Genomic DNA, 72,089 nt, shown 5'->3' with positions numbered 1-72,089 from the left:
GATACCAATAAGAATACACCTTACAAATAGAGCTCCTCTGACCTTAGAAGAACTACTCTAGAATTGCCTTAAAAAAACATGAAACAAGACTTTATGAGTTCAAGAAGACCCTTCAATAAATTAACTGCCATCCAGAAGAAGACCCAACTCTATTAAATGAAGATAACACAGCTGAGATTCTCAATAATGTAGCCTCCACAGCCTATAGTAAATAACATTAACTTTTAAAATTATGAAGCAAAGACCTAAATGTGACTAAAACTAGGGGGAAAATATTAGTCAATAGAAAAAAATTATAGAAATGACACCATTGTTGAAATTAACAGATAAACTCATTTTAAAAAATATTATAAATATGTTCAAGAATTTAAAGGAAAAGATGAACATATTGAGTGAACAGATGAGGGATCTCAACAGAAAATTAGAAATTATATTTTAAAAATAGAAATTATAAAACTGAAAAATAAAATATCTAAAGTGAAAAATTTATTAAACACAAATCGAAGATACCAGAAAAAAAATCAGTGAGCTTGAAGGCAGATCAATTTTTAAAAAATCCTAATTTAAGTGCAGAAATAAAAAATTCTTAAGAGGAAATGAACAGAATCTCAGTGACATGAGAATAATATCAAGTGGTCCAACATACTTACAAGGACAAGCAGAGAAGAGGGAAAAATGGGCAGAAAACAAATAATAGTCCAAATATTCTCTAATGTGATTTTTCAAAATATTAATCCTGGCTGGGTATGATGGCTCACACCTGTAATCCTAGCACTTTGGGAGGCCGAGGCGTGTGGATCACGAGGTCAGGAGATTGAGACCATCCTGGCTAACACAGTGAAACCCCGTCTCTACTAAAAATACAAAAAAAGTAGCCAGGCATGGTGGCGGGCGTCTGTAGTCCCAGTCACTTGGGAGGCTGAGGCAGGAGAATGGCGTGAACCCAGGAGGTGGAGCTTGCAATGAGCCGAGATCGCGCCACTGCACTCCAGCCTGGATGACAGAGCGAGACTGTCTCAAAAAAAATAATAATATTAATCCCAAGATACAAGGAGCCCAATCAACTCAAAACAAAATAAACCCAAAGAAAACCACAAAGAAATGTGTAATTGGATGCAATACAGTATTAATTTTACATTTTTGTTTGCTGTATATTACTTTAACTTGTTCTGGATTTTTTTTTTAAGGGTGGAGCAGACAGTTAAGTCACTTGAAATCATTTGGATCTTTCCAGGCTTTCTTTTATTCTTTTTTTAGGGAGAGAGTAGAGCAGCCCTTGGTCTAGGGCTAATATACTCCTAAGTATATTACTTCTAAAGCAATATCCTTCTGAAGATTCCACTATTTGATGCCCATGGATTATGAGCTTATTTCACTCTGCTGTTGAGAATGCAAACAATTATCAGCTCTGTGTGAGCTCTGGAAATTATTGTATCTATTTCTTTCTTGTGTTCTGTTGTTCTTCTGTTGTCAAGCAATTCCTTGTCACATTTGTGCAGATCAATATTGAGCCAAAGACTCTAGGTGATCCCTCTGAAGATCTATGGAGATCTTTTTCTCTGTAGCTCCTATCATTTTGGCATTCTGCCTCACCAATTCTAGCTGTGTTAGTCTCTCTGATCGCTGCCTCCTCAACTCAGTCAGACCATAAATCTCAGCTTGATTTCTTCTTTCCCACACTAAAGCCTGGAAACTACCTGCATGCAATAAAATGCTGCAATTTATAGAGTTGATATTGTATATGTGCTTACTAATAATTATTTTGAATATAAAATTAACATATGCTGACTGCAAACATTCAGAAAATCCAGAAAATAATTTTGAAATACATCCTTCCAAGTGTTTTTCCTTTCTGTCTCTATCTTTCTTCTCTTTTGCCTCCTTCATTCTCTTTTTCTTTATGTGTATGTACTTTTAAAAATAAAATTGAATTGTGCTGCACAAAATGTGTCACTGTTTAAGTTAAGCCATACTGTATGTAATTAATAAAGCCTCAATAATGAAACCCTGTTATAAATTAATGGATAAACAAATTGTGGTATAAACATCCAGTGGAATATTATTTGGCCATAAAAAAATGCATGAAGTTTTGACACACATCACAACTTGTATGAATTTCAAAAAATTACAATAAGTGAAAGAAGCCAAACACAAAAGATTACATATTATATGCTTCTTTTTATACAAAATGTCTAGAATAGGCAAATCTATAGAGACAGGAGAGACTCATGTTTGCAGAGGGCTAGGTAAGGGGGATATGGAGATTGAGAACTTATGGACACAGGTTGAAAGTAGAAAGAGGTGGTGGTTGTACAACATTGCTAATGTACTAAATGCCTCTGAATAGTACACTTTAAAGTGGTTGTGTGTCATGTGAATTTCACCTCAATTTAAAAAAAGCCCATCACAAAAAAAAGATTCTCCTTTTCTTTACCAGTACATCAAATTAATAAATAAAGGTAAATTTAAAAATAATAATAATGATGGAACTGTACCCTCTGTTAGGTAACTGAGAGTTAAACTTCTAACTGAGTCACCGCACTGGGCAGTCTTTTCTGGTGACAAAGAGTATACCATTCCAAGAGTAGAAGACTTTTATGAATTACAGATCTATCCAAAATGAATGTTGTCACTTAAGAGATCTGCAGACCAGTTTAAACATATAAGTTTTAATATAATATAAACAAGCGTCTAAAACTTTATCCATAAATATGTGCTGTTAATGGTGGAAGCTGTTTTTAATGTCAGGATTTATTTGAGAATCACTCTTGATGTGGTGACTTTTTCTTACTGCTCTTTGACTCTAGAAAATCTTTAAGTCAATCCAATGGAGTTGAATCTTTTTCACTTCATTAACATACAAATACCAGACCTATCAGAGCTGGCAAATTCCTGTGACACACGTATGCGTCTTAACACTCCATGTCATACGTAATATGAGGTCAATGGATGTGCTGTTTACTAAATATGTAACAAATTTTAATGCTAGGCCTGTCCATGAAATCACTTTCTGTATGTTTTTGTTTGTCTCTTCCACCATTTTCACATATTCTGAACCCAATATTGAGGATTTTCAGAGCATAGGATGAATCTTTACATTTCCATTAGCACCTTGCATGGTGCTAGTTATTTAATAGTTTCTTAAAAACAAATGATAATTAATAATTAACTGTTGACAGAATCAGTTTCATGCACAACAAAAATTGAATTCATGTTACACATCTAATTTTCAAATCCTTCAAATTCATGGGTGTGATCCCACAGGTTTTTTTCAGACAAAATGTTCAGAGACACCTCAAAAAAAATGATGAAAATAAAAATAGACATCTTTGATTTAACATCTTCATGGTCATTTTTATCTAGATGTAAAATCTGATCAAAATTTGAAAAGGAATCATATCATTTCCCAAGGGAGATCTCTTATTTGCACCAAAGTTTGAACACAGAAAATCCTAGTGAATGTCTACGAGAGATATGCACCTAAAAGACTAATCTCCAGAAGTATAGCTGATTTTTTTAAAGGAAAAACTTGTAGACATGTGGCAGAGACCAGTGTTTTTCCTTCCATTATAGTCAGATTATGTCTGGGGCACATGGCTGGAATACATTTCCCAGTCTCTCTTGCAGTTAGGCAAGGTTAAGTGACTTAGTTATTGTCAGGCCTCTGAGCCCAAGCCAAGCCATCGCATCCCCTGTGACTTGCACGTATACACCCGGATGGCCTGAAGTAACTGAAGAATCACAAAAGAAGTGAATATGCCCTGCCCACCTTAACTGATGACATTCCACCACAAAAGAAGTGTAAATGGCCGGTCCTTGCTTTAACTGATGACATTACCTTGTGAAAGTCCTTCTCCTGGCTCATCCTGGCTCAAAAGCTCCCCCACTGAGCACCTTGTGACCCCCATTCTGCCCACCAGAGAACAACTCCCCTTTGACTGTAATTTTCCTTTACCTACCCAAATCCTATAAAACGGCCCCACCCTTACCTCCCTTCGCTGACTCTCTTTTCGGATTCAGCCCGCCTGCACCCAGGTGAAATAAACAGCCACTTTGCTCACACAAAGCCTGTTTGGTGGTCTCTTCACACGGACGCGCATGAAATTTGGTGCCGTGACTCAGATCGGGGGACCTCCCTTGGGAGATCAATCCCCCATCCTCCTGCTCTTTGCTCCATGAGAAAGATCCACCTACGACCTCAGGTCCTCAGACCGACCAGCCCAAGAAACATCTCACCAATTTCAAATCTGGTAAGTGGCCTCTTTTTACTCTCTTCTCCAACCTCCCTCACTATCCCTCAACCTCTTTCTCCTTTCAATCTTGGCACCACACTTCAATCTCTCTCTTCTCTTAATTTCAATTCCTTTCATCTTCTGGTAGAGACAAAGGAGACACGTTTTATCCGTGGACCCAAAACTCCGGCACCGGTCACGGACTGGGAAGGCAGCCTTCCCTTGGTGTTTGATCATTGCAGGGATGCCTCTCTGATTGTACACCCACGTTTCACGGGTGTCAGACCACGCAGGGATGCCTGCCTTGGTCCTTCACCCTTAGCAGCAAGTCCTGCTTTTCTGGGGAAGGGGCAAGTACCCCAACCCCTTCTCTCCTTGTCTCTACCCCTTCTCTGCTTTTCTGGGAGAGGGGCAAGTACCCCTCAACCCCTTCTCCTTCACCCTTCGCGGCAAGTCCCACATTTCTGGGAGAGGGGCAAGTACCCCTCAACCCCTTCTCCTTCACCCTTAGCTGCAAGTCCCGCTTTTCTAGGGGGCAAGAACCCCCAATCCCTTATTTCTGCCCCCCAACCTCTTATCTCTGCATCCCAATCCCTTATTTCCATGCCCCAGCCTCTTATCTCTGCACCCCAATCCCTTATCTCCACACCCCAACCTCTTATCTCTGTGCCGCAATCCCTTATTTCCGTGCCCCAACCCCTTCTCTGCTTTTCTAGAAGGCAAGAAACCCCCACCCCTTCTCCATGTCTCTACTCTTTTCTCTGGGCTTGCCTCCTTCACTATGGGCAAGCTTCCACCTTCCACTCCTCCTTCTTCTCCCTTAGCCTGTATTCTTAAGAACTTAAAACCTCTTCAACTCTCACCTGACCTAAAATCTAAGCATCTTATTTTCTTCTGCAATGCCGCTTGACCCCAATACAAACTTGACAGTAGTTCCAAATAGCTGGAAAATGGCACTTTCAATTTTTCCATCCTACAAGATCTAAATAATTCTTGTCATAAAATAGGCAAATGGTCTGTGGTGCCTGACATCCAGGCATTCTTTTACACCTCAGTCACTTCCTAGTCTCTGTGCCCAGTGCAACTCGTCCCAAATCTTCCTTCTTTCCCTCCCGCCTGTCCGCTCAGTCCCAACCCCAAGCGTCGCTGAGTCTTTCTAATCTTCCTTTTCTACAGACCAATCTGACCTCTCCCCTCCTCGCCAGGCCGAGCTAGGTCCCAATTCTTCCTCAGCCTCCTCTCCTCCACCCTATAATCTTTTTATCGCCTCCCCTCCTCACACCTGGTCTGGCTTACAGTTTAGTTCCATGACTAGCCCTTCCCCACCTGCCCAGCAATTTATCCTTAAAAAGGTGGCTGGAGCTAAAGGCATAGTCAAGGTTAATTCTCCTTTCTCTTTATCCCAAATCAGATAGCGTTTAGGCTCTTTTTCATCAAATATAAAAATCCATCCCAGTTCATGGCTCGTTTGGCAGCAACCCTGAGACGCTTTACAGCCCTACACCCTAAAAGGTCAAAAGGCCGTCTTATTCTCAATATGCATTTTATTACCCAATCTGCTCCCGACATTAAATAAAACTCCAAAAATTGGAATCTGGCCCTCAAACCCCACAACAGGACTTAATTAACCTCACCTTCAAGTTGTACAGTAACAGAAAAAAAGTTGCAATTCCTTGCCTCCACTGTGGGACAAACCCCAGCCACATCTCCAGCACGCAAGAACTTCCAAACGCCTGAACCGCAGCGGCCAGGCATTCCTCCAGAACCTCCTCCCCCAGGAGTTTGCTACACATGCCAGAAATCTGGCCACTAGGCCAAGCAATGCCCGCAGCCCAGGATTCCTCCTAAGCTGCCTCCCATCTGTGTAGGACCCCACTGAAAATCGGACGGTTCAACTCACCTGGTAGCCACTCCCAGAGCCCCTGAAACTCTGGCCCAAGGCTCTCTGACTGACTCCTTCTTGGCTTACCGGCTGAAGACTGACGCTGCGTGATCACCTCAGAAGCCCCATAGACCATCACGGACGCCGAGCTTTAGGTAACTCTCACAGTGGAGGGTAAGTCCGTCCCCTTCTTAATCAATATGGAGGCTACCCACTCCACATTACCTTCTTTTCAAAGGCCTGTTTCCCTTGCCTCCATAACTGTTGTGAGTATTGACGGCCAGGCTTCTAAACCTCTTAACACTCCCCAACTCTGGTGCCAACTTAGACAATACTCTTTTATGCACTCTTTTTTAGTTATCCCCGCCTGCCCAGTTCCCTTATTAGGCCGAGATATTTTAACCAAATTATCTGCTTCCCTGACTATTCCTGGACTACAGCCACATCTCATTGCTGCCCTTCTACCCAACCCAAAGCCTCCTTCACATCTTCCTCTCATATCCCCCTACCTTAATCCACAAGTATAAGATATCTCTACTCCCTCCTTGCTGACTAATCATGCACCCCTTACCATCTCATTAAAACCGAATCACCCTTACCCCACTCAACCACCAATATCCCATCCCACAGCATGCTTTAAAAAGATTAAAGCCTGTTATCACTCGCCTGCTACAGGATGGCCTTTTAAAGCCTATAAACTCTCCTTACAATTCCCCCATTTTACCTGTCCTAAAACCAGACAAGCCTTACAAGTTAGTTCAGGATCTGTGCCTTATCAACCAAATTGTTTTGCCTATCCACCCCATGGTCCAAACCCACATACTCTCCTATCCTCCATACCTCCCTCTACTACCCATTATTCTGTTCTGGATCTCAAACATATTTTCTTTTCTATTCCTTTGCACCCTTCATCCCAGCCTCTCTTTGCCTTCACTTAGACTGACCCTGACACCCATTAGGCTCAGCAAATTACCTGGAATGTACTGCCGCAAGGCTTCACAGACAGACCCCATTACTTCAGTGAAGCCCAAATTTCATCCTCATCTGTTACCTATCTCGGCATAATTCTCATAAAACACACGTGCTCTCCCTGCTGATCATGTCCAACTAATCTCCCAAACCTCAATCCCTTACAAAAAAACAACTCCTTTCCTTCCTAGGCATGGTTAGTGCGGTCAGAATTCTTACACAAGAGCCAGGACCACACCATGTAGCCTTTCTGTCCAAACAACTTGACCTTACTGTTTTAGCCTAGCCCTCATGTCTGCTTGCAGTGGCTGCCGCTGCTTTAATACTGTTAGAGGCCCTAAAAATCACAAACTATGCTCAACTCACTCTCTACATTTCTCATAACTTCCAAAATCTATTTTCTTCCTCATACCTGATGCATATACTTTCTGCTCCCCGGCTCCTTCAGCTGTACTCACTCTTCGTTAAGTCCCACAATTACCATTGTTCCTGGCCCGGACTTCAATCCAGCCTCCCACATTATTCCAGATACCACACCTGACACTCATGCACCTCAATACAGTCTGACAACAGACCAGCCTTTATTAGTCAAATCAGCCAAGCAGTTTTTCAGGCTGTTAGTATTCAGTGAACCTTTATATCCCTTACGGTCCTCCGTCTTCAAGAAAAGTAGAACGGACTAAAGGTCTTTAAAAACACCTCACCAAGCTCAGCCACCAACTTAAAAAGGACTGGACAATACTTTTACCACTTTCGCTTCTCAGAATTCAGGCCTGTCCTCAGAATGCTACAAGGTACAGCCCATTTAAGCTCCTGTATAGACGCTCCTTTTTATTAGGCCCCAGTCTCATTTGACACCAGACCAACTTAGGCTGTGCCCCCAAAAAAACTTGTCATCCCTACTATCTTTTGTCTAGTCATACTCCTATTCACTGTTCTCAAGTACTCATACATGCCCTGCTCTTGTTTACACTGCCGGTTTACACTGTTTCTCCAAGCCATCACAGCTGATATCTCCTCCTGCTATCCCCAAACTGCCACTCTTAACTCTTGAAGTAAATAAATAATCTTTGCTGGCAGGACTATGCTGAACCTCCACAGGCACTCTCTAATGAGATGTCCTAGGTCCTCCCAATTCTTAGTCCTTTTATACCTGTTTTTCTTCTTCTCTTATTCCATTTAATTTTTCAATTCAGCCAAAACCGTATCCAGGCCATCACCAATCATTCTATATGACAAATGTTTCTTCTAACATCCCCACAATATCACCCCTTACCACAAGACCTCCCTTCAGCTTAATCTCTCCCACTCTAGGTTCCCACGCTGCCCCTAATCCTGCTTGAAGCAGCCCTGAGAAACATCACCCATTCTCTTTCCATACCACCCCCCAAAAATTTTCACCGCCCCAACACTTCAACACTATTTTGTTTTATTTTTCTTATTAATATAAGAAGGCAGGAATGTCAGGCCTCTGAGCCCAAGCCAAGCCATCGCATCCCCTGTGACTTGCACGTATACGCCCAGATGGCCTGAAGTAACTGAAGAATCACGAAAGAAGTGAATATGCCCTGCCCCACCTTAACTGATGACATTCCACCACAAAAGAAGTGTAAATGGCTGGTCCTTGCCTTAACTGATGACATTACCTTGTGAAAGTCCTTTTCCTGGCTCATCCTGGCTCAAAAGCTCCCCCACTGAGCACCTTGTGACCCCCATTCTGCCCGCCAGAGAACAACTCCCCTTTGACTGTAATTTTCCATTACCTTCCCAAATCCTATAAAATGGCCCCACCCTTATCTCCCTTTGCTGACTCTCTTTTCAGACTCAGCCCGCCTGCACCCAGGTGAAATAAACAGCCATGTTGCTCACACAAAGCCTGTTTGGTGGTCTCTTCACACAGACGCGCATAAAAGTTATCACTAATGGAATGCAAGTGTAAATAATGTGCATCACTTCCGGGCATGGGTTTTAAGAGTGGATGTATCTCTCTTGGCCAGTTGCCAGTTTTAACCAGTTTCTAGCAGATGGCAGTGGCAAAAGTTGGAAGGAATCCAAATTCTAAATCATAATTTGAAGAAAAGCTACCTACTACCAACTCCAGCCTGTGATATGAGCAAGAATTTAATGTCTATTGTGTGTGAACCATTATACATGTGGGGATTTATTTGTTATAGCAGTTTAACCTATATATGTTTTTTTAGAGACCTAAGGAATAATAATAGTAAGCATGAGGGAATTAGGGCAATAATTGGAGCAGACCTAAAAACTTTGGTCAAAATGAAAACCATTACAAAATGCAAATGATAAAATCACATCTCGATTGTCTACTTAAGCATTATCAACTAATTAAAAGTTTAGAATGGTGGATTCATCATTCTGTTAGCAACAATGCTGAGGACTTGGTTTCTTTAGCTTGTGTGTCGTGCTAAAGCACATCTGATTACAGTGCCTCATTGCAGAGCTGAACTATTTTTGGCACCAACTAAAAAAACATTGTAAAATATAGCATGTTGTTCTTGTAAACATAAGCACAGATTTTCTTTCCAAGCTGATTTTCAAAACACCTAAGTATTACTTTATGTTAGCCTAATAGGAATAGATATGCAAAACAAATTCATTTCAGCAAGTACCCATTCAGAGGTAAAGTTATTCATTCTGATGAAAACTACACTTATCTGAAGAGATCTTCATGAGAACAGAAAATTCTAGGAAGACCTCTCTGAGTAGCCAAAGCTTACTCTCAAGTAGTGCCACTTTAGTTAAGTGATATGCTGTGACAATTTACTAGTCAGAATTTCCCTTTTGCCCTTTTCTTTCTCATGTATGTCCTAGTAGCTACCAGTTCTTCCTTTTTTTTCCCTTGTGTCTGCTTGCTGAGCATTTAATTGGGTGCAAATGTTAAGTGCAAAGAGACAGATACTCAGACCTCACATATTTTCCAAAGAAAAGAATAAAGACATTAAAACTATGATCTTCCCAAACATGAGAAAGGCAGACAGAAAGCATTGCTTGTATAATATTCTATATCATTTATCAAGGTTGTATATGGAGTTAACTAACCGGTGAATATTGGGCAGGGAGCCAATAAGACCCAAACAATTCTAGGCTCTGGTTTTATAACAAACTCAGACAAGTAGAACTACAGAATAATGGCTTTAAATTATAAAGAAATAAAATTTTCTGAATTGGAAGAAAAGAAATAGAATTCTCTAGAGACTCTGGAATTAAAAGGAAACATGAATTTTTTTGAAAAACTCTTCTAGGTCAGGTACTGATTTGCAAAGATACTGAAAGTAGAATATGCAGGAGTAGGAAAATTCAGGAAGCATATGTGTTGGTAAGTATGCTAGATCGAGCAAGAGTGAGGGCCACTCTCACCAGGAGAGGATCCTGGTTCATGACGACAAAAGACAGCATGAAAGAGAAAGATGGATATTGAAGATGGAATGGGGAAGTGCTGAAAGAACAGGGTAGGACTGGAGTAAATCATATGGGGTTAAGTTATCTTCAGAGAAAAGTAAAAAAAAAAAAAAGAAAGAAACTCAGAGATTTGACAACTACAGTATTTTTGCCTCACCACCTCTTATGATAATACATGTCATCAATTTCTGAACACTCTAAAAACCAAATTCACAAGTATGTGCTCGAGGATCACTAAGGACAAACAGTAATGCCCACATCTGTCGCCTAGGAGGAGACAAGAAAGCCAGAAACATTGCATCGGAGAGCACAAAAAAGAAACTAGGGGAAAGTCAGAACAGAAATACTTGTCAACTACCTTTAATGACTTAAAGGTTGTTCCAGAGATTGAAACATTGCCAGCAAGGAGCATTTTTAGCTTCCATATGCCATAATCTGACTTAAAATTGTAATGCAATTATTATGTTAATTTTTTCCATTTAATATTCTGATAAGAGGTCTAAAAAATATCCATTGAACTTGCCTTTGCCATGTATCACATCATTCCAGGACTGCTGGAATATAAGGGACATAGGGTGGGAGTTTAGAGTTTTGAGAGGACATCTCACCAAAAATGACGTCTTGTGCATATCAGTATGACTATTGTTATTATGTTGTTGTAATTGGTTTTTGTTGGTTTGGTTTGATTTGGTTTGGTGTTTTGGTATTTCTTGATGATCTATTAGACGGTGAACTTCACAAGGCCTGGACTGCATCTTACTTATTTTTGTATTCTGTTACTTAGTCTAGTACCTGGTACAGACTTGAAACTCAATAAATGCTTTTTGATTGGGTGAATGAAGGAATCAAGCTAATTACTTGATCATCTTATAGAAAGTTGAACTAATATGTTTGTTAAAAATGTATGAGGACTTCCACTGATAAGAAAATGGAGTAGATGCAATTTTCCTTATGCCTCCTGCAAAGTACAACTAATAGCCACATATCGTATATAGAAAACAAACATAAGAAAACTCTGGAAGTTGGAAAGAGGCTATCCTCTCTGCTGTTTTCTGCCTAGAGATCTTGAGAACCCATGGAAATTTACAGTGGTGAGTTCTCTGGGGTTTCTTTTTGCTGCATATACCCAGAGATGGGTTGAAAAAGCCAGAAACTCAGTGTATTAGTCTGTTTTCATGCTGCTGATAAAGACATACCCAAGACTGGGCAATTTACAAAAGAAAGAGGTTTAACGGACTCACAGTTCTACATGGTTGGGGAAGCCTCACAATCATGGTGGAAGGCAAGGAGGAGCAAGTCATGTCTTACATGGATGGCAGCAGGCAAAGAGAAAGTTTGTGCAGGGAACCTCCCCCTTATAAAACCATCAAGATCTTGCGAGACTTATTCACTATCACAAGAACAGCATGTGAAAGACCCGCCCCTATGATTCAATTACCTCCCACCAGGTCCCTCCTACAACACATGGAAATTGTGTGAGCTACAATTCAAGATGAGATTTGTATGGTGGGGACACAGCCAAACCATATCATGCAGTAAGGTCAACAGCCACTGACCAAAAACAAAAAGTCCCAATGAAAACTTGTCTGTTCAAGCCAAAGGACCAGGAAAAGGACAACCTAGCAAGACATAAAACCTTTGACAATAACTGTTCTACTTAGCCAGACCCCACAGAAAACTATGTCCCAATCTGCATCCATATCAGAAGAGGCCAAGTACGGAGCTGAAGTTCTATAGTGAGGCACCCCCATTTTCCTGCTAGGCAACCCCAATCAGATAAGGTTGAATGGAGATCCTAAACTTCCAAACCTGCCTGGCAGCAATGAGATGCCTATCCCTCTTCCCACTGGGGTGGTATCAGAGGAGGCCTGATAAAGAGTAAGAACTTTCATCACTGTCTAATGGTAATCAGATCACCCCACTCCATCCCATGTCCCCGCTAGTCAGCAGAGACAATGTAGGGAGCAGTAATAAGGCACTACTATCCTTACCAGCAAGTGGAGCCTAGTGGGGACTGTAAACTGCTAACCACACTAGAAGTAAAAAGAAACTGGATACTCATACATTGCTGGTAGGAATGTAGTATGGTTCATCCACTATGGAAAACAATTTGACAGTTTCTTCAAAAATTAAACATGTGACTACCCTATGACCAAATAATTGCAGTCCTGGTAATTTAGCCCAGAGAAATCAAAACCTGTATATGAATGATAATAGCAGCTTTATTTACAAGAGCCAAAAATTGGACACAGTCCAAACACCCTTCAGTGAGTGAATACTTAAACATTCTGATTGACATCCTTATCATGGAATACTATTCAGTAGTAAAATAGAATAAGCTATGGATACACTAAGCAATCTGTATGAATTTCCCAAAAATTATCCCAGTGAAAAAAGCCAGTTTCAAAAGGCTACTTACTGTACGATTCCATTTATATAACATTCTTGAAATGACAAAATGATAGAAATGGAGAAGAGACTAGTGATTTCCTGTGGTTAAGGGGTGAGAGTAGGCAGGAGGAAGATGGGTGCAGCTGAAAAAGGTCAATGTGGGGAATCCTTGTGGTGATGAAAATGTTTTGCGTCTTGATTATATCATTGGCAATATCCTGGTTATCATACTGTACTACAGTTTTACAAGATGTTACATTATGAGAAATGGGTAAAATGTACATAGTAACTTTCTGTATTATTTCTTAGAATTGCATGTGACTATAATTATCTCAAAATAAAAAGTTAAATAAAAAATAGTACTTTCTTACACAGTAGAAAAAGAATATATGAAGGCATGTTAACTAGAAATACAATGGTCAATCTTGCATGGAGCCACATATTTCTTTATATATAGTGTGCCTTCCACAAATCTGGTTATTATCTTTTAATATCACTTCATGGTTCATCACACAGGATATATCATTATGATTACTTTTGATATTTTTGCTTTACAGAAATTTTAAGGTTAGTTTTAATATGTTCTCAATTTTCAGAAGAAAAAGGAGTTGAAGATGACATGTACAAAGTCTATATTAACTTGAAATGAAGCTATAATCAAGATTTATGGTTGTGTCAGTACCAAAAAAGTGACAAACAGTAGGATATAAAATGCCAAAAATCTTTTGCTGGGAGCATTAAAATCTACTGTAAATCAATTTTTCAATCCAAGATACAACAGTTTTCAACTATTAAAATTTCCAGTGTGTACCTCTGTTAAATGGTCTTCTGAATGAGAACTAGAGTTTCTATTGAATTCTCTCATTGAGTTCACAGGGTCGTGAGAATTTTTGATAGCTAGAGTCTTGATCTGAGAAGCAAAAGTTTTTAAGTTTTTTTACTCCAAGATCTGACACAGACTTGATGGGTAACTTTGAACCAGATATATTTCTTTAAAATTTCCTTTTCCTGTCAAGTTTATGAGAATTGCAGATACCGAGGTCCTTTAGTGTCTCTTTTTACCTTCTCTTTGCCAGACTTATGAAGAACAAACTGAAGGACAGAAGTCAGAGTCATGGCCTTGGCTGATGCAGAAACAACACAACATACATCCTTGGGGAGAATCAAGCCACAACCATCATTCAATGCATGATAAACCCTTACCTTCTGTAAAATCCATTTCAGTTCCTGTTGTCCCCTCTTCCTTCAGCTTTCTTCATTTGATACAAGCTCCCGAGAACTTCAAGGCTCCATAGAACCTGCTGGCACAAAGTGGGGATACTCAGTGCCCTGTTTTCTCTGGGGATGTAGAAGGACACACAAGACAATCCTGGACTACCTTTTCATCTGTTCACTCTTCTCTACAAGAGGAAAGTAGAAAGGCAGAGGAAGAATGGATCCCTATAATATTTTACTCTGTAATTCACTGTTAATTTTCTGATGAGAACATCTCTGAGATCATCAAAGTAGGAAATGCCTACCCAGTGAAGAAATGCTTTGCCTTACAGACACTCTACAAAATGTCTCAGATGAATGCCTACCAGGACTGCTAGAAACAGTTTAGCAGCTCCCTGGAATTTACATATACATATTTAGGACTTTCCACGTTTAGATCACAGTCAGCTAAAGTAGGTGTCAGGATATTGCCCACCATGAATTACCCAAGGCTCTAATAATCATGGCATCTATTCTGCCTTTCCTTTGCAGTTCAAATAAGCAGAACTTTCCAATGTTGGGAGCTCAAGGTACTATCAGATGTCTGTAAACAGGAATCGTTTTTAAAACCAGGGGACTTGAATTAAAACCATCATTCTAAGAACCAAAGTAGACTTGATGAGAAATAAAGCTTGTGAGGAAATGTATTCTATCCACTGTTTGTCAGGGCTTATCTATTCTGGAAGATAACTAGGCATCAGCATCTTAGAGATGGAAGGAGGTAACTCCGCCTCCCTCATGTGCCCTACAGTAAGGATGAAGGCAATGGGCACATTGTTAAGGATATAAACAGCAATAGACAGTGGGTGCATTGTTAAGAATATAAATGGGATGAAACTTCTTTCTTTTATTTCTTCCATCATTTATTCTTTCAATAGACATTATATATATATATATGCACACATACACATACACACATATATGTGTATATACATATATGCATGTGTGTATATATGTGTGTGCATATATATATACACACATATGTATATATACACACCTTAATATATCTATTTAGTAAAAGCCTGATATGTGCTTCTGTCATATTTATTCTGGAAAGTTCCAGTACAAATTATTCTTACCTTAGAGAATTGTCTCTGAAGAGTCATCAGTAAGTCATGTTTATCAGGATCACCTGGGAAACTAATTACAAATTCCAAGTTCCTGGGCCCTAGTTGAGATTCACTGTGTAAGATCCACTGGCTAGAACCCAGCAATCTACATTTTAGAGAAGCCACTGAAGTGATGGCTATGTATACTAGTGTTTCAGAAACAATGCCTTGCTGGGCACGGTGGCTCACACCTGTAATCCCAGCACTTTGGGAGGCTGAGGCAGGTGGATCACCTGAGGCCAGGAGTTCAAGAGAAACAATGCCTTCTAGATTTTACCTTTTTACTGATTGCACTCAAGTCTCATCTGTCAATCTTTGAAGGTAGATATAGCTTTAGCCTTTTAGGGAGACGTGACTCTGGACTGATATTTCCCTACTAATACAAATTTCAAGAATACTTAAAATACATAGAACTACATCAAAAATGTATGAAATTATATTACTGACACTCAAATTTTCCATAATCCTCTGTGTGATTATTTAGTGAACTTTAATGAAAATCTAGTCTAAAAATTCAGCTTTCTAATGAGACATTTGTTTACATTATTGAGAGAAACTTGTCTTTTCCTTAGCCATTGCTTTATGTGCTGTACTAAATTACTTGTCTAGTTAAAGCTGAAAAGTGAGGTACAAATTTGTTCCCTCCAATTACATGATTCCTCAAACAATCTGACCATGTGTAGGTATCACAAGACTCCACAAAAGGGCCGAGGAAATTCATTTAGGTCAGGACATATTTCCTTTAAAGACTTAGATTTGAAAAAAAAAATCAGTAGCTTTGTGACCATGATGTTGTTCCTTAAACACAGCTTATAGCAAGACGTGTGAATGCCTCAAAAATTTAACCTACAGATTAAATTTATCTTTAAATCAATGGGATTTCAAACTAGAGAAAATTCAGTGTGACTGTTATAGAATATTGCAAGCTCTACACAACTTGAAAGATTTTAAGTCATTTTTATATAAATTGCATTGGCACAAAGAATCAAAATTTTTTTAATTTAGTCTGAATCAACAACTGCAATTTCTGTTTGGGGAGAAAGGAGGGACTCTTTCACCCCTAGTTACAATTTAGATAAGAAAATTTTCAAAGATATAAATAATCGATTAATGAACCCACAGAGACTTTTATCTAAAAAGATTTGAATCCATAGATTCACATTTCTTTCAAAATGTTCTTATCTAAAGTGTTGTAGGGGTGTGGCAGTGTCCTATAAAATAAGAAATACATAAAATTCAAAAACACGCACACTAAGGAAGCATGGGTGAGAAAACAGGTAAGCGAGGAAGAAGACACTTTAAATGGTGAAGGTTCTCTCCCTGCCCTTGGAATACAAAGAAAGGCAGACAGGCATTTGTCACATTGTTTATAAACAATACCAAAGTTAAATATTTCCCTGAACAACTTCAGTCTCTTTGTAGTAAGGGGTAAATAACTATGAGTTTTGAAAACATGTTAAGTTTATAGCCCACTGAGTTGTCTTTATGGATTTGAGAGTTTTCAAGTTTGAAAAATTAGTATTAGACTGAAATGCAGCTTCTGTAAGCACTAAAATGCCTTTTTGATGAGTGACATTGCAAGTACAGTTAGCTATATTTATATGAGGTGGCTTTTTTTTTCACATGTATTATTCTACAAGAGTTTTGTAGTTTTTTTCTTTTCAACTCAGTCACTTACAAACAGAGCAATTTAATCTCAGTTACTGAGTCTTGAATAAGTGAGAATTTCTCCCACAAGCACTAAACACTAAAAATTATTTCAATCATTATATTCAAACAAGAAAAGACATGGACTTAAATGCCATGAATATAAAGTAATTACCTTGCTAACCATATCCAGTCAAATAAAGCTGTCAAAGGTATGTACAGTTGTCCCAGGGGATTCATTGGAGGACTCCTGAGGATACCAAAGTCAGATTTCTAACCTCTCCAATGACACTACTCTTTTTTTTTAATTAAATATAGCTGTTCTATCTCCCCTTTCTCTAGAATAACTGAGTATAGACCTAGCATATGCTTGAGGCAAATTTTAATGCCTAATCCCACACATCAATATGTATTTGCAAACAACCTATGTACATCCTCCAGTATACTTTAAATCGTGTTTAGGCTGGGCATTATGGCTCACGCCTGTAATTCTAACACTCTGGGAGGCTGAGGTGTGAGGATTGCTTGGGATCAGGGGTTTGAGACCAGCCTGTGCAACATAACAAGACCTTGTCTCTACAAAAAGTGAAACAAATGAAAAAAAAAAAAAATTAGCCAGGCATGGTGGTATGCACCTGTAGTCCCAGCAACTTGGAAGACTAAGGCAGGAGGATCACTCGAGCCCACTCGAGCCAAGGGTTTTGAGCATACCACTGCATTCCAGCCTGGGTGACAGAACAAGAGTCTGTCTCTAAACAAGAAAAAAAAGAAAAAATATATATCTAGATTACTTCTAATACATAAAACAGTGTAAATGCTCTGTAAATAGTTGTTATAGTTGTTGTATTGGTTTTTAAATTTCATATTACTTTTATTGCTATGTTATATGTACTGTTTTTGTTTTTATTCACCCAACAGGATGCAGAACCCATGGATACGGAGAGCCAACTGCAATTTATGTTACCTCCTCACTTAAAATGGTGAACATAGGATTTCATTTTTACCAACAAATGGTGCCACAACAGCAAGGATTCATGTCATTCCAGGGCCCTCAATAGCAATCAAGCCTTCCAAGCATGGGTGTTTTAATGCTGGCTGGAGGCTGAATGCAGTCTGGTCCACTTCCTAGGGTAGTTTCAATGTTATTGTCCAACATTCAGTGAGAAAATGACTGGGGAAACACTAGCAACCATGTGGATTGCACCGTAAGGTTTTAACTTTTGAGAATTTGTTATGTTATCCAATATGCCTTAACTCCCTCTCATTGGCTTTCCATTTCACTTCTCTCCAGGGGACAGGGAAGCTTATAAGAAGAGCAATATTTATGCAGAATAATTCAGAAGTGAAGCTTTCGGGGAATGAAATATGTATGTTGGCCAGTGAAAAGGAAACTGCTCATCTTCCCAAAACTCATGAATAATCCTTGTTTACTCTATAATAGCTATGAATTTATCAAATGCGCGTGCACACACACTCTCAAGTATTTGCTGGAATTATGATTGAGGAACCCTGTGCTGCCATCTTGTTGGAAAAACTAAATAATATGATTTGTGATTCAAAACACTGTTTTGATAGCCTAGAATTATCAAAATTAAGGATGGTAATAATCTGGTAATTAACAGCAATTTGTTTTATCACCACAGAAGTGGCATGATACAAACAAGTGACCTATAATTTCCTTCACATGAGATTTGCATATATTATCACTAAATTTGTAATTACCCCAGCAGTCACCCAAAATATTGCTTATCATTTGCTCATGAGATGTCAGGGATGTTAAAGTGGACTGGATCACCTAGTTTTCCAGAGCTACTGAACAAAAGGTCATTGCAAAACAGAAAACTAAACACGATGTGACAAGTACAGCAAAAAGGTAATTAGTGTCATTATATCTTTCTTGCTAACTTTTCGGTAATAGACAGGTATGTATATATGAAGAATTTTTTAAAGCCAATTATTTCGCTTTTGTGTTGCCTCCACTGTAATTAAAACTGGAATTAAATAGCAGAGGGTTAAACAGTTAAACAAAATAAACAGTAACTGAATTCTAATAGAGTTTTATTCCTCTCTGGATCTATGCCTGGATTTTCCTTTGGTGTAGAGGCAATTTGTGAATGAACATCCTGCTGCCAGGGAGGCTTTCATATGAGCTTTCAGAACTCAGATTTCTAACTTCTCCAAGGACACTGTACTTCCTGGTTTTTTATTAAGTAGCTGTTCTATCTCCCTTTCTCTAAAATAACTAACAGAGTACAGGACTAGAATATGCTTGAGGCAAAACTTTAATACCTAATCCTACATATCCATATTCTATACACATCTCTAGAGCATCCATTCTACTGACATTAAAAGAATATCAGCACTAACCCTTTACATGTGAATTGAACATCACAGTTTGTAAAGCCTCTTTGTACATGTTTTTACCACACGTGGCAGGTAGTGCATATGAATCTTGTAAGGCAGCATGTGTGTTTCATGCCCACTTTTGAGGTGAGGAAGCCTGAAACTCAGTTGACATGATTTGCCTAAGAGCCAGGAATTGGGGACCTTGGGGACAAGTGTACTACCTGATTCTCTGTGAACAGCCATTTTCACTACTTAATAGCCTGTATTTGTCCACAATATTTGTTTTCAAATTATTGAGTTTAAAGAAAAAGAAATTTGACTGAATAAGTTTCTTTGTAGACTGGAGAAGTTATTTTCATCATGATGAAGGTAATATGACTTCCACATGTAAAAACATAGACATCACCATTTACAAAAAGTTAATGAAAGACAAGATTTCAAAAATTAAGGTGTATTTATCTTAATTGTTTGCTTATATGTCTAAGGTAATAAAGGCAGAACATACATGTTTTTCTTTGGTTAGTTGGTTCACTTTTTTAAATAATATTTTACATGGCAAAAGAAATCAAACAATATAAAAAGCTAAACAAAGAATAATACATTTATCTTCTATCCTCATTCCCACTCTCATCAGAGCAACACCTGCTATAAGTTACTTACTGTATTCCTAGAGAATAAGACTATACACACATACACACACACACACACACACACACACACACACAGCCTGTACATACAGAGGGTATATTATTTTAAACAAATATTGTATGCTGTACACTGCTTTTTCACTGTTTTTTCATATAGCACGGTAGCCTAGGTATTATTCATGTAACTCATATATTTGCTTCACTCTTTAAATGCTGTAACACTTCCATTTTATAGCTGTACCATGTTTTAAACTGTGCCCAACAAAGAAACATTTGTGGTATTTCTGTGATTGTGTGATTACAAATACCACATCAATACATATCCTATATAGATATTTTGTGGAAGTATGCATATGATCTTGGAATTACTCTATGAATTATATACATATATATATATTGTAAAAATCAATGTTCATAAAGCTGTTTACCCAAAGAACTTTGACTTTGAAATATATCCTTTATTGGCTAGGTGCCATGGCTCATGCCTATAATCCCAGTACTTTGGGAGGCAGAGGCAGGTAGATCACCTGAGGTCAGGAGTTAGAGACCAGCCTGACCAACATGGAGAAACCCCATCTCTACTAAAAATACAAAATTAGCTGGGTGTAGTGGCACATGCCTATAATCTGAGCTATTTGGGAGGCTGAGGCAGGAGAATTGCTTGAACCTGCGAGGTGGAGGTTGCAGTGAGCCAAGATCACGCCATTGCACTCCAGCCTGGGCAACAAGAGCACAACTCCATCTCAAAAAAAAAAAAAGAAAAAGAAATATATTCTTTATTTAATGAGACTTCTTTGAAATTGATAGGAAATGCACCAAGAAAGTGAGAGAAAGTGAGTCAGGATTGTAATAGTTTATTAGAGACTATACTCCATATATAGCTGCAGCCTATTATTTTGTAATTTCACTTTTTACTTTCTTCCTATTTACCTTTAATATCTGAAAAATAATGATGTTGAAGAAATTTTATTAGTTACTTTATATATCTATATAATTTCTAACTGTTTTGTTAAATATTAAGATATACAAAAAAGAAACAAAACTCACCACACAAACTTCACAGTAACATAAAAAATTAGTATGCATATATGGTTAGCAAAAATCAAACACTAAAAAAAAATAAAACTTTCCCCTCCCGTAGATACACTCCCCATAGGATCTTTTCTGAAAACTAACCAGTGTTAGATTCTTATAATTCGTTTTAAGTAAAAGAGGAAAGAATTTATATACAAATTACATATGTTTAATATATATACATACACATATGTTTTGATAAAATAAAAATGTCTGCACTCCTGACAATGAAATATGCATTTTTCCAACTATTAATATTTGGTATAATCAAATTTTGTATTTTTTAGATAAAAAAGATGTTTTATTCTTTTTTAACATATTAATCATGAGTGAGTTTGAAATTGGCCTTTCTCTTTTTTTTCCCCCAAATTGCCAGCTTAAATATCTCATTGTTTTCTTCTGGGTGTCCATATTTTTGTGTATGAATTTTATTTTGTTTGCTTAGAAAGTTCTTTGTCACTTGAAAATTAGATTTGTCTCTCTTCTAGAACTTCCTTTCTTTTCAAACTTCTTTTTCATTTAGCATTTATGTTGGCATAAGGAGCGAGGTAGAAATGTTGCTGATCAGTGCTTCATGCCTTTCAACCAAAGCATTAAGTAATATCCTTTCTTCCAATAAATCTGACATAGCGCCTATATTGCAAACTATATTGCTAAATGTATTGGGGGCTATTTCTGAACTTTCTATCACAGACATTTCTAGTATCTCCTGGGTGCGTAGAAGCCAGTGTTTTTCAACCCCTTTGCAGTTAGGCAAGGCCATTTTTCATCTAATTACTTCATTGCTGGGCTGAGACAGAGGAAATAAACATTCATGATTCTCCAAGTTGTTTTACCCTGCTGGGAAGATTGAAGAAAAACTATGTTGAGTTGATACTGTTAGAACGTGTGAGTCAACGTTACACTGGGTTCCTGAATGACTACACAGATCTGAGCCCCCTACTCTTCACTGACCGATAATAGACTCGAAGTATGAACAAGAAATTTTCATTCTGTCAAACCTTCAAGATTTCAGGGTTACTTTGTTATTACCTAGTTTATCCCAAATAGTATCCTCTGTATTACATTTCTTTGATGTGTTTATTGCTTCCATAATATTTAATATAGTTGTGGTTGTTATGTAATACAAGCTGGAAAAATCCTGAAGAAAAAATAGTGAGAGAATGATCCCACAAGGTAACAGTGATTAACAACCACAACTATATTTTTCAAGATGGATTTTAGCATTGTTTTAGGCTCTAGGTTCTAGGCAAAATAAACTGTTATTTTCATGGGGATTAAATGAATATATAGATTAATTTAGGCAAAATGGACATGTATAGTAAGGCTTAAAACAATTTTCCATATATAAACTTCACAATTTTTGTTAATTTGCCTCTAAATATTTTAATTTTTAGTTGCTATTAGAAACATGTTCTTTCAGTTATATGATCTAATTAGTATTTTTATATAGGAAAGATTGATTTTTACAGATTGATTTTTAGAAGCTACTAGCTTACTGAATTCTCCTAATCTTTTAAATTATTTTGGATATTCTATGTAAACAATAATATTCATGCAAATAATTATTTTCTTCTCATTTCAAACATTTTTGCTCTTTATTTCTTTCTCATATTTAATAATACTGGCTACTGTATTTCTCAAACAGTGGTGAAAAATAATAGCAATAGCTGCTAATCTGGTTTCTGTTACTATAGTTAAGTTTGCATTTTCTAGAACTGTAAATAAGTAGAATCCCATAATGTGTACTCTTCTTTCTAGCAATGGCCAGGGCAAGAGAGGTGAGGTGCAGCAGGTGGTAAGGATTACAAAGGGATGCAAGGAATTTTTTAGGGGTAGTGAATATGTTCATTATTTTATACATAGTAATCGTTTCACAAGTGTAAACATATGTCAAAACTTATATACTTTAAATATGTGAAGTTTAAATATGTGTAGTTTATTTCATCATAACAGAAATCAATTATGCCTTAATAAAAATGTAAAAAATAGTAGCAATAGTGAGTACCCTTCTCTTGTTTCTGACTTTGGTTAGAGATATGTCTTTAGATTAGATTGGCCAGATGATGACTGATTGATTGATTGATTGATAGAATGTATATATTTCTTATGTTAAAGAACTAACCATCTACAGTATTCCTATTTTCTCATTTTTTGGCATCAGAAATACATGGCAAATATTGCCAAATAGCTTTTTGGCAATATTTAAATGATTGGTTGTTGTTGGCTTTTTAAATTTCATTTATCCAAGAATATATTGTATTATCATTAGATTTCCTAATATGAATAGGCCTTCTATTCTAGATATGAACTATAATTGTTTATGGAATATTTACAACTACTGAATTTGATTTGTTAGTGAAATAAATTTTTTTCACTTCAGGGTAATGTACGTTCTGAGAGATTTGCCTAACTATATGAAAATTGTCCACGGTAAGTTCGTTCTGGACATCAAAAGCAATGGATGTGCCAACCAACTTATTTTAAAACATTATTAACGGCCGGGCACGGTGGCTCATGCCTGTAATCCCAGCACTTTGGGCGGCCAAGGCAGGCAGATCACGAAGTCAGGAGATCGAGGCCATCCTGGATAACACGGTGAAACCCCGTCTCTACTAAAAAAAATTAGCCAGGCATGGTGGCTGGCGCCTGTAGTCCTAGCTACTTGGGAGGCTGAGGAAGGAGAATGGCGTAAACCCAGGAGGTGGAGCTTGCAGTGAGCCGAGATGGCCACTGCACTCCAGCCTGGGCGACAGAGCGAGACTCTGTCAAACAAACAAAAACAAAAAACCAAAAACAAAACAAAACCCACATTATTAACATAAATAATATCATTAAAAAGCAAGGTAATTATCTTAATAATATAGTCTTGAAAACAACCTAAACGTCTAAAATGGCAAGAGAACAAGGTTAACATGCTTTTTAGTGGTTACATTACTCTCAAAACAGCCTCAATTCTCTAGTTCATTTTCAATGTGGATAGGCTGAATACCCTTCTTACTAGAAGGAAGAGAGCACCTAAGGTACTGAGAGTTTCCAAAAGCTTTTTAATCATATTTAGCAGCTTCCTTAACTGTTCAGTGATCACATTAATGTGATCTATCTAATATAGAACAGTCTTTCTCAGAGAGTGGCCCCCTGACAAGCAGCATTAGCCTCACCTGAGAAGTTGTTAGAAACACAAATTGTTGGATCCACTCCAAGCCTACTGAACCAGAAATTCGGTGACTGGGCATAGCAATCTGTGTTGGCATCCCAGTAATTGTGATGCACACTATAGTTTAAGAACAACCCATATACAAGTACACTTAAGTTTAGCTCTTCAATCAATTTCTTTAATATCCTAAGCTACTTCCATTCTTTTCAAAAAAATTCTGAATTATTTGGAGACAGTCAATGTACTTACTCCAAGCTCATGGCCCAGCAGAGTATAAATGGCACTAACACACTTGTATTGTTCTGATATTTCTTTAAAAAAGAGGAAATTTTTAATTTTCAGGTATAGCTTCAAGAAAAATGGATCTTTTCAACTTTTTGGAAATGAAGAGAAATTTTTACGGTGATGCAATTCAGCACACACTACCCCCAAAATGTGGCACCTTGGCATTTGAGAAAACAGAAGCAGGAATGTCACTTTCACCTTCCCTCATCCTTCTCTGCTGATGCAGGTCATAAATCCTAGAAAATATTCTCTGACCTTACACTGAGGCAGGCCATAAGACCCTCACTTGAGAGGTGCCTTCCCTATACACAGAGGAAAGTAACATCCTTATCTCTGAAGATAACAGGGTCACAAAGAAGAATCTGAACAAACAGTTCTTACTAAATTCTTCCTGGTTTATTACCATTAAATCATACTTTTAAATCCAATTATCTTCTCTATTTCATCCACTTATTCCTCAAAGTTAGTATAAAAAATACACGGGTTCTTCCATTTCTTCTGGTTTTCATTTCCTTATGAAGGCTCCTATGTCATGTAAAACTTAGAAATAAATGTCATGCTTCCCATTTGTTAATTTGTCTTTTGTTGTAGGGACCCATTCATAAATCTGGATGGGTTCAGAAAAGATATATCTCCTCCCCTACAATGAAGTGATATAAATGAACGTGAATAATGAATAAACTAGGTATTTCTTAATGAACTTCAGTGGCAGCAAGCAATATACACACTAAATAACCTCCCAAAAAAGCAAAAACAGCTTAGTAAATTATCTCAGCAGCTTATTATCAGGCAGCAAAGAGGACCCAAAAAAGCATAAAACTATAAACTGGGAACCTAACACATTGACAAAGCAGTAATATTTAAAAAAAAAAAAAAAAAAAAAAAAAAAAAGCTGAGATGAAGATTATGAGAAAGTAGGTTGTTGAGCACAGAAAACAAACAAAAAAAGGAAAGGCATACAAAAATTGGAGAACAGCGGGCAAGAAAAGGCAAAGGAAATCCATACATAAAACAAAAAATGTGAGCATGAGAATTTGTAGAAAAGACCAGGGGCTTGATTTAACACTGAGGGAAACAGATTTCAGGATTAGGAATTCTTCAGCTAAGAGCTGGTTTACTTTTAATTGAGCCACACACAAACGAAGAGGTAAAAAGGTGCCAAAAGCTAGAGTCAATATAAAATGAAAGAATAAATTAAGTACTTTTATTGTTAAATAAATGGCCCCTAAATAGGCCATTTTTGAAAATTTCTGTTTCACTCATGTGATACAAATAATTTAAACAGCATCTGTGGTTTCTTCCCTAAGCTCCAAACTCTCCTTCTCTGTGTCCCCTTCCTTCTTTATCCCTTTCCCTTTCCATCTGCCTTCTTGATGAATTTCATGGTTATGGCTATTTGCCTACCATCACCATTTCTTTATTATTGTACCTTGTTTGCACAAAAGAAGTCCTTGCTGTTATTTTATTTTCATTAATGCTTCCATCTTGAAATTTTCAAAAATGCAGTTTTAAACAGAGGATGCTCCCAGATTTGCCGTTGCATCATGACAGAGAACATTTCAGCCCCAGCCAGTGGTGTGCCCATGGAAACTGGGAGTCATTGTATCCTAGGAAACTATGGCAACCAACAGAGACAAACTGAAAACAGCCCATTGTCATCATTTTTAACGAGTCAAAGATGTGAGTATCCTCTACAATGAATTCAACTGTCATTTGCCAAAGAGAAGATGCAATTCAAATTGGCTCCAATAATTAGAACAGATAAGTATTTGAAAGCATACATATATGATTGATTTTATTCCTATTGTTCTTTAACAATAAACACTTATTAAGTGGGCTCCACAAATAACCAGGAAAATCAACAGATATAATCAGCTCTTATGAGCAACTTCTTCCACATTATTATTAAATACGTTGCACTATCCAATGTTCTAGCGATTCATCTGTGTACACAGATAAGTGGTTGTTATCACAGCACAAAGATGCTCAGAGATAATTCTGATCTCTTCTATGGTTTTGTGCATCAAAAATTACTTGAATAATGAATTTAGATTCTTACTGTTTAGTGTTGGTTTATCCACTTTGGGCTCCCAATTATATTGAGAATCTTCTTCAGACTCTACTAAATAGTTTAGCTGTCTAATCAAACCAAGTTAATGAGAGGCCATATAGGTCATCCATGTAGATATAGCGTCTATTATTTTGACAAATGAGTTTACAGCATGAAAGCAGAACTCCCACTGCATTGCAGTTTGTTTGAGTTCATTTATTTTGCATATCCTGTATAGTTTAATTCCAAAACTTTTCTCCCCAAGGAAATCTGGGTCATATCTTTCATTTTTCCTTACAAAAATGGAGCTGGGTAAAATAATGTTTACAAGAAGTCTTCATGCATGTGTGTGTGTGTGTGTGTGAATGTGTGTGTGTATGTGTGTGTGAATGTGTGTGTGTGTGTGAATGTGTGTGTGAGTGTGCATGCACATGCATATGTATTTATTATTTTGAATTTAAACTTTTTTTACATGTCAAATGATATTTATTAAAATTTAGTTGCTCCCAGAAAACAAAGGTTAGAGAATAGAGTGGCATATTGGTGACAGTGATTTGCAATCTTAAAATTGTACCCCCACAAGTAAAGTGCTACACAAAGAAAAGAAGCAAAAGATTCTAGACAAGAAACAACTATTATTTGCAGAACTCATGCATTTACTAAACTCTGGTCTGTTCCTTGGTTAAAGCAGGAAACCAGAAAAGTGAAACATATATTCTAAGTATTTCAACTTAAATATGTAAAACAAAGTAATTCACAAATATTTCGTTAAGGCCTTTTGTTTGATAATGAGCCCACTGATTAGTTTCCTATTGTCTTCTTGGAGTAACACATTATCTATAATCCCAAATTTTAATTCTTTAAAAAAATTGAAAATTCAATATTCTGTGGAACAGTGTAAGTATAAAATCTTTATAGATTTTTACATATTTCAATCTTTCACCATTTTCTTGCCGACATCTATTTTGACAGCATTATTTATTAGCAAATTACTTTTCCAAATATGTATTTCACAGATGATATTTTCTTAATTCCAAATGTATTCATCCATTTACATAATATTAAATTAAATCATATAATTCTTAAAACAGCCAACTGGAATTAACAAGTTTGGGAACAAGCAAAGTGATTACTGGTAAGTATAATCAGAATTATACAGACATACTAGGGAGTGGCCTGTTATCCATGAACATTCAGAGTAGCATGAGAAATACTGTGTATGTTCTAGAAAAGAAATTAAGGTACAGATTGGTTGTGTTGAGACTAGTGAAAAGAGTTACTACTGTATATACTCAATTGTGGGGTGGGTAGTAGCAGGCTGTAGAGGTTATACCTTAGTGGTATACAGGTTCCCCATGAGGGTGTAGAGATTGGACCAGATTTAGGTCCAATAGGATAGATTTAGGAGAACGTCATAAACAGGACTGGAGTAATCTATACTCAAATCTACATTTTATTCAAGTGTAGATAAAAAGGTACAAAATAAAGTACTGGGCCCACTCAAAAATAGAGACCAAGAGAGAAAAAATAACATTCTGAAAATTCAGAGGAAAAAGATGCCTTTGAAAAATGATCTCTAGTATGGACAAGAAAGTTCCAGGAAATTGCATGCTCAGGATAATGCAAAAATAATCATAATAATAAAGCTGAGGAGGAACTTGTAAGAGATACAATAGATAAATGAAAAGAGAATACCTTGCTAGGGAATTAATGGCTTAAAATAAAAACAATAAAATTCATTTTGGAGTCAACAAAGGGAAAGACTATGTGAAAAATCTAATGAGAGATAGAGAGGAAAATCTCAAGGAGGTTCCCCAAAATTCAGAAGAAAACAATGATGAAGTTTATAGATAGAAAAGAGAAACAAAATTAAACACAAACAATTTGGGTTATCAAAGAACATAATGGAACAAGTGGAACAAAAACAATACTGACATATATAATAGAATAAATTTTTCCTAAGCTGACAAAGATTCATTTATGTAGAGAAAAGCTCATTATATCCTTTGGGGAAAAAACAAAACAAAAACATGTTAATATTGTTTTTGCCCTTTTCCATCCTTTCCTATTTCATTTACAAGTTAAAGCACTCTTCATACCCAAATTTCATCTGTGAAGCCTTTATTTTTAAAATAGTTTTCCATACCTCACATCAGCCAAACTTAATTGCTCGTTCAGCTATCAGAATTTAAAACTCTTTCCTTAGCTTTAGAGCATAAGAAAGTTAAATTTTATAATTTCTCATTTGTTACTGTCGGTATATACGATTCTTGGTACTATTCAAACAGAGAATGAAGATTCTTTCCATTGATCTTGAGGTATTACAAAATGCCTCAATAAATGCTCAGTAGTAAAAATAGATCATATTTCTTAATAAAAATAGTAAATGAATTTGAAAATTAGGACAAATCAAAACAGAAATCTCTCAAAACCATTATTTTAAATGACTGTTGACCCAGAAGAAAATCAATGCTTTAATTACAATCAATTCAGAAACTTTTTATTTATTTTTTTTTTTTAATTTTTTAAGACAGAGTTTCACTCTTGTTGCCCAGGCTGGAATGCCACAGTGCCATCTTGGCTCACTGCAACCTCCTCCTCCCGGGTTCAAGCAATTCTCCTGCCTCACCCTCCTGAGTAGCTGGGACTCAGGTGCCTGCCACCACGCCCAGCTAATTTTTGTATTTTTAGTGAAGATGGGTTTTCACCATGTTGGCCAGGGTGGTCTTGAAATGACCTTGGGTGATCCACCTGCCTTGGCCTCCCAACGTGTTGGGGTTGCAGTTTCTAGGCCACCATGCCTGGCTTAGAAATTTTAATGTTATCCCTCAAAGCTAAATTTATAGGATATGGGTAAGCCTACACTGAGAAAAATAAATAAATAAATAAATAAATAAATAGCTTTAAATTAGTATGAAACTCAAGACTTTTGAATAAAAGTTGTAAAATTAACCTAAAGAAGAGGAAGAGGAGAATGAATATGCTTAAAAACAGAATCCAATGATGATCATTGGATTATTTTTTGAATCCTAACCATGTGACCAACACTATGCCAAAACGTTTATTTTATTTATTTATTTATTTATTTATTTATTTATTTATTTGAGACAGAGTCTCGCTCTCTCGCACTGTCACCCAGGCTGGAGTGCAGTGGCACGATCTCGGCTCACTGCAAGCTCTACCTCCTGGGTTCACGCCATTCTCCTGCCTCAGCTTCCTGAGTAGCTGGGGCTACGGGTGCCTACCACCATGCCCGGCTAATTTTTTTTTTTTTTGTATTTTTTAGTAGAGATGGGATTTTGCCGTGTTAGCCAGGATGGTCTCGATCTCCTGACCTCGTGATCTGCCCACCTCGGCCTCCCAAAGTGCTGGGATTACAGGCATGAGCCACCGCGCCCAGCCCAAAATGTTTATTTTTATTGTCTCATCAAAACCTTAAGACAATCCTGTGAAGTCGATACTATTATCTTCAACTTAGCAGCTGAGAAAGCTGAGGTTCAGGAAAGCAACAGTAGAATAAACCTCAGAGCTGGATGTTTGCAAAATGCATACTGAAAAAGATAAATTCTGGAAAGATTTATCAGGTAGAATAAAAAATCAGAAATGAAATATAATCAGATTGTGCAACAGGATTATAGTCAATAATAATTTAACTGTGCATTTCAAAATAACTAAAAGAGTATAATTGGATTGTCTGAAATACAAAGGATAAAGGCTTAGGGGATGGATACCCCATTTTTCATGATGTTATTATTACACTGTGCCTGTCTGTACCAAAATATCTCATGTGCCCCATAAATATATACATCTACTATATATGCAAATAAACTAAAAATCAAAAAAAATTTTAAAGAAATATAACTAGAGAACTATAGATTTTAAAATCCTATAGAAAATATTTTATAAAATGTGAATACATTTTACTATATGTGAAAACCTTGATAATATATATTTTAGAAAGTATAAATTATCATATTTAACCCAAGAAGAATTAGAATTCTAAATAATCCTTCAAGAATTTGAAAATGCTGACAAAGAACTACTCTAATATTTAACATAATCCCAATAAAAATTTCAATGAGATCTCCTGAAGAACTTGAAAGATAATCCTGATGATCACCTAGAAGAAAAAAAAAAAAAGCAAGAATAACCCAGATCTTTTTTCATTAAAGATGAATAATGAGAGAGAAATTATCCTATTGGTTAAAGTATATTATGAAACTATAGTAATTAAAACTTAGTGGCACTGTGGAAAAACAGTGGATTGGATCTATGGATTGGAGTGGAAAATCTATACGTAGATCAAACGTAAGCATATGATCAAGGTATCAGTTCAAATAAAAAAGGATGGGTTATTGAATACATTATATTTGAAAACTCTCTATTCATTTGGGGGAGTAAAGATATCTACTTTAAATTTTACCCTAGAATAAATTACAGATAGATTAACGATATAAATACTTAAAAAAAAGAAAAACTATGGAAACTTTAAAAACATATAGATGAATATTTATATAATAGTGAAGACATCTTTTTCCTTCCTAAAAATGTGGTATGTGGAAACCAAAAAGGAAAAAAATTGATTGATTTGACTATGCACAAACTAACTATATATGTATATATATATACACACACATATTTATATATACATATGTATGTATATATATACACACACATATTTATATATACATATGTATGTATATATATACACACACATATTTATATACACATATGTATGTATATATATATACACACACATATTTATATATACATATGTATGTATATATATATACACACACACACATACTTCCACTTAGACTGTAGAAAGCCATAAGTTAATATCACTCCAAACTTAACGATAAGAAAAAAACAGACGACCTACAAAATCATACCTTCTCTGGAGCTGAGCAATCTAGGCACTAAGTGAACTAAATTCCAAGGAGAGGTAAACGCTTCCACGCACAGACAAGGCATATAACTATTTCATCTTTGACAGAGCATGAGAAGAAGAAGTAGGCAGCATACAAGCAAGTAAGGAGAAATCAACTAAAATTTTAAGAAATTCATTAAGGCCAAGCATGGACTAGACTGTCAGTATAGAATAGCCGGGAACTCCAGACTCATAGGAAGTGTGGGCTCCCAGGCTACCTCGCTTTCCCACAAAAAAGCCTGCAGGCAGAACAAAGGAGGCAAAAGAGAAATCTCTCACCTCTACCCCACGAAGTTAGCCGAATGATGCAGCCTGCAGGAGGTGATCAACAGCTGCTGGGGAGAAGAAAAACACTTCCTATTTCCCCAGACCCTTCTCTCCTAATGAAGCAGATGCCGTATCTGCCAGCAGAGGGCAGCAAACTCTCCTGCCCCCACGGTCCAGGCATACACTCATTGCTTACCGGGAGGGAGGGAGGTTAAGACAAGTCTATCGCCAGGGAGGAGGTGGGAAGCCATCTTTCCCACAGGATCTAGGGAAAGAGCCACTGTTACTAGGAAAGGGGTAGATGCAAAAGATTTCTGCTCCTGGGAGAGAAAACTCACATCTACCTTCCTTTCATTCTCACATGTACCTAACTCCAGCCCTTCTGTTCTCACCAAGCAAGTTTATACTCACCTTAGCACATTTTTAAAAATTGAGCTAATATTCGCATAACAAATAACTAACCATTTTAAAGTATACAATTCAGTGGCATTTAGTACATTCGCAATGTCCTCAACAATCACCCTTACCTGTTTCCAAAACATTTTCATCACACCTGTAGAAAATTCCATACAAATTACGCAGTCATTGTCCACCACCACCCCAGCCCCTGGCAACGATTAATCTCCTTTCTGTCTTTGTGGACTAAATCTATTCCGGATAGTTCATATAAAAGGAATCACACAATATGTATGTGAATGGCTTCTTTTGTGACTGGCTTCTTTCACTTAACCTAATGTTTTCAAGGTTCATCCATGTCATAGCATGTATCAGTCCTTCATTTGTTTTTAAGGCTGAATAATATTCCATAGCATGGATATACCACATTTTGATTATCCATTCAACTGCTGATGGACATTAGGGTTGTTTCCACCTTCTGGCTATTGTGAATAGTGCTGCTATAAATACTCACCTTCAAACATTTATGCCAGCTGTTCTCGATACCTGAAACTCCTTCCTGGAGAATCACTGCACACCTGGCTCCTTCTTGTCATTCAGGTCTCACTGTAAATGTTACCTCTTTGAATCAGTTTCACAATCACAGTCCCAGTGTAGCTCCCCAGGAGCTGGCTGCCCCAGTTCTCAGCTTAGCATGTCTCCCTGTCTAAGATTCTTCCATTTGTTTGCTTATTGGTTCTCCCATTAGAATTATATCCTCATGGAAGAAAGGAACTCTTCTGTCTTGTTTTATACTTTCCCCTCACCCCTTGAAGAGTTCCTGGTACATAATACGTACTCAATAAATACCTGTTAAATGAATGAATACATTAGATAAACAAAATAAAACAATACACAATATTTTTTGCCTGTCAGCTTGACAGAAATTTAAAAGAGCCCTGTTAATCAATAGAACCACAATGGGGTCTCCAGAAAAGAGCCGTCTCATCCACTGCCAGAGGGAAGATAACCTGAAGCAAATTTTCTTGAGAGCAATTTGGCAATAAATATCTGAAAGCTGAAAACTACCTATTCTTTGCACCAGTCATCTACTTCTGCATGTTTACGGAAAAAAAAAAAAAAAAACCTAGATCTCAAAGATGTAGACCAAAGGATATTTTCGCAACATTTTTAAAATAGCAAAAAGATGAGTCCCTGTGATATCCATTCATAAGAGACTAGTGGTACTACAGGGAATCAATACAAGGAACTGTCAGGCCTCTGAGCCCAAGCCAAGCCATCGCATCCCCGGTGACTTGCACGTATACGCTCAGATGGCCTGAAGTAACTGAAGAATCACAGAAGAAGTGAAAATGCCCTGCCCCGCCTTAACTGATGACATTCCACCACAAAAGAAGTGAAAATGGCCAGTCCTTGCCTTAACTGATGACATTCCACCACAAAAGAAATGAAAATGGCCTATTCCTGCCTTAACTGATGACATTCCACCACAAAAGAAGTGAAAATGGCCGGTCCTTGCCTTAAGTGATGACATTACCTTGTGAAAGTCCTTTTCCTGGCTCATCCTGGCTCAAAAATCTCCCCCACTGAGCACCTTTCGACTCCCACTCCTGCCCGCCAGCGAACAAATCCCCTTTGTAATTTTCCTTTATCTACCCAAATCCTATAAAACAGCCCCACCCTTGTCTCCCTTCGCTGACTCTCTTTTCGGACTCAGCCCGCCTGCACCCATGTGATTAAAAACTTTATTGCTCACACAAAGCCTGTTTGGTGGTCTCTTCACACGGACGTGCATGAAAGGAACTGCACAGGGTCATTACAGGAGATAATATTAATATATGTTAGTATGAAAATATGTTCATAGACTTTTGCCAATTATAAAAGCTAGGCACAAAATGTATGTAAAGAAGGATTTAATTTTGGTAAGAAATGATATGTATGATGACGTGAAATGGAGAGCGAAAGAGAGGAGAATGATAATCATTATGATTGGGGGATATGATTATAGCAAATGTTTTGCTTTTTTGACCAATAGTTTTTCTTCTTATATCCTCCAAAAGACACCTTTTAATTGTAATTATAGCCAGGCACAGTGGCTCATGCCTGTAATCCCGGCACTTTGGGAGGCCAAGGCAGGTGGATCACCTGAGGTCAGGAGTTCAAGACCAGCCTAGCCAACATGGCAAGACTCTGTCTCTATTAAAAATACAAAAATTAGGCATCATGGTGGCGCACGCCTGTAATTCCAGCAACTCGGGAGGCTGAGGCAGGAGAATCGCTTGAACCTGGGAGGCAGAGGTTGCAGATCACTCCATTGCACTCCAGCCTGGGCAAAAGAGTGAAACTCTATCTAAAAAAAATACTGTAATTATAAAAACAAATGATTAAATAAAAATAATCTCAGGTACATAATGCAATTAGTTATTCCTCTCAAAAACATGAAGCAGAAATAATATTCTTATTTGAGACATGTATATCATTTAAGTAGACACCAAATTCAGCTGGAATTTTCTGAATTTCAGAATACTTAGAGTGTCTATATTGACTCATCCTAGATGTGATCAATAACTGTTTTTCCACTTAAAATTTCTAACACTATTAACAACACATTTAGCAGGTTATATACAATTCCCTTATTGTCAATGATCTTTGAATGTTATAAAGTATGATAATGATTTCACCCTTCAGGAACTCTTTTGAATTCAGTGCACTAAGTCATAGACACACAGGACATTTTCAGGGCATGCTACCTATTATGTCTCCAAGGAAATAGGAATTTAAAATTTTCTTATTATCCTAGATACTTATCTAGGATCAGAATGCAGCCACAAAGGAAGTTGAGCAATGCAAGGCATGGTCTCCAGCTGGGGCACATTTAGGCAGGTCTTGATGCTTATAAGGCCAAAACAAGTTTACGATGTTAAATGTGTGGTGGGGAGGGTGTGGCAGCTGTGTGAGTGCAATCAGGCAAGCGGTAGTTTAATGCAGGTGAAGAGCATGGTGATTCTGGGCCACCAGATGATTCACTGGGGTGATAAGGGAAGAAACCATGACAGGTGCCTACGTGCAAAACACAGATCAATGCTCTGGAAGAGGAAAGGTCTGTGGCTTAAATGCACAGCACGGTTTGGACTCATCTCTGGCATACAACCTGCCTGATCTAGGACAAACAGTTTAACTTGCAGCTCTGACTCAACTAGGGCTGTAGCTGCTGCCTTGTCAAGATTAAGGAAGGGAAGAGGTTGTGTTAACCTTGGCCCAAAGGAGGGAGTGGGGCGTAGATGATTTCTCCAGAAAGGGGCAAAAAAGGCAGACATTGATGCTTTAATTGATATAAAAGTAAATAAAGCAGATCTCCGACAATAAAGTACTTACCACGTTATCAGGAAGGAAAGCCATAACGGTAGAGATAAAGAACCTTACGTGTAGTGAAAATGGGGCAGGTGCGTTTTGAGTTGTAGAGGAAGGCCAGCTGCGGCAAGTCTTGAAGGCCCAAATGCAGTGTTCAGTCTTTATGTTATAGGCATGGGGAAGCCTTCGTAGTTTTTGAATAAGGGGATGACTTCATAAAGGTAATATTTTAAAGCAATGGATCTGGTTGTAATGGATAGGGAGATTCCGGCGTGTTTTCATAAAGATACATATTTTAAGCATAATCTCTCTCTTCCTTGTGGGAGTTTTTCCATTTTTCCTTTGGTGTCCTCAGATTCCTGACTCTGCTCTGTCATATACACCAACATGCCAGCACTCTAGGGCCTTGACATTCCAGAAAGGAGTAAAATAAATATGGCAGCAAGTATGACCATAGCGGTAACAATAAATATCATTTTGTAGCCAAGTGGAGCTCAGAGTTGAAAACAAACTTCAATTCATTTGGGGATGTTTTAGAGATATATGGACTGTCGCTCTTCACATCTCATTTTCAAAATTCAAGAACCCTACCTGCTAATGGGCAAGAACTCAGAAGTTATTTAAAATATTTGATTCTTTGTTCTAATAATAATGAAAGCCAGAGAACCACAGAAAAGAATTTTTGTAGTGAAGTCAACTTAAGTATGAATTAACTACATTTAATTAAGGTAATTCTTTAAAATATCAAGCACTAAAACTGACAAAAATGAAATGTCACTGGCCATACTCTTTCCAACATCCTTCCTAATATGTGAGCCTCATGAGAATTGTTTAATCTTACAGAGCCATGAACTTACCGCTGCATTGTATGTTTCATGTGGTGATGATGAGCTACTAGAATATGATCTCCCATTCCCAGCTCCTTTCTCTCCCTTCGGGATTGTGTCCATCTTCCTCTTTATTTGCATCATCTTTCAGATTCCCGGAGTTGTTCAGTCCTATACCTAGGAAACTTGAGGGCCTTAATGTTCTACGAAGTAACAACAATATTGTCAGAATGACAATAGAAACAGCCATCATAGTGACAACATTCTATTCACATTCTATCACTACATCACTAATTGCAACATGACCATAAAGCTGTGGAACTTGAAGAAGAAAAGAGATGATGAGGTCATCCAGCGCATTAGTCAGTCTTTCTAATTGCTAGCATACAGTTCCAAGGTTTCCAAGAGAAACCCTTATTTTCAGGATTTTATAACTTGGCACTTGTGATCCACTGTCGACTTAAACTCGACATGAAAGGCCCCAGGCACAAGAACATAATTAATATATTCTGAGTCTTATAAAAAAGGGGCAACCAACACACACTCCAATCATCCACAAATGGCTCTGTTTTAAAATGATCTTTTTCAAGCGGCCATTTCTCAGGTGGTCATGCAGCCAGCAGTGCCATGGCCATCCCCATCCATCACCCACAGAGAATTCTGGAAAGCAGGAGGCACAGATATCGTCAAATAACCTCACAGGCTTTTGGCGAGGATGTGATTTTTCAGGCCAGGTCTCTATGTCTATTGTTTCAAGCCCATGAAAATGGTCTGCATATTAAGGATTTTATTGCCACTTAATTTTTTAAACTATGAATTTGTACCAAAAAATGTGATTTAAATACACTTTGTGGCAGTTACAGCGCTTTTCTTCCCTCATTGGCACTACTCTCCTGGTAATGACTGGAGGCCACAATTAACCAACCAGCTGCCCTTGGCTAGCCTCTGCTCAGGGTGTTCAAAGCCCATCAGATGATTCTCAACATGTCATTATTATTGCTAAGCAACAACGGACTACAACCAACTGAGTAAAGCAAATGATGTTTTAGAAATTCTACAGAAAATCATCATTGTGCAAAGACCCAGTAGACTACCTGGGGAAAAAGAGGTAATAATAATAAAGCAGTGTTGATGAAAATAATAATAATGACAGTGGTGTTTATTTTAGGATACACCCACTAATAAGGAAGTCAGCAATTCCTCATTACTGTGTATCACTCAAACTGACATGGGCAGATTTTCTTAGCCTATACATATTTATTAACCATTTACACATATTCAGCATTGTAAAAAGTCAGGCTATAATTCTTATCTAAAGGGGCTTATTATCTAGTTATAAAGAAGTTAACACATACAAAACAATCTGTGGAAACATCAAGACAATAATTAAATATTAGTTTGTGAGAGTTGAGAGAAGATGAATGAAATAGTGAGAGACTGAAATAGTGAGGGAAGTCTTGGCTGAATCATGGGGTTCTGATCAGTGGAAAGAAGAGGAGACTCATTGCAAATGAGAGCATCCATGTTAGAAAAGGTAAGAGATTGAAAACATGCCAGTTAGAGGTGAATCTTAAAGTCTGCATAGCATCTAAGCAAAATACTAGGAAGTCACTGTTAACACTTGAAGGCTGTTTTATTCTGACAACTGAGAGCATGTAAGAAATGAAGACTCAGACCTGCCCCAGACCTACTGAATCAGAATGTGCATTTTAACAAGATCCCCAGGTGATGCTGACCTGCATTCAAGTCAGATAAACACCACCATAGACTATGCAGGAAAGACCAGAAGGCCAGAGAGGAGACTGGGAGAGCCTAGGACACCACCCAGTTCTGTCACTTACTTTCAGGGATAACTTGGCAGATCATTTAACTTGGTAAGGCCTCAGTTCCCCCATCTATAGAGGAAGGTAGACTAGAAATGATCATCAAAATTCTCTAACATAAAAATGATTTTTGTCAATTAAAATCTGATATGAAACCCAAATGTGTCAAACCAATACAAGTAAAGCGCCCATCTACTCCACATAAAATGCATCTGAAGGCCAAAACTGGAGGGCATTGTGTGATGCCAGAAAATACTGTTTTTCTTCATTCTGAAGGGATATCTTAGAATTCTTTTGTTACTCAGGGATAAACACATGTAAAGGAAACTGTGAGGTAAAGACTCAATAATATTCCTCTTCTGTCTGTGTTTATGTCTTTCCAGCCATAGCATCTCCCACTGGAGAATGGACATCAACCTCATTATCCACTTCAAGTCAACAAGTGTTTATTGAGTATTTCCATTTCATCTAGATCATAACCCATTTCCTAGGAAGAAGTCAACATAAATATTAAATACGTGTGTGTGTATGTGTGTGTGTGTGTACACAGAGGTGTTCTCAAATGTGGCTGGCCTCAAAAGAATGACAAGGAGAGGCGCATCAGGAAACCAATCTTTATTAAGCACTTACTAAACACCAGGTTCTATGCTAGATACTTTCCATGAATGATCTCATTTAGTTTTCACAGCAACCCCACAGAAAGGTGCTATTATTGTAATTTTAAAAGTAGGACACCAAACTACGGAGGTTAAACAAAGTCACACTGGTAGGAAATGATGGTGACAGCTTTGGATTCAATCTCTTTCTCCATAGGCTTTTTAATTAGTCCCAACTCACGATAAACCTGTCAAAAGGGAAAGGATTGTGAACTTCCCTACCCCCGGGGTATCATGATTGCCTTGATGAAATCTTTCCAGATCGATGGTTCTCAACTTTGGTTATATAATAGAGCTACCTGGGGAGCCTTTTGCAATCCAGATGGGTGCTAAACCCCAGGTGGATCAAATGGGAACCAAGTTCAGGCTTGGTCCCCAAAGTCCCAGCTGAAGTGATCTGGAGGCTGAGGATTTAAAAGATCTGTTGACTTTCTTTCTAGGGAAATTTATCTAGGAAAGCTTTGCCATGGTCAATAACTAGAGATGCAATCTACATACACAGTTACACGTTTTGGAGACTAGGCATGCTAGGAAGCCCTCTTTTAAATGTAGGTCTTCAGATGAAAATATTATATTCTTAAATTTTTCTAAGACTTCTTTATTCATGTACAAATGTGTTGTACCTTTAACTAGCCTTTTAACTAACAACAAAAACAAAAACACATGATGAGGTCTGTGAGCTGTCTGGCTGAGCCTCACTTGAAAAACAATTCAAAATCAACTGAGTCCACTCCGGCTGTCGCCACATCTGTTGTGTCCTGTTTATTCCCTTGGCAGCTGCCACTAATACACATATGCTGGGTCTGATGTCAAGGGGGTGCCTGCTGGATCCCAAAATGTCAAGAGGGGAAATGACAGAAGGACGGAGAGCAGAAAAGATTGCACATTCTAAAGCCCGAGCACCTTCAAAACATGGTCTTTAAAAAAAAAAAAAATCCATTAATGCCATGTGATATCTTAATTGGGACTAAGAAAATCTCAGAATAGGACTTTGGGAAATCTTACAGATATGATTTTTAAAAATTAGCATCATGCAAAATAAGCAAAAAAATATTTTTTTAAAATTAGCATCCTGCAAAATTACCCAAATGCTTTGAGTCTATTAGGAGCACTGGTTCCACAACTGCTGCAATGAAGGACAGGGTTGCCGGTTCTGCATGTGGGTTCTTCTGACTTGCTTTGATCACCACTCATTAAGCAGCCAACTCTGTTTTTCCAGCTTCGGCTAGATTTATTCAACTATCACCAACAGTGACTTCAATGAGAGTTCACAATTCCCAACAAGAGCCACCAAATAGAGAGGTAAAAATGCATCTAAGGTGAACTGTGAGTGTGACACTGCCAAATTCAGAGAGAAGAGAATTTTCCAAGCATCAGACAAATAATAATAATAATAAAACAAACAAACAAAGCCAGGCACTCTTACCTACCTTTGATAAACAACGTCCTAAGAGAGTCACAGGTTACTCTTCTCAGAACCTAGCCAATTCAAGTCCTGACTTGAATCCTTATCAACTTTGTGGCTCTCATGAGTTACCGGCAATCTCTGAGCCTGTTGTTACAGTTTTAAAACAGGGTTGTGATAGCTCCTACCTCATGAGGTTGCTTTGAAGAATAAAGAAAGTAATGCTTAGACCAGAGCCTGGCATATAATATATTCTCGATAAATGGTAGCTGCTATTATTATTGTTGCCTCTATCAGCATTTCCAAACAATTCATCTCTCTGGGTCTGGTCTATTTAAAGATGAGAAGTTAGCAAGTACTGGTCTGTTTGTTCCTAATTGTCTTTGTAAACTAATGAGGCTGTGCTTTTCTTAAGACTACTAACTAAATATGGCTTTGTTGGAGATGGGGCAGGGTGGGGGACTGGGGGAAATCAAAACAAAAGAAACAGCAGCTCAGCCAGTCATGCAGGTGCCCTCCCTGTGATGTGTGTGGGATCTCTGGGGACAGCCTCTGCTCTGCCTTACTATGCAAGCAAAAGCCTCGCTCTCTCTTGCCACAGCTGTCTGCTCTGTCTTCACCTACATTCTTTTCACTGAAAGCCACTTTCTCTCAGGCTAAATTGGCCAAATTGAATGAAGTTCAAACAAGAACAAAAGAAAGGTAAAAACTATGGTACAGACATGCTTTCAACCAGCAGCATTCATGCATTTCAGCCTTTAGAGCTTAATCAAATACTTGGGTTACTGTCCCCCATCTATGAAATAAAATTCTAATTCTATTTTACTTATCAAAAAGTATCCACAGCAATAAAAATCAATTTAGTTCTATCTTACACATTACTTATAGATGTATACTATAAGTATATATCTAGTATGTAAGATGTATACTATAAGTATATATCTAGTATATAAGATGTATACTGTGTTATACATTAAGGTAAAAATGGTGTAAAATAGCCAAATAATAGACTGATAGATGGATGGTTTGACTCTATAATATTTCTGTTATTTTTTAAGAGCGCCCATAGCTAATATACAAAGAAAGCAAAAGTAGGTTATCAACTTGTCATTAAAAGGCAATGTTTCATAAAACACATTCAGGTAAATTCCATAGTATAATAATGAGAGGCAGTAGTGTGCTGGCTAGTAGTAACAACTGGGTTCAAATCCCAGTGCTGTCACCTACTGCTATATGACCATAGACAAGTTAATGACTATTGCTTCTCTCTAGATTGGGGATAATATCACTAGTACTAGGCCAGGCGTGGTGGCTCACACCTGTAATCCCAGCATTTTGGGAGGCTGAGGCAGGTGGATCACGAGGTCAGGAGTTCAAGATCAGCCTGGCCAACATGGTGACACCCCATCTCTACTAAAAATACAAAAATTAGCCGAGCACGGTGGCAGGCCCCTATAATCCCAACTACTTGGGAGGCTGAGGCAGGAGAATCACTTGAACCCGAGCGGCAGAGGTTGCAGTGAGCCAAGATCACGCCACTGCACTCCAGCCTGGGCATCAGAGTGAGACTCCATCTCCAAAAAAAAAAAAAAAACCATATATATATATATCACTAGTACTACCACATAGGACCACATAGGATTGTTTGAGATTAAGTTTCTATCTTTCAATGAGTTAAAATATTTAAAGCACTTAGACTGGTGCCAGCACATAGTTAATGCAATTTAAGTGTTTACTTTCATTATTATTATTTTATAAAATACCTAATCAGTCTTTTTTGAAAGTGAGTATTCCTGTGGGGTTGGGTTGAGATAGTGTTAGTTCCTTCCCAAGATATAAATAACCACAGTCCCTTTGTAACCATGGGACCCGCCCAAGCTTACCCTACTATGTTGATAACAAAATGTTGAGTTACCTAGTAGGTGTAACAGAGTCAAAAACAAGTCATGTAGCCTGGACAGTACAAAAAGCCTTGGTCTCTAACAATACCTAGGACCAGTGATTCCTCCTCAGAGCCAAGACTGGGACATGACCAGAACCTGAACACCAGAGCTCTTTCAGAAGCAAGGTGTCCATTGGCCTGGAAGATCTGGGGCTAAAATCTGCTTCAGCGTGCCTTACCATAAATGGTCAAATTTGAAGCCCTCCAATCAGACCCTGCCAAGCCAACATCCCTAAATCCTTTCCCTTCCCTCTGATTCCTTAAAACTTGCCCCAGACCCTAAACCTGGGAGATAGATTTGATATTGACTACTGTCTACTTGCTGGCTGGTTTTGCAATAGAGCTTTTCTTTTCTCAAAAGCCAATGCCACTGCGACTGGTTTTGTGCACATTAGGAAGTGAGCCTATTTGCTCAAGAACACCCTCTTGGGCAGGAATACACAATCATGTTTTCTTCTCTTAACTCCTAGAGCATTCAGAAGGTGTAATTTTCCATGTATCATCTTTGACTCTGTGTCTTTTTTAACTTTTTCCTATACATCTAAATATGAAAGACACTCTAAGCATTTGAGGGAAAGGAAATATGACTTATTGGTTTTCTGATCCCTTTAACACCTAGCACCCAGTAAGAGCTCAATAAATCTTTAGACGAATGAATGAATGAGCCTGATCAAAGCTGATTAACATATTTGGAGACAACTTGGATGAACCCCTTAGTTCATTATTATCCAATTAGTTGAAGACTTAAGACTGTTAGCTTTCTGAGAACAATTAGAACCACTTGGAAGACTGAGCACCAGATCCTCAACATAGTACATAGAAACCTCTTTGAACAATGGACCCAATTTTCTAGCTTTCCTTATTATCATTTTAGTCTCAGTAAAGCTAAATTGCTTGCATTTTCCCGACCATACTAGGCTCTTTTTGCTCTTATCATTTTCTTTAACTTTGTTTTATGGATAACTCATACTCATCCTCTAACTCAAAATAAGCAAACTTCTTGTGTACAATAAGAAGGTCTTATATAAGTGAACTTCTTACAACTCTAAGAACCCAAAACCCTAAAACCCAAATAGATGTTCCACTTATTTATTACAGTGTAACGATTCCCCCCACTAACCCCACCCCTCAATGAAAGACTCAGTAACTTAAAACTAAATTGCTTTTATTATTTCTCATTGTTCTATCAGTCGACTAGGCTCATGCAGGGTGTCCCATGAGGTTATAGTTAGATATTAGCTGGCAAAGCAGTCATGGAAAGTCTTGACTGGACTCAGTACCCAAAATGGACTGTTATTATGGCTGGCAGTTGATTCTGGCTATCTGTTGGGAGTTCAGCTGTGGCTACTGATAGGGGCACCTACACAAGGCTTCATCAGGTGGCTTTGGAGTTTCACATCCTGGCAGGTGGATTACCCAGAGGAAACACTGCAAATATAAGCATTTCCAGATATGGCAAGTAGAAGCTGCTGGCACTGCACCATATGGTTAGGACCTGCAAACTGGCACAGCATTGCTTCTGCCATGTTCTATTAATCAAAGTAGTCACAGAGCCCAACCAGAACTAAAGGACAGGGAACACAGACCTACCTCTCAATAGAGGAATGCCAAAGAACTTGTGGCCGTCTTTTAACTGTCACAATGGTCATATGTGCACTTTTGGACACCTGGATACATCTAGTTTAAAATTTTTTAATTGCAATATGTTGACACTGAAACACTTGGATTCTCACTCTAAGCTTCTTTAGTAAGTGGCAAGCACTGTGCTGGGTACAAATTACATATCAAGTACATACACATAGACTGAATTAAATTAACATTAGCTTGGGAGAAATAATAAATATTTTGAAAGAGAGACTCAGCATTCAAAAATCTCTAGAGATGAGTATAAGCCAAAATCCATTTTAATTTATACTTCTAGAAAATTATGTACAGTTCTGGTAATAATGGCTTAAGAAAAAAATTGATTGAAGACTTGTAGAAAACATTAATTTTTAAATTACAAACAAAATGTGTATAAGTTTTTTTGCTTATATCTCTCTTTGCTAACGCAACAAACTCCCTTATTCCTCTTAGTTACCAAATTTAATGTGTCTAATGTGTTTCCCTCAAATTTCCTCTGATCCATGTATTATTTTCATGCATGCCCGACCAGGCTTCCACCAGCCAGCCTCTGCATCTTTAAAGAGTAGACGTGAGAACTACCAGAGGAAGTCCCTGTCCAATGACTAATGGATGTGGGGGCATAAATATGCCCTCTCCTTTACTCCTTGGCAGGATAATTCTAAGACTTGTGTTTTACACTACCTTTCTAGAGTTACTCCATGCAATTATGCTACCCCACTGTGAGAGGTGGCCTAATAATTCACTTGTTATTTTCTTTTTCCTTCCCTACATCAATTCCCCTTGCCCAACCCAGTGTTCCTTGACTTCCAAATAACTTCTGCTCTCAAATTGTTGACTCAAGGTCTACTTCCAGGGGAACTGAAAATAAAATAGTCAATGAGCAAACTCTTAAGAAAACAATACATATTTCTTATGGCTAAAGTTTTAGTGAGATACAAGACTAACCTGGCTCAAGTCTGTTCCTGGACAGATTTAAAAACAAAACATATTTCATAAACAGATCACTACTTGTCACCTGTCAGTGTCAACATTTGTAAGTAACAGGCAGGATTTTAACCCGGTCCCTGAATGCTTACAGGTTCATAGGCTAAAGTAATCACCTAAAAATCAAACACAGATGAACCTAAAAAGGCAAAGCTTTTTTTTTTTTTTTTTTTTTTTTAAATAACATGACAAAAGTAAGTAAAAGAAAATGGTCCTCCAGAGACTCCAAGCTTTCTCATGACTGCACTTACTAAAAAAGCTCCACGAGAACCCACACGGGGTTTGGGATGCCGGGGATTAGGGACGTGTCCCGAGGAAGTGGTTTGTGTGGGATGGTCAGACCATGGTGAATAGTATTTAACATGGTTGATATATATGTACCAGATAGTTCTTCAGCTATATAAGGATCCTGGGAATGAATGCTCAGTATGTCAAATTGATCTATTTCTTTAGTCAGTTCCAAGTGTCCATCCCATTTTTTTTTTCTCACATATTTGTTGGAGAAAGGCCCGCTGCTCTGGTTTGAAGTATCGAAGGAGAATGAACATGAAGGTCATGGTAGGGACTGTCACCAAACCCTACTGGCTTCCTCTGTGCTAAATGTCCTTGCAGCCAGGCCACTCAGCCTCTGAACAGCACTGTCCTCCACCCCTAGTTTTACCTCCTGTATTCAGGATGCTTGGTAGGCAAGGATGCAGGGCAAGGGCACTAGTGGGAGAGGCCCACCTTACCCAGGACTGCCTCCGTAATCTGGATAGCAAAGGGCCTCACTCAGTGTTCTCTCACACTAGGCTTGGAAGCAGCCTAAGAACAGCTGACTCTTGTGGTCCAACAGCCACCATTTCCATTTCAGGCCTTTGTTCTAGGAGAGCCAGTAATGGAAGCAAAACCAGTTTATCCAAAAAGAGGTTGGCTCAAGGTCTCTATAGCCTAGTATGGAATCTCCTTGCCTCTTCGTTGTAGCCAATATCATCTTGGTCACGTCACTTAGTTGCTCTGAGCCTCAGGCTCTTATTTATTATTTTGTATTTAAATTAGTTCACACTTAGCCTGATACCAGGCTTTGTGTAAGCTCTTGGTAAATGGTAAATATCATGATCTCCTGAAATGTTTAGATAGCCTGCTCAAAATTCAGCTGGGCCTGGTCATACATTTATTAACTAGCTTTGCTCTTAGTTCTAAAGCCCTGCCTGGGACTCAGGTGATTTCAGTAGAAGGGGTTTTATTTCTTTTACATTAGAAAATTCTAATGTCCAGGTCTCATCCTATATCAACTGAAATCAAATGTCTACAAAGGAAGTAAAATTTGTCAAGGTTCTCCAGGCGACTCAAATGAATTGGCAAGGTTGAGAACTCCTTAAAGTGATCTTACTTGGCCAAAACTAAGCTGGAATTTGTAGAGAGACACTGTCATTTCATGCAGAGGTGACTGGTCTGATAAAACTCTGAAAACTTTTTTCTCTGAGAAATGGTTGGAGGAAGTGAATATGTTTAACCTTGGGAAAGAGGTTGAGGGGGAGACTCAGGTGGGGACATGAAAACTTTCTTCAAACATTTGAAGAGGCCCAAGATAACTATTTTTAAATGAAATGATTAATCATCTTCTTTGTATTGATCTGAGATGTAGAAGTTACAGGTATGCAGATTTAATCTCAAGATAAGAAAGATCTTCTAGTAATTTCCCCAAAGAGAATGACTCTCTAAAACATAATGAGTTTCTAATCACTAGAAATGCTCAAGCGAGGCTAGATGATTATCTTCAGAAAGAGATTGGACTGATGATCTCAAAGGTTGCTTCTAATCTAAGATGTTATGAATTAAGATTAAGTAATTTTTATTCCCTTTTGTAATAGGTCTTCCCCCTGTCATGTGCCATGGCCAAAGGAATGCTTCCAAATGAAGCAAAGGGCTTTCAAAAGCCACTTGAAATAAGAGAGTAAAAATAAAACTAACATAAGAAGTATTTGTTTCATTTAATTTGGCCTTAGTATTCATAGATTTCCAACAGTTTTGACAAAATAATAAGATATTCTTTTTTAAAAAAATTGTTCTTATCTCTCTGCCTGAATATCGCAGTTGTAGACTTTATGGAAACACATGGCTACATAAACCCTGTGCAACCTTGTCTTGTGAGCCAATTCCCATACCACACACACACTTGATAGCATCTTTCTATTGAGAAGCTCACAAAAAGCAGACAAATGCAGGGTCAAAACCCTGAGATCACAGGCAGTTATTTAGAGGGAAGGGATTAGGGATTCCCTGTCAGATGTCAGTCAACTCAGAAAAACCTTCAGAGAGTTTGACTTCCTCCAAGTGAAATATGTCAAATGCTTATTATTTTGATATTTACTATTGTGCAGAAAACAATAGTAGGTCTCCAATATGGTTGCCACCTATCTAGCCCTCCAAAGTGATATACTGAATTCCATAATAAGACGTTTTTAATAAAGTCTCTTTGGAGGTCACTTTTTTACTCAGGAGCATTTTTATTTTATAGACCCTTCGCTATAAAAAGGAGCACTGGTTCTTGTCATCTGCTTGTCAGGATTTATTCCTCTTTGACAAGAAGGAATTTTTAAAAACCAAACTTCCAGAATAAACAACAATCACTTTTAGAGCTTGATGTTAAGATGCAAAGCAACAATTTGCAGTTTCAAGAAAAGACTTCAAAAGCATCAGAAACGAAATGCACTGAGTTTTTTCCCATGCATTTGACTTCAACTTGGAGAAAAAGATAAAAATGAAATACTTTTTCTCTCTTCTTTATGCCTAGCTTTACTTATTCATGCGGCTTAATTTTGATGAATGGATTAAATTTTTCTCTGAGTTATACCTTGTCTTTTTCCCTTTGCTTAGAGCTTACTTCAGTCAAAGAGTTTAGAGATATAGATTCTGATTGTCCTCAGCACTGGAACAAATTACATTAGATACTTTTGAATAGTCAGGGAAAACAGAAAAACTGGCCTTTTCACTTTGTTCATTTGCTGTTCTTTCATCCATATTGGTATGAGTGTGCCAGCCTGTTTTTTTTGCCCTTGTAGCAGCAGTTTCATAAACAGCCCTAGTTATTGTGATAAACCTCTATAGAAATTATATTTATTCAAAAAAACCATCAGTCTTCTACTATTTAATAGAACATATTTTAATACCATTATAAGGAAGACAATGGCACAAACATGCATTTGCTTGAAGTAATTTTGTGAATGTATCTCAAATAAATTCTTAAATCCTTATTCTTGAAAAAATAAATGTCTCTCCCAATATGGAGTCCAATCACTTGTTATAGATGGCGATCAGCCTCCAGGAGAGCTGATCACAGGCCTGTCTGGGGATAAGGATTTGCTGAATGAATCAGCGAAAGTACTATCCAAGGTGGAAGTGAGAAAAAGTAGGCAAACTCCAAAAGGCTCCCATAGAGAAACATTTTCATTTCCCATCTTTTTTGCAATCCTGAAGGTACCTCTAATTGGCACAGAAAACAAACAAGGGACTCTTTAAATGTCTAATGCTTAAATATGTTGCTACTTTAATAAATAGAATATGTGACAAATGCATATTCTACTATACATAGTCTATCTACTTTAATAAATAGAATCTGTGATAAATGGTGGTTACTGATATCTCTTCTAATATTCTGATAAAGCATCTATAAAATCATTAAAACTTAAAAAACACATAGTGACACTAAAAAAATACTTAAAAATTATAAGAAAGATCTACTAATACAAAACCTACTAGTAAGCTTTGATTATTCTTGTGCAACTGACACAGGCTTTAGCAGCAGAAAACAAGCTGACACAGCAGCCTGAAGGGACCTAGACAGACTCTCCTGTTTGGGCTGCTCTTCTGGTTGTTCTCCAACTCAGTAACACAGCCCTGTACCATTTAGAACTATCAGCCACAGACCCACTGCTATAAGAGGTGGCTAGAGAAAAGCGTCGCAATAGAAATCCTATTATATTCACTAGACAGTTTCAACTCCACCATAACAATAAAACAAGAGTAAACGGAGAAAGGAGCTGTGTCACTTTCCATCTTGATAAGTTTAATTCCTGTAAATTAGTCAAAAAAATGTAAAAGAGTAGAAGTCTTTTTAAAGCCTCAAAGCACTAAATTCTTGGGAGTGTGAATTTTCATCCACCCTGCTGAATAAGCTTATCAATGAGTCAATTGGGATTAACACAGGAGAAAAAAGCTTTACTATGTCCATTGGCAAATACAGGCTCTGCAGAGACCACCCCTCATTTTAGGATGAATAAACAAGAAAACAGCAAAAACAAGAAGCAAGATACTTAAGAAGAAATACACCAGGACAATGAGAGAGAAATACCGTACTAATAATTCAGAAGAAGATTATAATGGGTATCTGTTGGGTTTGGTGACCAAAAACTTTCTTCCTTTCCTAACAGATCTTTTTATATTTCAGGAATTAATATTTTTCTATTGGAGACAATACCTTGAGACTGTATTTGGGGAGTCCTCCTGGTTTCTAGCCAAGAGGCAGTTATCTGACTCAATTGAGATAAACTAGGTACCCCTGCCTGGCATTTAGTCTTGAAGAGGGGTTGGAGTTTTTCATCACTGCAATAGTGTGTGATTCTTACCATCAGCCTGTTACCTTGGCTCCTTCCAGTCCCCCTGGTTTTGTAAGCTATTGAACGTGTTTCTTCTTCCTTAATTTAGAATCATTTTCTGTTGTATGCACCAAAAGAATCTCAATGGACACAGGGAACCACTCTAAAATTTATTTCTGATGGGCAACCAGAATAAAATTATAGAAATAAATGAATGAAAGAAGTGTTGTGTTTGGAGAAATGGAGTAAAAACCACGATGAAAGAATACAAGAGAAAATAAAAGGTAGTAATATAAGACAAAGAAAGGATATAAATAAACTGAAGCTATAATTCACAATTAAAATAAACTCCAGTGCTAGTGTAAGGAGCATTTTTGGGTCTCAGGAAAATGGAGTCAGTGTGAAGAAACTTAAGAAGTTCTCAGAAAGGCAGAGAGATTTAAAAAATTAGAAAAGATGGGAATAGAAGAGGGTTAAACAACAATATATAATGTTTCAAGAGAAGAGATCAAAATTACTGGAACAAAATAAGCAACAGAGGAAGGAGAAAGAGAAGAAAAAAATAGAGAGCAAAAAAAATACAACTTTCCAGATCTTTTAGATTGAAGGCATTATGAAAGCACCAACAAAATTCATGAAAAGAGATTTAGATTTAAATATGTACTAATCTACAAAAATGAAGAAAACAAGATCTTTTCAGAATCTAGGCAGAAATGAAAATTTATCTGTAAATGAAGAAAAATTAGACTGCCTCAGAATTATCTAACATAACATTTCATCCCAAAAATAACTTTGAAAATATTCTTAAGTGTTTTAATCACCCCATCGAGCCATAATTTATATAAATAAAATGTATCCATTTTAAATGTACAATTCAATGAGTTCAGACAAATGTACACATCTGGATAACGACCATCTTAATCAAGATTCAGAACATTTCCATTAGTCACGAAAATTTCCTCATTCTTCTTTGTTGAGACCCCATTTCTTCTCCCAGCCCATCCTGATTTGCTTTTAGGCACTATAGTTTTATCTACTATAGGCTTTCCTATAAATGGAATGATAAAAATATATATTCTTTTAGTTTGGGTTTCTTTCATTCAGCATAATGGATTTTATATTCATCCAAGTTTTTGCATGTTTCAATAGTTTGTTCCTTTTTATTGCTAAGTAGTATCCCAATGTACAAGAATATTATTTGTTTCTTCATTCATATGCTGATGGATATTTGTCTTGTTTCCAGGCTTTGACAATTTTGAATAAAAGCAGTATGGACATTTTTGTGCAAACATATGTTTTCATTTCTGGTTATATGGCTAACTTTATAAGAAATTGTCATACTGTTTTCAAAAGTGCTTGAGCCATTTCACATTCCCACCAGCAGTGCATTAAAGTTCTAGTTGCTCCATATCTTTATCAACACTGCATTTTAAGTCATTTCAATTTGAGTCTTCTTAGTGGACGTGTTGTGTTAACTCCTTATAATTTGCATCTCCCTAGATGACTAACGATTTTGAGCATTTTTTTCATGTAAAATCCCCCTAGAAAACAACCCAAAGATTTGAATGAACACTTCACCAATGAGTGTACTGTAGTCCCTCATTATCAGCACAGGATAACTTCCAAGAATCCCCATACAAACTGTCCCTCAGTATCTATGGGAGATTTGTTCTAGGCACCCTGTGGCTAGTAAAATCTGCAAATGCTCAAGTCATTTATATAAAATAGCACAGTATTTGCATATAACCTATGCACTTTCTCCGATATACTTTAAATTATCTCTAGGCTACTTATAATACCTAATATATTATAAATGCTATGGTAATAGTTGTTACTTCGTATAGATTATGAAAACATGACAAGAAAAACGTCCGTATATATTTATTACAGAGGCAACCATTGTAGACCTAACTACATTTTGAAGCCATAATTGGTTGAATCCACAGACACAGAACCTGTGGATACAGAGGGCTGATTGCATTCTATGACTTTTTCCTATATTTACCTACCTATGATAAAGTTTAATTTATAAATTGGACATAGAAATTAACAAAATTAATAATGAGATAGGACAATTATAATAATAGAGCAATAAAAGCTTATATGAATTTGGTCTCTTTCTCTCTCTCAAAATGTCTTACTATTTTCAAACTGCAGTCAACTGCAAAAAGTGAAACTGTAGATACAGGGGAACAACTGTAAACAGATAGCAAATAAACACAGGAAAAGATATTCATCATCATTAGCCACTAGGGATAGGCAAACTAAAGTTACAATGAGATAGCCCTATATTACCTATTGGAGATACCTATTAGAATGGCTAAAATAAAAAATACTGATAATACCTAGTGCTGTCAAGGATGTAGAGCAATCATACCTCTAGCATACCTCTAGCATATTTCTGATGGGAATGTGAAATGTAGTGTCTCTGGAAAGCAGTTCAGTATCTTCTTATAAAATTAAATATATACTTACCATATGACCCAGAAATTGCTCTCTTAGGTATTTATCCTAAATAAATGAAAACTTATATTTCCACACAAAAAAGTTTTATCTGAATTTTGATAGCAGCTTTATTTATAATAGACAAAAACTAGCGGGGAAAAAAAAGCCCAAAAGTCCTTCAAGGGTGAATGGATAAATAAACTATAGTACTTTTTGTAATACTATAGCACAATGGAATACCACTCAGAAATAAAGCACACTATTCATATACTAACAGCTTTGGTGAACCCCAGTGACATTATGCTGAGTGTAAAAAAGCCAATCCACTCTCAAATTGAGAGAATTATAGTGATGAAGAACCAATCCGTGGTTGCCAGGGTTTAGGGTTGGGGCAGAGTATAGCTCTTTAGGAGTACCATAAAGGAATTTATCTGCAATGATGGAAAAGTACTGGATTCTGATTATAGCTACGGTTGAATGAATCTATAGATGTGATAAAATTTCCTAGAAACATAAAACAATAAATAAATTAAAAGGGCAGAAAGGGCTGAGAAATAACATTTAGAATATTGGTTGCTTCTGAGAGAGAGGGGAGACCAGGCTGGGATGGGGAAGGGCACACAGGAAATGTCAAAGCCAATGGCAATGTTCTTTTCCCTAAATTAAATAGTGAATATTACCATGCTTTATACTTTATATTTATGTAATAAATATTCTTTGATAACTATTCTGTGCTCAATAAAAATAATCTTTCTAAAGGGCAAGGAGGGGTGATATAAATTTACCTGGAAGAATATATAAATACCAAGCAGTGATTCCACACCCAAGGTTTCCTTAAAGTCACCAATTCAAATAATTCTCTCCCAGAGACCTTGTGAGTCTACACACACTGTCTCCATAATCACCCACCTTTACTTTTTGGTTGAGAAAACATGCTCACCTCTCATGCTGTGTTTATGGTTTAAACCTGATCTATGAAAGTAAAGTGACTGGTTTTATCTTAGTAAGTAAATAATACCTGTTGAAAAATTAAATTCTATGTTACATTCTTGGCATTTTTGATCATTTTTTAAACTACTCTTTTAAGTTCATTCTCTGTTATTGGTAAGTAAATCACATAATTTTGAAACTGTGAAAAAAAAAAAAAAAAAAACTCCTAACGGGGAAATATATTCAGTAGCTGATTCACTATGAGTGATTGGAAAAATCAAAGCAAAATGGTTTCCACAAGATCTCCAGGTAAGTTACCACAATTTTTAGGTTTTCACACACACAAAGAAAAAGATTACGGAAATTTTAAATGGAAAATATACAACTGTTTAACCTCCTGGTGGCCCTGCATATTAAAGAAGACAAACAGAGAACCAAATCAATCATGCCAGGAATACAGAGCAATATAGTCCTGTCTGTTACAATTAGAGAAAAATAACTTGCCTCAATATTGCTTTATGCCAATTAAACTGTAAAAATCATTGCCTTGAGATATATATGTATAAATAGGAATTAATATATGTAGATAAACAATGTATCTTTTACTATTTATTTTATAGGTGTAATCATTTACTAGAAAAATATTTCAACAGTTAAATGATGGTAAACAAGGGATCAGGAAACTTTCTTCTATAAATATTCTAAGATATTTATTATCCTAGAAGGTTGTGTGGAATTCACAGCAACTACTCAACTCTGCCTTTGCAGTGCAAAGATGCCATAGACACAAGTAAACAAATGGGTGCGGTGATGTTCCAATAAAACATTATTTATAAAAACAGCCTGCAGGCCAGATTTGACCTGATGGTCATATTTGCCAACCCCTGCTCTAAAATATGATGTGTGTAAGTATGAGTAGTGCGTGTGCACCTAGGTGCATGTAGTAGTATGTGTCCCTGTACCTTTCTCTCAAATCAGAACTGCTGAATACGAATTTAGTTCCCTGTGGCAGTTTTGCTCAGATAGTGCCAAAGGTAAGTATTTGCTTCAATGGACATATTATACATCATGTAATAGTGATATATCCCTAAATATAAATGGTGATAGTGACATCCTGTCATTATTACATGATGTATAGTATACAGTTAAATATATCATGTAATATGTATGACATATTCCTAAATATAAATCATATAATAATGATGTTGATGAGCAAGATCACTGCAATTGTGAGCCAGAAAACTTACCTTGAATAGATGATTCCCATGGCAGTCTTCCAAAATGAAAACTATTTTCCTCACCTCCCTTGTCTCCAAATACTAGCCCTGAAAATCTGGTTTATTCTATTTCCCTATTTCATAATGTTTCCTGGAATGTGAACATGATATGCAGACCAGGGAAGCTTGGTTAAGCAGATTATAATTTAGCTATTATTGTATTTAATAAGAAAGTGTTCAAGTTATACGCTCAAGATTATTTCTAAGATGAATTATTTTTAATAATTTTTCTTTTAATTACATATTTATATTAAACAAACAGAGCTTGTGTTTTCTCAATTTTATACATCCAGTAAATCCTTTGCTAGTTTTCTTTCTCAGTTTATATATAACTGTTTCTCTCATAAAATTAAGGCTGAAAAGTATCACCATATATTTTCATTGGATTGGATTTTTCCTGCCAATTTTAAAGCAAATAAACCCCTGATTCAAAAACAGGAATAGGAGGCAGCATCAGCTTCATGGTGCATTCAGCAGGCCCCCATGTTTGGTTTAATGCTCTGCTGCTGCCATCTCAAAATTCTTAATTTTGAACAAGGGCCTCATATTTCATTTTGCACTGGGCCCCAAAAATTACGTAGCTGATCCTGCAGGGCAAGATTAGAACTCAGCAAAGGCAGAAAAGCTGTCTGAATGAAGCAGTTTATGCAAGTTTGGATCCTGAAATCTCAATAAAAGGTTGATTTGCTTGACTTCAAATGAAGTTCCCCACTGATGTCAACTCTTCAGAAGGCACAGAAAACAAGAAGGGTGTCATAGAGGATAAATAAAAAATTCTCTTGCATTTCTGAAAAAATAGATAATAATAATAATTGCATTCCTTTTGTTTCTCCTAAAAATGTCAGAAACAGCCAGGCTGATTATGGAAGACTGACTTTTCCTCCTCCATCCCAATGATTTTCATAACAAAGTGAATGGAGGACAAGTAGGTGCCATGATTAATGTCAATCCTGATATGAAAAAGAGGAAAGAAGGCTGTCCTTTTATTCAACAAGGCATTGGAATAAGTATAAAGATGTAAGCAGGTAATACACATATAATATTTTCTATCCTCATGGCTTAGTATTTTTTAATGGGCTAAATTTCTAATCCTGGGCTCTTAGCAAGGATTATCTCAACTCTAATGAACTAACTGAAGCAGGAATCCTAAAATAAGGGACATAGTGCCTCTCCTGAAGCATTTAGGATTGAGGATGAGTCAAAGAGAAAACTTCAGCAGCTAGGAGATGGACCGAAAATAATAACCACCACTACCAATCTTTTGAAACTTGCAACCCATGCTCCTCAGCCCTTCTCTTTTTCTATTTTCTCCCATAACATTTTCTCCTTTTCACCTGCTTTATAATGTAAGCTCCAAAAAGGCAGAAATGTTTGTTCACTATGTGTCCTGAGCTTCTAGAACAATGCTTGGCACATAGGTGGTGCTCAATAAAATATCAGTTAAATGATAACTGAACCATTGGGTGGATTTTCAACTGTAGTTGGCCTCACACACCTGAAAACTGTTTCTGCTGGGAAAAAGCAGGTAAAAATCAAAAGCTTAGAGAGAAAAATAGGCTGCAGCAGACAGAGTAGTGACTGATAATTATTACTAAAAAAAAAACAAACAAAATTTGAATGAGGTTTGAAAATGAGGAGGATGACAGGAATCACAAGAGTCCTCTCTGATATTCACTACTTATGCTCCCAAACTCTTTTGAAAATGTTGAAATCTAAAACATGTAGACCTACAAAGCCCACTTTCTATTTACAGTTTTCTGATACAGACAACTGGTTAGCTATTAACAGCCCCATTAACAGGTTAGCTAATGGGGCTTAATCCTTGCTGGATGCTTTAGGCTTATTGTGGCTTTGTCAGCTTATTTATGACTGTTCCCCACATCAGGGGCCCAATTACCTCTTTGGTGCTCCCTTGTCATCCATCCTTCCCAAGGCTGGGAGCTCTTAATAGTTCTCAGACTGGGCAATTCTGTTTTCCTCCAACCCCCTCCTTCCCACTGTCTGCCCTGAATGTAGTCACAGAATATACTTGTTCCATTATTCCTCCTGCTCTGAACCTTCTATGCTGAAGAATCTTTCATATTCAGATCCTGCCGGGACCATTTAGTCTTCCTTTGGTTGTTAATTTGTTTTAAACAGAATAGAACTGATCAGGAAGCACTGGGATTCCAGAGCCCCTGTCATCCTCTCTAAGCCCAGTGCATTTAAATGTTAAGGATGGGTCAAATCTCCTTTGCCCATGTCTCAAAGGTCACCCTCCCACACAAAGTTGGGATGAGATAATGTGGATCAGAGTGCATTGTACCTATAAAGTGCTAGATGGCAGGGACCCAGTGCTTCTAGGAAGGACTGGGGAGCACAGAAGTTGGATTTGCTTTCACTAAGGACTCTTTCATGACAAATATCAACCAACTCTACTTTATTTAAGAAAAAAAAAAAAAAAAAGTGCAAAAGTGTTACATTCATGATGGGGAACTAAGAGCCAAAATGCTCTTGAGAAAGAACCAGGAAAGGGATCACACTGGGGACCTACTTTCTCTTACCCGTATTCTTTTTTCTCTCTAAAGACACACTTCCTCTTCCCCAGTATACTATATGAAACATGGCCATACCAATTACCAAATTTACATGTGACAGCTTCATCCACCCACTGCTCTAGGTTTCAATACCACCATCCCCATTGGATGGCTAGGTATGAGTCAGGTGTCTACCACTGAACTTACTAGTTTGGTGCAAAAGAAATTGTGTTTTCTGCCATTGAAAGTAATGGCAGAAACCACAACTTCTGCACCAACCTAATATTATGACTAGAAGCAAAGGAGCATGGCTGCTGATAACCCACTTCATGTGTGACATCCAGCCTATCACAGGCTCTGGGGAAGTCTCTGAGGAGAAAAAAAAAAAAAATATATATATATATACACACATATATATGTATATATGTATATATATATATGAAAAAATTTCAACCCAAGGGAAGAGAAAGCTGAGGCACATAGTGTAGTTGAAGGTTGAGTCAACATCTGATTGAGGATTGATTTTGAGTATATCACAGTCTGTCATGTAGATTGTCCTAAACCCAATCCCCAGGAATTGATATTGAGTCTTAGAGAAAAGTGGTTGAAATAAAGTCTGAAAAGTATGCTTGTATTATGTGCCTAATTAGGTGCTGTTACAAATCACCACAAACTCAGTGTCTTAAAACAACAAAAAAATATTCTTTCTCAGTTCTGCAGTTTAAAAGTCTGAAATCAAGGAGGCGGCAGGGTCACACTTCCTCCAAGGGCTCTAAGAATCCTTCCTGGACACTTCCAGCTTTTGATGGCTCCAGGCCTTTCTTGGCTTGTGGTCACATAACCCCAATTTCTGTCACTATTGTCACATGGTCTTCCCCTCTTTTGTCTTTTGTCTGTGTCTCTTCCTCTTCTGTCTCTTACAAGGACACCTACCTGTCATTGAACTTAGTATCGACTTAAATAATTCAGGATGATCTCATCTTGAGATCCTTAATTACACTGAGTAATTAATAATTACTTCATTATTAGTTACATTAATTATTAATACACTGACAAAGACTCTTTTCAAGAACAAGGTCCCATTCACAGGTTTCAGGAGTCAGGATATGAACAAACATTTTGGCAAGCCACCAATCAACGCACTGCAGCATCAGTTTCACTAAAGAGCAAGATTCCAAAACTTAGAATATATGCACCCATGAGAGGGAGAAGAGGACATGTTTTGCTTGGGGCTTGTACCAAGAGCATGTGAAACATTAGGAGTCTCCTAACATCAGAAGATGACGAGGCTATTAGGCCTCAGAGAGCTTCACTGGCTTCAGGAGCAGCATGAGCAGTCAGGGCAACAGCAGGACTGCTGGTCACAAGGACACATGTGCAGAAGAAGGATTCCCTGATGAACCCCAAAATCACTGAGGAGAAAATTGACAGGCCAAGTGCCTCCAAAGAAACACAGTTTTATGATGATTATTGTTGCTCCATTATTAACTTCCACAGGCAAGTGTGTTCTGAGGCACCCTAGTTTCGATTAAATGTATATATATATGCATTTAAAGCTTTCAGTTGCATTTTTTTCTAAATAGCTTAACATCACAAAATCACTATTGTTTTTGGAAAGATGAAAAAGTTTTCTTCTAATGGAAGCAACATATTAGTCCCCTAAAACCTCAGTGTATGTTAGTTTCATTGGATGAATTTTTTTTTCCCTGAATAGCAGTAAAAACAAAATCAATAGGCACGAGAGGAGCAGGCTTCAATGCAACCATCATCTATTGCTAGCACTCTGCTCTTTAAAATCCTTGTCCAGGCTGGGCACAGTGGCTCACACCTATAATCCCAGCACTTTGGGAGGCTAAAGCGGGCAGATTACCTGAAGTCAGGAGTTCAAGACCAGCCTTGCCAACATGGGTGAAGCTCCATCTCTACTATAAAATACAAAAAAAAAAAAATTAGCCGAGTGTGGTGGCTCATGCCTGTAGTCCCAGCTCAGTGTACTCAGGAGGCTGGGACATGAGAATCACTTGAACCTGGGAGGCGCAGGTTGCAGTGAGCTGAGATCATGCCACTACTCCAGCCTGGGCCACAGAGTAAGACTCGGTCTCAAAAAAAAAAAAAAAAAAGAAAAACCATCCCTGCCCAAACAACCGGAGAAATACAAAAGAACCAAATCCATTAACTTTGATCTATAGTATCCCCAGCCTATAATACAGCCTAAGAATAATTGCGTCTGAGGGAAACATGAACCAACAAGAATAACTAAAAGTACAGGAATGGGATGGCTGGATGATACATCTTGCCTCTTTCCCAATTTGGCCTAGCATCAAATATACTTGATTAAACTCATCAAGATATAAAACATAATGAATAATATTTCTCGGGTATGATGAATACAAGCAATGAAGAAAAATTATGTCGTCCTCCTCATGGAGAAAAAACACTTCTTAACAGAAAACAGTGAAAATGTGACTTTTTAGTTTGTTTTAACATTTTATTTTGCATTATCTTCACCAAAATATTTTAAGTATTTTTAGTGTTTTTATGTAAACCCACTAAGTATATTCAAACACCTGTCTATACACCTCAGAATGAAAACAATCAAAACTCTTCTCACCTTTTCATCTTTGTCAAGGGTGACCACACTGCAGTAAGACTGGAGTGGGTTTTGCTGATGGAGAAAGTCTCCTTATTTTTGCCATGACACCACTTCTAATAGGAATATAGCAATTTAAAAAAAAACACATTTCTCTCAGACCTTATTATTTTTAAAGTATGTTCTCTCATTTGCCTAATCACATTTGACATGAGAAGGCATTTTTCAACATTCTGTCTCGTTGGAATGCCTGGGCTTATGATTTTAGGAGGCCATGGTTCATTGTCTGGGATCACAGTTTGTAATCCCAGTGGAGAAGTTTGAACCAGTCTAGCTGCCTTACCTCATCATGCAGAGGACCAGAAAGGGAACTATGTAGCTGAGGGATGCAGACAGAGAGTGGCTGGGATTTGGAGTTGCAGTTGAGGAGACATCAGGGAGGCACCATGAGACATGGCAGGAAGTCCAAGTGGGCAGACAGATCCCTAGAACGAATGGTCTAGAGTGCCAACATTAGGGAGATTCCATCAAACACTGGCTATCTAGGAGTCCAGATGCAGGTTGTCACTTAACACTGCATTTGACAAATTTTAATCACTCACATGCCTTCTTTAAAGTTTTGACCAGAACTATGTACCTGCTGTCCCAAATAATGTTCTGCAATCTCTTGGCCCAAGATGACATAGCCACATAGTCAAAGGCAGCAATGCTGAGATCCCTGAGTAAACACTTAAAGGTCAGCTGCCTCAGAGGACCATCCAACCCATTCCCAACTGTGAGTTGAGCAAAATATTATTTTTTATTTGTAGGATTGAGTATGTGTTCCTCTTACAGTAGTTAGCATACAAGGATACTTATCTACATACAAGTATACTTCCATAGGAAGGGAAAGAGCACTATGCTCCTTGCAAAAGCCTTATCATAGGAACGACTGAAGAACACACAGACAAGATAAAGGTGGCAGTGGCATCTGCTGATCTGTGAACCATCTACTCCTTGTATGACTTACAGACAACCACCAGCACCCCCCAGATCAGCTTCCTCTTCTGTTGCTGATGAATATTCAAGCAAGTGACGAGTGACAAAGTAGCTCCTCTTTAGACCCTCTAAAAAAAATAACAGACCCCTGATTTAGGGACTGCATAGAAACCAATATGACTAAAAGAAGGATAAATCTTACCAAGCTTATTTGGTCTCCTTCTATGACAGCATGACAGCCTCCATAAACAATATGTGTAGTCTGGTTTTACATCTCATATTGGCCTGAAGCTTGTACTCAAAGAGTAAATATTAAGGCAAGGAGACCTGCATTGTTCTCCCACATATGCATGAACCACATCATGGTTCTCCACTGGTAGCAATTTTGCCTCCCCAGGGAACATTTGACTTTATTAAGTAAATAATAGTACAGGGGTATGTACACATTCCAAAAAGTTTAGTGCAGGGGTATGTACATACAGCAAAAAGTACAGGGGTATGTACATATAGGGGTATGTACATACAGGGGTGTGTACATTTAGTAAGGGGTATGCACACATAGCAAAAAGTACAGGAGTATGTACATATAGCAAAAAGCTTTGAAGGTGTTGTATATGAATAACTGAAATATGAAAACATTGCTGTCTCCATCTTCAAAAGAGAGATCAAGAATTTCTCATCAAATTTGCAGATAATTAATTTGTATAGACAGAACTCTGGAACAACAGAAACTTTTTTTTTTTTAAACACGGTCTCTCTCTGTCACCCAGGCTGGAGTGCAGTAGTACTATCTCGGCCCACTGCAACCTCCACCTGCCAGTCTCAAGTGATCCTCCCATCTCAGCCTCCCAAGTAGCTGGGACTACAGGCATGGGCCACCATGCCTGGCTAATTTTTGTATTTATTTATTTATTTATTTATTTTGTAAAGATGGGGTTTTGCCATGTCTCACCATGACCAGTAGGCTGGTCTCAAACTCCTGGGCTCAAGCGATCCACCTGCCTCAGCCTCCGAAAGTCCTAGGGTTACAAGAATGAGCCACCATGTCTGGCCAGAAAATATTTCAAATGGCAATAACAATTGATACATTTTAGTAAGGGTACATGTAAAGTAATACCTAAGAACAAACACCCTCAACACCCTCAATGCAAATAGAGCAGAAATAAAGGCTGAGGAAGTATAGGTGAAAAAAATCTAGGAGTCATGGTGGAGTTGAATACCAGCAAGAGTGAGAGAGAGTGGGTGGAAAAAAGCACCTTTATGTGAATAGCCAGGAAGCTAATTTTAGACGCCTTCCCTTCAGCCTTGTAAGAAGAAATGTTAATGCCCATGGCACAGGTTCAAGGCCTGGACACAGGGACTTTGGGTCACTGAAGATCATTGAGAAAGAAGAAATGACAATCCATAAGTGGCTCTGAGCACAATTTTTTTTTTTTTACCTTTTTTTCAAGGCAGGCCAGGAGAAGAGAGAAGGCAGCTAGTGACATGTAGTTGAGGACATCATTCAGGACACTGGTAGAGGCAGCATGTTGATGAAGAGGATTAAAGATGGTGGAAAGTGTCCACAAAGAAGTCTCAACAGTTGTCACCATTTCACCAAGTGTGCTGAACCAGCAATGTGACTAAGGTTCAAAGGACGGGACATGAGTACCTACCAGGAGTGCTAACACTCTCATCCTAAGAGTAATGCTGGTGGCTGAGCAAAGACACAAATCCAAAAATTACCTTAGTGGCCAGGTGTGGTGGCTCATGCCTGTAACCCCAGCACTTTGGGAAGGTGAGGCAGGAGGACTGCTTGAGCCCAGGAGTTTGAGAGCAACCTAGGCAACATAGCAAGACTCCATCTCTACAAAAAATAAAAATAAAAATTACCAAGGCATGGTGGTACATACCTGTGGTCTCAATTACTCAGAAGGCCTAGGTGGGAGGATTGCTTGAGCCTGGGAGTTCAAGGCTACAGTGAGCTGTGATCGCACCACTGCACCTCAGCCTGGGCAACAGAGTGAGACTCTATCTAAAACAAAACAAAACAAAAATTACCCCAGGGATAGGATTTGATGGACCTGGTAATGGTGGTGGTGGAGAGAGGGACACGACTAAGAGTACAGCACTTTCTTTGATGGAGTACACAAAGAGGTAAGACTGCAAAATGACTGTATTGCTCACTCATGAGGAGGCTAATGGTCCCATTCATATTAAACTGTTGACAGTTACCAAGTTATTGAGATACAGTCATCCTCACAATTTTTAGATATTTGAAGAAGGAAAAAGTAGGCCTTCCTTTAGAACACCACCACAATGTTTTCCCCATATAATTTGTGTACTTCATTATGAAGTATTAATGGAATTTTTCAGTCAATTAAATGTTGTATGCCAATGCCATCAAAAGGTAATTAGCGGTAAAGTAAAAGTGGCCATAAAATGGAAATTGGTGGGAGAATACTCTATTTGCTACTAATTAGTAATAGCTACCATTTGTTGAGTTCTTACTATGGACCAGGCAGTGTGCCACCAATTTAGAATCACCATCTTATAGCATTCAGTCCTCGCAGGAGCCACATTTAGGTAGGTAGCAGGTTCCTGCAGCTTATACATGAAGGACTTGAGGCACAGAGAAATCTAAGCAACCTGTCCCAAATCAGTCAGCTAATAAGCAACAGAGCAGATCTAGTCCAGTTTCCACTGACTCGAAAGACAGGCATTAAACCACTGCAAACCACTGCCTCCCCATACTCCTGTGACCATGGTATTAGGCAAGAGGAGAGGTTGCTGCTTTTGCCTTTCTCCTCAGGACTCCATTGTCTTGGATGAGCTCTAGAGTGTTCCTAGAAAAGGCAAATGCTGATAGGAAAAAAGTCCTGCCTTCAACAGATGAACCTTCTATTAACTTCCACAGCAGTACAGCATGGAAGTTTTAAGTAGGGTCTACCAGGTCTATAACCTTGAGAAAAGTAACTTTCAGGACCTCTACTTCTGTATCTGTAAAACAGAAGGATGAGAAAAGTATTTGCCTCACAGGTTGCTAGGATCATTAAAAGATTCAATGCATATAATATCTTACGACAGTACGTGGCACACAGGAACCACTCAATACGTTTAGTCATTATTATTTTCATTATCATCACACCATGCTTATTGCTACTCAAGGATTTAGATTCAATTTCACTGACTTGGAATTCCTGCGACTCCAATCTGAGGTTGATGACTCTTTTGGAGTTGTTCCTCACTCAATACCATTCCCTTCTTTTTTAGTTAGAAGAAAGCTAAGTACATGATTCTGGGCCCTTGTGTCTCAGAACACCCCTTTCAAATATATCCTTATTCTTTTTTTACCATTTTTTGGGACTTCTCCTTGCCTCCATACTCAGGTCATGCTCCCTAAATTGTCTATACATTGCAATGGGCATTAAGAGCACCACGTATTATAACCCTCTTAACCCCATTACAAATGTTAAGTTAACTTCCACCATACTCATCTCACCTTCAGCACCCCACACCCTCTTCCTGCCCTGCCTACCATCACTCTCTATTGCATTTGCTTCCTTGTGTAAGTCAAGTTCACCCACTAAACTGGGGCACAACTGTGTGTTACTCATCTTTGCTCTTGCCCCATTACTCTGTCTCCTCATCCCCAAAAGTTACTTAGTAGGCAACATTTAATAAAATATTTTTTAAAAATCAGTATGTGGCCTGTATCGGGATCTCCAGCACCAGGTTTTTTCGAAGGACTCACAGGACTCAGCAATGGAGACATCAGCAAAAGGATACAAAGCAAAATCATCAAAGGAAAAAGACACATGGAGAAATTAGATACAGGCTTCCAAGAGTCCTCTCCCAGTGGAGTCAAATAAGATGCCCTTAATTCTACTCTAGCAACTAATTGTGACAATATGAGTTAAGTGTTGTTCATCAGGGAAGCTCAATAGAGACTAAGCACCCCATGACTGGGGACTGGTCATGTAAGCATCCTCTGCCTAGCATGTACTAAAATTCCAGACCCTTAGAAAAAAAGTAAGTATTCAGCATGAACCGTATGTTTCCACAAACCAGGTAAGCCAGCTTTATCATTCAATGAAAGTTTTATATCAATGCTGGAGACTGTTTACCAATCAGGCTCCCAGATGTCAGTCAAATGCCAATCTTACTGACGGGCCTTTCTATGAATAGCAATCTCAGGCTTGGCTATATTAACCCCTTTCTTCACAGGTACTGGGAAACATGAAATCCGGAACGTTAGATCTTCCAGCTTCTTGGAGTTGTCCTTTTTGGCAGTTGTCTATAACAACGTGAGGAATTCATAAGTAACTTAATACTAATAATCATTAAAGTACAAAAATTTGCTTATATAAATTGGTGAGAACTCAAGGCCATTCCTAGGATAATAGTAGTTTGCTTAATTTCCATTAAGATTTCTTTTATAGGAAAGAAAAGGGTTTAGGCACAATCAGTGCTCTGAGATTTGCACACGGAAGGTTCACCACACTTCTAATTTGCTGCAGAAAAGAAATGGAGAAAGTTTGATCTAATCAAGCTTCTCAATTAAAATATTTGGAAATTGAGGCCCAAGAAATGCATTCCTCATTCTTAAGAGGCAGCCAGCTCCTAAAGGGTAAGCAGGTAGCCTCAAGGATGCTGCCTGTGGGCCTTGAGGTAGCCTCTGGTCTCTGTGTCTTCCCTTACTTGTATTCCAGAGAATAGCTCATCTGCTTATCTTCTTCTTTCAGTCGTTTGACAATGGCTTTCAAGAATCTTTTCAAGTGACATGATAAGATGCCACTGCATGCAGTGACATGAGTGGAAGGAAACTGTGACTTCACTTCTACCATCCATGTGAAGCCCATACCGTTCAAATGAAGATGTCTCTAATAACATCCCCTCTTCTCCATATCTGTGTCACATAGCAACTACCTTTCATTTAAATATTCTTTGTAATAAGTTTACAACGGTGAAATCCAATATATCTAAGTATTTTCTCAACCCTTTAGTAGCCCAGAGGCCTTTTTAGAATCCTGTATCCTACCTTTCAAAGAAGCAGCACATTTTTCTCAGAAGTCACCTGGAACCTGTGATTCCTTGATTTATTCTCTTCCACCAAACAAAATCATACACAGCATTTGATTTCTTTATGCCTCACAACCCTGACTCCTAGGTTCCCAGGTATGATAAGATCATATTGTAGAGAGTTGTATTTGTTATACTGTGAGACTGATGCATTAATGTTTTGATGGAAAGGACTTCCCTGATGTTTAGGTCAACACACAACACAGAAGGCCAAGGAAAATGACACCTTTCCCCACAAATTAGAAGGAAAAAAATGGTTAACTCAAGTCTTCAATGAATGAGAAAGGAGATGCCAAGCCTAGAGAAAGGATGGTAAGAAGGAAAACAAGTGGGGATAGAAAAAGAGAAAACAGACTCACCTGGAATTTAGCCAAGGGGATCTTGGATGGCAAGACAAGCTAAATGGTCAGGGACCAATTATAAGAACCTCACCAACTGCTGTCCTTAGTAAAGCTGCTGTCACTCTTTTGTCATCCCACAGCACTTTGTCTCTACAACTATCTGCACGTACTCACTACAAAAACAATGTATTACAAACCTGTCTCCCTAGGGCACTCACATGAAGCAGAGGCTTCATCCTTGTGACTTTGGGTTACCACAGACCCTACAAAGAAGAAAGAATACCCAAGGCTCCCAATAAACTCCTCTTAAAATGACTGATGGAATAAATAAGCAAATATGTAAACAAATGAAAGAATATGAATAAATGGAGAAAGTGAATGCTGTTTAAAAAAACAAATGGTGGCCAGGCGTGGTGGCTCACGCCTGTAATCCCAGCACTTTGGGAGGCTGAGGCAGGAGGATTACCTGAGGTCAGGAGTTTGAGACCAGCCTGACCAACATGGAGAAACCCCATCTCTACTAAAAATACAAAAAATTAGGTGGGCATGGTGGTGCATGCCTGTAATCCCAGCTACTTGGGAGGCCAAGGCAGGAGAATCGCTTGAACCAGGGAGGCGGAGGTTGCAGTGAGCTGAGATAGCGCCACTGCACTCCAGCCTGGGCAACAAGAGTGAAACTCCGTCTCAAAAAAAAAAAAAAAAAAAGAGGCCTGAATGAAGTCGTCAGTGTAACCCAGTTCTCTATTCTGAAGGACACAGTAACCACAAAAACTGTTGTCAGAACCACTGCTAACGAACTGTAGCTTTCTCTCACCTTTACTAAACCCCTTCTTTGCTTCAGTCTCCAGTGTTCCTTTCATTTAGTTCTATTAGAAATGTTTCCACTTGGGTCTTTTCGAATTTTCATTCTGCATCTATGCAGTATTATTATTGTGTGTGTGTGTGTGTGTGCAAGAATAAATGTGTGTAGGCGTGAATGTGTGCACATGTGTTTTAAAGTCGTATTTTATTTCTGGATTACTAGTGCTAGTCATGCTAATCATAAAAACACAGTTATTTTTAAGCTCAAACCCCAAAAGAAAGCATGTCCTGAAGTTAAAAATGCATTCCAACCACCATCCACAGGTCCACCCTAAACAACCGCGCATTTTCATGCAGATGGCTTTAATTCATGAGACAAACTTCCACTTTTTGCCCCTTCTCTGACTGAAAGTATATTTAATATTATTTCTCTCTGAGATTCAATTACAAATGAATTATTTTTAATTTCAACTACTGAAAAAATAAGCAAAGCAGTTGGGCTTGCAATAAATCACCCTGTAAATGTGTAGAAACTGTTTAGAACAAACAAGTAGACAAGCACAGCTGCCATCATCATTGGGACATTCCATTCTACACCAACAAGGCTGATCTGAGGCATCACCTCATAATGAACAGCACTTCTCAGTTCACTGGACCCTGAAAAATATACTTACACAGGCAAAAACGATCCCAAATGAGAAGGGAACTTCTGTCCTGGAAAATAAAAAAAAATGAGGCAAATGTTTGAAGTTTCTGTGCCTTACTTTGCCCATACTGCCGCCTTTACTTAAAATAACAGACATAAGAAAATACAAACTTCTTTGGTTTTTACCAGTCTTTAGCATGGTCGTGGCAAAAAATCTGAGAAAACAGAATGACCTAAGATGGGTTCACTGGAGATTTTTTCTACAACCAGCACCCACAAGGATGTTCTTAGTTTTAGTCATATCTGATCTTGCTCCACACTCTTCTCCTGTAAGTGTAGTTCACCATAGTGGATCATTGCCACCACTTTATGGTGGATGGCTCCATCTAAGTCATACAAAAAATTCTACTGGACACTGATGGGAGACAAAGCCCACACACAAAGGGAGACGATGGAGGGATGTGACTGCCGAGTCACATTTGTCTTCTATCTCAAGCAACTTCAATGCTACTGTCAAATTGGTATTTTCTAACTTGTATTTCTATTGGTATGGTTAAGGTAATTTTTTATTCCTTTAGCCAAAAGAGGATAAAGTAACTAGTTTAAACATATAGGATGGTTGGGGTTCAGGATAAGCTACCCCAAAATATGGCACCTTGGCATTTGAGAAAGTAGCAGAAGCTAGAAGATCACTCAGCTTCCCCTTACCCCGTCTCTCCTAAAACAGGCCATGAAACCCAGTAATAGTTACTGTCCAAAAGCCAAGTTCTTCAACACTGTTAACTGTATTTCCTACCCAGAAAACCTTGTTGTTGTAACATAACCTAGAATCACTGCTCTTATGACTCCCTATTCCTTGGGCTGATCTGATTTATTTTTCCCCATTGCACTTTCCAGTCCTAATCACTCCATTCAATCCTGCTATCCACAGTAGCTACAGAAAAACTCTCATATGACTTCTATTTCTATTTCAGCTTGCATGAATCCCTTTAAATATGTAAATTTCTTAAGAGCTGTGTTCAACTTCCTGCATGTTCAGTAATGAGGGAGCTCTGACATTTACAGTCAGCAGACATCATCTCGACAGCCTAAGGAAATTAAGACATCAAACAATACATTCACAGTTTTAACTGCATCAGGGAAATGCAAGGGATATATGTAACTGAATAACACACGCATTTGTGGTCTGCTTTTAGGTGTATAAAGATAGGACATCTGAATCCTAGCAGAGAGATGTTGGTGATCTAGATGTGTGAGCTCTATTTTTATCCTAGAAAAAGTCTCTGAGCCTCAATTTCCCTTATGGTACATAGCTTGAGGACAAGAAGTCTGGATTCCAAACATTCAGTATTCCTTCCATGTATTGCTTATACATTAAAAAAAATAAATAGGAGTTATCCAGGATTTCTACAGTGCAGTCTCAAAACCTGCTGATGATTAGTGGAAAGTTACAGCAAGACCAAAAAGCTATGACTTGCCATTCTTTATTCTGGGCATCTTGACTTGTATGCAGGGAGAAGGCCTTGAAGGCTTTAAAGTCATAATAAGCAAGAGTACAGATCCCACATGTGTTACATTTTATTTAATTACAGCATTTCCAAAGATCATGCAGGAAATTGAACACACTGTTGGAGACATGCTTTATTTTTTAATGTTTAGAACAAGCCTGTAGGAAATCTCAAAATTATATAATAGCTGACATATAATATAATAATATAATACAATGACATTTCATTTTGTGGAAGTTCATGCTTAGAAATAGGGATTGCAGGACTTATCAGGCCTTTAAAATAAACATAGAACAAAAAGAAAATATATATACACACAAATGTATTCACACATGTGTAAATATATACTCATTCTATGCATAGGGTTCTATATGGACTTCAACATCAACTTCTAAGTTACTTTCAGCAATGAACTAAACTTTCCCCTTTCAAAAGCACGTTAAGAATCTGAAGCAGATGAAGAAGATTCTGTGATTTTTTTTCAAGTGAAATGTTCTTAAAACACTAATAGATTTGATTTCGTGAGAGAAAAAAAGTCCAATAATTTTGGATGTTGACTTTAAATATTATAGTAGTCTAAATCAATACTTAAGGGCTAAGTAAAATAGACAATGGTGAGCTTTCATAAAAACTATTTGAAAGAAAAATTACATGGTGCTTACATCTGTGCCATGTACTATTTTCTTTCATTTTGTTCAAGTCATTTGAATTTAGAGGGAAATTCAATCTACATTTTGTAATTTATTTCCACACAAATCATGAGCACACACTGTGTTGAGTGTTTGATGTATTTTCAGAAATTTTTAATATGTTTTTATGCTTCTTCCTTTAACCACAAGAAGTGGCACCTGGCCAAGAGGAGGAGAACTTAAATATGGTATCTGTAACTACTGCTCACCTACTCAGGAGGTTAAAAGTTTGTGGGCTACTGGAGAAGGGAAGTTTGGAGGAATAATAATGAAGCTATGGTTACACTTTGAAGTTTGTGGCATTTTGAGCCCATGGGACTAATGGTGTTGAAAATCTAAGAGCATAAATAAAAGTATTCCAGTAGGTTTCTGTATAGTAGTGTATACCAAGGTGACCAAAGTATATAAAAGGAAATAGTTTACCCATGAGAAGTGACTTATCTCAGCTTTGTGAATTATTTCTTCCACTTGAAATTAATGATGCCTTTGTTCTTGGTCAGTTTTCATTTCACTCTTTTAAGTGAGACTTTTATTCCTGGAAGAAACGTGCTTACCTACCCTCAGAAAAGGTCTACCCAAGTTAATTTATCAAGGCACCTTAAAAGTGAGAGAGCCCTCCCCTCCACAATACAGGAAGTTTAGTAAGAAAAAATTGGGTCTAGGATCCTCGCAGGAGCCTCACTGACCCACAGTAATCAAATAATCCGAACTAAACTAACCACTCTTCTCCTTTCTGCATTCCATATTTCAAAGTGACCTATATTTTTAGAAGTGGGGAAGGTAAGAAGCAACAATCTTTAATCTCTGATGATTGCACAGATTGGACTGAATTATTGGCAGTGAGCCTGTCCCTCAATTTTTGGCATTAAAATATCCTACATTAACCGGTTTCACTACTGCTGAGGGTGAGGGAGGAGGAGAGGAAAGAGGGCTTTATGGCCAATGATAGAGAATAAGATAATAATGAAATAGAGGTACCAAAATAAGATCATACCAATTTTAATCATTGCAATTTGGTATTTGAATTAGATTTTGAAACTGAACCAATATACAATTGCCCCTTGATATCTGCAAAGGATATGTTCCAGGACTCCCATGGACACCAAAATCCACTATGCTCAAATCCCTTATATAAAACGACATTCTACCTGCATATAACCTACACACATCCTCTTGTATATGTTAAATCATCTTTAGATTACTTATAATACCTAACATGCTACAAATACTATGGAAATAGTTGTTATACTGTATTTTTTATTTCTATCACTTTCATTGTTTTATTGCCATTTTTATTTTTATTTTTTAGAATAGTTTTGATCTGTGGTTGTTTGAATTTGCAGATGTGAAACCCACAAATGTGAAGGGACTACTGTATTCTGAAAATAGCCTAATTTAACTAATTGCAAGCAAAGCACTGCCCTAGATGTTGAAACTAGACCCAAATGCCCCTTTAAATACTTTGGAAGTACAAGAAAGGACTTCTATGACTTAGTCAGTGAGAAGGCAGAAAAAGGGAATGCAACCTAGAGGTTGGTGACTGTGCCATGGAGGAGAAACACAGGGGTGCACAGGCACTTCTCACTGGGTGGTATCATCCTGTCTAGGAAATTGGGAGGTTGGGGACTTTACTTCAAGCTCATGGGTAGAGAATGAGACAGAGCTGGGAGAGAGATACAGGCATACCCTGAAGCTATTGCAGATTTGGTTTCAGACCATCACAATATAGTGAGTTTAGCAATCAAGCAAGTCACACCAAATGTTTTGGTTTTCCAGTGGATATAAAAATAATGTTAGCATCATCCTGCAATCTAGTGAGTATGCAGTAGCATTATGTCAAGAACACAGTGCACATACTTTAACTTAAAAATGCTTTATTGCTAAAAGATGCTAACTATCATTTGAGCCTGAAGTGAGTTGTAGTCTTTTTGCTGGTGGAGGGTCTTACCTCAGTGGTGATGACTGCTGACTGATCACGGTGGTAGTTGCTAAAAGTTGGGGTGGCTGTGGCAATTCACTAAAATAGGGCAACAGTAAAGTTTGCCACATCAATGAATTCTTCCTTTCACAAAATATTTCTCTGTAGCATGTGATAGTGTTTGATAGCATTTGATAGCATTTTACCTACAGTAGAATTTCTTTCAAAATTGAAGTCATTCCTCTCAAAACTTGCTGCTGCTTTATCAACTAAGTTTATCAAATGTTCTAAATCCTTTGTTGTCATTTCAAGAATGTTCATAGCATCTTTACCAGGAGTAGAATCCATCTCAAGAACCACTGTCTGTGTATCCATAAGAAGCAACTCTCTTTTTTACGTCTACATTATTCCATGGTGTATATGTACAACATTTTCTTTATCCAGTCTATTATTGATGGACATTTAGGTTGATTCCATGTCTTTGCTATTGTGAATAGTGCTGCAATGAACATACGTGTGCACATGTCTTTATAAGAGAACAACTTATAGGAGACCATGTCCTTTGCAGGGACATGTGTGGAGCTGGAGGCCATTATCCTTGGCAAACTAACACAGGAACAGAAAACCAAATACTGCATGTTTTCACTTATAAGTGGGAGGTAAATGGTAAGAACACATGGTTGCATAGAGGGAAAAACACACACTGGGACCTATTAGAGGATGAAGGTTGAGAGGAGGGAGAGGATCAGAAAGGATAACTAATGGGTACTAAGCTTAATACATGGGTGATGAAATAATCTGTACAACAAACCTTCATAACACAAGTTTACCTATGTAACAAACCTGCACGTGTACCCTGAACATAAATCAGCAGTTAAAAAAAAGAGGCAACCCTCATCCGTTCAAGTTTTACCGTGAGATTATAGCAATTCAGTCCCATCATTAGTCTCCACTTCTAATTTTAGTTCTCTTTCTATTTCCACCACATCTGCAAGTACTTCTTCCACTAAAGTCTTGGACCCCTCAAAGTCATTCATGAGGGTTGAAAGCAACTTCTTCCAAACTCTTGCTTCTGTTGATATTTTGACCTTCTCCTGTGAACCACCAATGTTCTTAATGGCATCTAGAATGGTAAATCCTTT

General features: G+C 37.7%; 1 long non-coding RNA gene across 1 annotated transcript; it reads left to right on the top strand.

The window, feature by feature from the left end:
* Positions 1–26,046: 26,046 nt before the first annotated feature.
* On the top strand, positions 26,047–57,964 carry LOC129036867 (uncharacterized). The gene is made up of 3 exons (XR_008502672.2): positions 26,047–26,178; positions 54,745–54,924; positions 57,505–57,964. It is a non-coding gene; the product is annotated as an uncharacterized LOC129036867 (long non-coding RNA).
* Positions 57,965–72,089: the final 14,125 nt, after the last annotated feature.

The sequence above is a fragment of the Pongo pygmaeus genome, chromosome 4, assembly GCF_028885625.2.
Source record: "Pongo pygmaeus isolate AG05252 chromosome 4, NHGRI_mPonPyg2-v2.0_pri, whole genome shotgun sequence".
In the NCBI taxonomy this organism is placed as follows: Eukaryota; Metazoa; Chordata; class Mammalia; order Primates; family Hominidae; genus Pongo; species Pongo pygmaeus.
Note: the sequence above shows the minus strand (reverse complement) of the source record. Positions and strands in the feature narration are given on the sequence as shown.